We start from the raw sequence: 65,117 nt of genomic DNA, 5'->3' as shown, positions 1-65,117 counted from the left end.
TTCTATTGCTGCAGAGAGACGCTGCAATCACAGAAAGGGAAACATTTCATTGAGGCTGACTTACAGTTGAGAAGTTTAGTCCATTATCTTCATGACGGGAAGCGTAGCCATATGCAGGCAGGTATCTTAGAGCTCTACATCTGGATCCACTGCAGCAGGAAGGGACTGAGACACGCTGACACAGACTTGAGTTTCTAAGACCTCCAAGCCCACCCCTAGTGACATACTTCCTCTCCAACAAGGCCAACCTCCTAATAGTGCTACTTCCTATGACCAAGCATTCAAACACATGCATCTATGGGGTCATTCCTATTCAAACCACCACAGAGTTCCTCTGTTGCTGCTATAGGTCCAGAGACCCCCAGACCTCAGTTCAGTGGTGCTAGAATTTAAGTCGTCTATAGCTGAGATTATGGCTGGCGGCTGTAACTGGTATTTCTTTACATGCTGGATGATGGATTATATGTCTAAAAAATTCCATAGCCCCCAAGGTCTCTGTAAACCCTTAGCAACCCACCCACAGGACTGCTCCTGTCTATAGCAAGTGTTGTTTTTCTCCATGCTGCAGTGGGACATCTGACAAGCAGCTCAGGGGTGGTTGTCAGCCACAGTTGACAAGAGAGCTGCACCGCACCAAGAAAGGCAATGCTGTGTCAAGGCCACAGGAGTTTACACAGCTCACATGGTAGGAACCAGAAAGCAGACCAGCCCTCAAACAGCCAGCTATGATGCTCAAGGCCCACCCTTAGGTCCTGTATCCTGTAGCTAAGTCACATGTCCAAAAGGTCTTCTCTTCTACCTCTCCACAGCAGCATCACCAGCTGGGGACCACATGTTGAGAACAGTTGCCTTCAAGCTGTACCAGCCTGACCTCACCTTCCCACAGCCCTTTCTGCCAGTTAACGCTACTCAGATTGTCAGGGCCGGTGAGATGGCTCAGTGGATCAGACGTTTGCCGGGCGAGCCTGATGGTCCGAGTTGGCTCTCTTAGAAAGCTGAAGTAGAGAGCTGACTACTTGAAGTTGCCCTCTGGCCTCACATGCTGTGGGATACATGCGACAGGTGTCTCTGTGTGGCCTTGGCTGTTCTGGAAGCTCTGTAGCCCAGGCTGGCCTCTGCCTCCCAAGCACGTGTGTCACCACCACCCAAGCACAAAATAACATTTTTCAAAATTGGTCTATGGAAGTTTCTCTAGATGCTTATTCAATCCATGAGCTTCCCATAATTTACTGTGCTCTTACACCTTACCTGCCTGTCACAGAAACTCTGTGTGTCACAGCCTTCTCTAAAGGCACAGAATGGGGCATATGTCATAAAAGAGGAAACCTCCACAGTGGCCATCTGCATGCTGAAGAGCCTGAGAACTGAGTGCATCGACAGTGTGGGCCAGTGAGATGGCTCAGTGTTAGCAAAGGAGCTTGCAGCAAGCCTGATCCCTCCCTGAGTTCAGTCCCTGAGATTGACATGGTGGGAGAGAGAACCAACACTCTGAATACCCCAGCCCCTCACACACAATTGTCCTCCATCCCCACCCCATCCACACAAATGTTTAAAATGAAAAATAAGGGCAGGCAACCTTTTCCTCAGAAAAAGCTTGCCTAAAAAGGATTTTTGGATGGGCCACCTGCCGCCAGGGTCTTCAATCATTATTTGATCCTCCCTGGAAATAGCCTCAAAGATCTATCCAGAAGCATGGCTCTTAGGTGATTCTAGGGTTCTGTCTAGTTGACAGTCAGAATCATAGCATACCCAGCAGAGAAGGCCTAAAATGCCAAGAGGAGCCATAGAGCACTTACCCAGAATCCACCCGTGAGGGCCTGCAAAGACGACAAAGTCCAGTACCAAAGAATGCTTAGGAAATAGTTTTAAAAGCAGGCCTGTAAACAACACCAGCGGAATTCCAGCTGCAGAATCCTGCCCTCACCCTGTCCTCAGCCTTTCCCACACCTAACACTAGGGAGCAGAGCACCGGTGGACCCATCGAGAGCGGGTCCAGAAGCGGAGGGAAAAGGAGACCCCGGGGGTGGGGGAGACGGTGGAAAATCAGAAGTTAAAGGTCATCCTCAGCTGCATGGCAAGTACAGCCAGCCTGGAGGCAGGAGACCCTGTCTCAAGACAAAAGTTGGGAGAGTGCCGCTCAGGCCCGGGACACCATCGCCCCCTACAGTTGCTGAATTACTACTAGACTGAGCCAAGGTGTAGAAAACGGACTCAGCTCCACCCATCCATGTGCAGGCCCCTCAAAACGCTCACACAGAGGAACACACTCCCAGCCCTTCTGGGTGTGTGACCACGGCCTAGAACTGCTCACGGGAAGCAATAAAAGTGATGGGAACAAGGAGACCTTCGTCTCTCAACCCCTGCCATGCAAGACCAGAACTCACCACCAGGTGACGCTCCAGGACCAGTTAAAAACCTTCCAGTGCCTGCGCTTGCTTACTACACAGGTGTCGGGCGGAACAAAGCGTCCAGGTCCAGAGATGGGAGGAGTGAAGTTTATACCAGTTACAACCACCACAAAAGCTAATGTTTCTATTTCAGTTGCAATGTTTCACGCTCTGTTAAAACCTCCTGCTTCAGATAAGGTATTGTAGCCCAAGTTGGGCTGAAACTTCCCATGTAGCAAAGAATGGCTTTAAACTTCTGATCCTGCTACCTCTGCCTCCAGAGTGCTGGTATTCCAGGCATGCACCACAAAGCCTGGGGTGTCAGCTGAACTGAAGTCTTCCTGCAAGGTAACAACAGACCAGCTATATACCCAGTTCTAGATGCTCTTAATGTGTGTTTTTCCAGATGAGGAAACTGGTGGATGGTTTGCCAAGAGTCACACAGCCCTGAAATGGGAACCCAGTTATCTGACTCATCTGATAGGTGACCCCTTCTTGTTGCCCCCAAACGAGACAGGGAAATGTAGTTATGGGGACCATAAAACGGTCAAATGAGGGGTCAGGAGAATGGGGATGCATCTACCCTGGACTTGAAGTGGTCTTGGCACATCCTCCCCCTATGGCAGTCATGGTCAAGGGTGATGTGTGCAGGGGAACAATGCTGATGGTTAATATTTGCTGGACAGGGGCAGCAAAGGACAGGAGAGTGCCAGGTGCCCCTCCAGCATCTTCATCTTTCTCGAGGATAGCTAAGGGCTGTGATTTCAGATAGGGAGGGGCCTCAGAAAGAGGGTGGGATGGGGCCAGAAGGCAGGAGTGTGGCCAGGAAGCTCCTCCAAAGTCCCACACCACCACTCCTGACTCCTATTTCCCAATCTCTTGTCAACCCCTTCCTTCCTCAGCCTGGACCTGGGAGCCAAGAATGTTCCCATATTCAATAGAACAAGTAGGCTTTCTCGCCCCCTCCATGTATGAGTTCTTTTCATGTGTTTTTGTGACAGTGAGTGGCAGTTGAACTGGTTCAGGTGAAAACTGGTTTGAAGAGCTTGGAGTTCGTTATCTAAGGTGGAGCCCCTGCTTCAATCCTCTGGTGAAACCCCGGATATGCAGTTTCATGGTAGAAGGCTTGCCTGGCGTGAACAAGGCCCTGGGTTCCACTTCGGAGTTAAGAGCTTAATTTTGTTTTGTTTCGTTCTGTTTCGTTTTGTGAAACATGGTTTCCTCTGTGTAGCCATGGCTATCCTGGAATGCCCTCTGTAGATCAGGCTAGCCTAGAACTCACAGAGATCCCCCGCCTCTGCCTCCCAAGTGTTGTTAGGATTAAAGGTGTGCACCACCACCACCCAGCAAGAGCTTCATCTTTTAAAAAGCAGGGAGGTCAGGATCATGGGGCAGTGCAGTTGGATGTGTAATAAATCTTAGAATAATGCTCAGAAATGGGCAGTATGAACATGCTCTTCATGCAGACCATCCTGCCATTTCTGTATTTATTCAATCTATCATTCCGACAGTGTCTTATGTACCAGGCTGGTCTCAAACTCACTAGATATAGTCTTCTTTGATATCCTAATCCTGCCTCTTCATCTTAGGAGCTGATATTTCATGCGTTTGTCTTCATCCCAGACTATGATGTCAGAGGTGTCATCTAGCATGCTCTCTCTCACAAGCCCACATGAAAGCCAAGGGTTTCAATCAGTCTAGGTGGATACAGTGGCCTCCGAGTCCCCCACGTCCTATTGGATTCAGGCTGTCTTTCTGTATGCTGTGAATATGTGTTGCTTTTATTGGTTCATGAATATAGCTGCTTTGGCCTATGGCAGGGCAGAATATAGTGGGAAATCTAAGCAGACATACAGGTGAAGAAGGGCAGGGTCAAGGAGATGCCAGCAGCTGCCAGAGCATCAAGATGTACTAGAGAACAGGTAATGTCATGAAGCCACATATCAATACACAATGATTAGAAATGGATTAATTTAAAGAGCTAGCTAGTAATAAGCCTGAGCCATCGACCAAACAATTATAATATTAAGCCTCTGAATTATTTTATAAGTGGCCATTGGGACCAGCAGGAAGGAGAGAAACAGGTCCAGAGGGACCAGGTGAGACAGAAAAGCATCCGGCTATGCCTATGAGCTCATCACTGTAACCCACTCATCAGACGGATCGTCTACAGCAAAGCAAGGAGAAAATAATATACTGCATAGTGTATGTCCTCCATAGAATGATTTCCTCTCTCTCCCTTTGTCTCCCCCATCAATTCTTTTTTTTGTAAGATCACATTTGTGTGTGTGTGTGTGTGCGTGTGCCCGTGCTCACATGAGACGTGTCGGGTGCCTTGGGAGGCCAGGATGATCCCCTGGAACTGGAGTTACAGGTGATTGTAAGCCTCTGGATGTGGATGCTGGTAACTGAACTTATGTCCTCTGCATCACTGGACCATCTCTCTAGTCCTCACCTCAGCCTCCCAGGTGCCAGGGTCACAGGTTTGCGGTCAGGGATCAAGTTTTGTTTGCTGCCTTATCCACGCAGTTGTCTGTGTGTTTATCTATGCAGGGTCTCACCTGTTACTCAGGCTGGCCTTGAACTCTCAGAACCAAGGGATCCTCCTGCCTCAGTCCTTGGAGTAGCTGACACTACAGGTCAGTACCACCATGCTGGCTAAAATGTGATTTTTAAAAACAAAAGAAAGCAAGGGACTGGTTGCTCAGGTTCTGGGTCACATTCATGCCTGTGTCTTCTTTTCTTCAGCTCCGTCAGGAAGAGGGGCTAGGATGAGGGCAGGAGTTCTCACCTTCATTCCCCACATGACGAAGCTTGTGGTTTGAACTCCGTGTTATCCTACCCCAGGGTTCACAGCATGCTCATCCCAGCTGCAAAGAAGTTTTAAATGGTACCTGCAAGACCAAGTCCCTAAATTCATACCTCAAACTCATTTATCAGGAATCATTCCGACTTGTTCATGACTCCTGGCCACAAGTGGTCACAGGGCAATGCCTGTGAATACTCTCCCTCCCCTCGGCCTCAGAGACGGTCTCTGCCCCTTGGTGTGTTCAGGTGTGTGGCCATGTTCTAGAACTGTCTAGGATGGCTGCAGAAGTGGGCCTTCACTTTAATCCCAAACCAGCCACAGCCTCCTGCCTGAGCTAGCCACAGTTCTCATTATGACCACCAGGTGGCGCGTCAGTCCCGCTGGTCCAAACTACGCAGGCTACTAGATGTCTTGTGGAAGCTGGGTGACCTGGGCATGCTTAACATCTAACAGTTCAGAAGCTGTGCCTCTGGCTGAATTTGGGAACCGACGGAGCAGAAATCCCTTAGGGTTCAGCTGATAGTGTTTGCTTAGCATGCTTGAAGCCCTGAGTTTGATCCCCAACTCTGGAGTGGTTGTACATCTCACAGTGGGAGATGAAGACAGGATGAACGGAAATTGAAGGTCATCCTCCGCAACACAGGGTACTTTAAGCAAGCCAGAGCTACGTGAGATTCTGTCTTTAAAACAACAAAATCCTTGGGTTGACGATTTGAAGATACAACACCACTTATCCTGTTGGTCTAGAGCAATGCGAGGGTTCCTCTTCTCTCACATCTGGTTATCTCTGGATGCTCCTGATTGGTAAGGGAGGGAAGAGAACATTATGTCCACTCAAGGGAGGGACAGGCTAAAGGTCAAGCTGACCCAGGTTTGTCCAATTTCAGGGCTATTCAGAAAGACCGTGAAAATATCTCCCAGGAAGAGGGTTCTCCATAGTGTCAATCCATCCTGCAACAGTCTTCTGGGTTTGGTGGTTTTCTATGTGTCTACAGGGGTGTCTAGCAGCATGGATGTCAATGCTAACATTTGTAAGTATGGTGGAGCATTGTGTCAGGAGACAGAGGGTTTCTGGGCATGTGTGGAGACCTGGTGGGTCTGTGATCCACAGTGTGAATGAACATTGTGTATGTGTGTCCATGGAGGGCTACCAATGCGTTTGTATGGGGGCCTAATCATTTGTGCTTGTGTCAGTGTGAGTTAGATGTGTGTGTGTGTGCGCGCATGCACACCCATGCCAGTAAAGTAAAATGCAGTGGCATCAAGGGCAAAGGGTGTCTGTGGAATCTGTAGTCCTGTGTCTGATCCATCCTCCCTCTGCTGTGACAACACACACCCTTTTCCCGACCTGGAACTCCAATATTGCCCCTAAAGCCCACTGAGCTCCAGGCCCTGTGATAGAGGCTGAGCACAGTCACTAGGTGATACCGTCCTTTGATGCTTTCCTTTTTACCTTCAAGTGGCTGTGGACAACAGCAAGGACCACCCCTGATCTCTCCCCCTAACCTGGTCAGTCCAGACACCTCCAGCCCCCACCAAGCCCACTCCTCCAGGTGAGAGTCCATATTTTACCTTTTTGTCAACTCATCAGTGGGAGTTTCTTCTGGACTGGCTGTGAGCTGTAAGGAAACAAGCTTTGCCCGTGACCAACACCAAAAGGGGGCTATAGCAAGGCCACACTGAGAACTGTGCAGTATATTATGTAACTATTCCCTTTCAGAACACAGCAGGGAAGGAAAAGAAAGGCGAGTGTACAAAGGCTTATTATGGAGTCCCTGCCTAGAATCCCCCAGTAAGGGGCTGGGGTGTGGCTCAGTGGTAGAGCCCCTGCCTAGAATCCCCCAGTGAGGGGCTGGGGACACAATTCCGTGCTGCCTTAACATCTGAGCCACACCTATCACTGGGGAATTCTAGGCAGGCTGGCTCTATGATGACCCCTGGTAAGCCCACCTTTTTTTTTTCCTTCCCTTTTGTATTGTGTTGTCTCCACAGATATCTCTCCACAGGGGGAAAAAAGAAGAAAGTAAGGGCTCTTAAATCACAAGAGCACTGGATGCCAGATGGTGGTGGCACATTCCTTTGATCCCAGTGTTTGGGAGGCAGAGGCAGCGAATCTCAGTGAGTTTGAGGCCAGCCTGGTCTACAGAGTGAGTTCCAGGACAGCCTGGACTGTTACACAGAGAAACCCTGTCTCAAAAAAAAAAAAGCAAAAAGAGTGAAACAAAACAAAAACCACCACAAGAAGGCTGGGCTGCTCTTTCCCACTGCTCTCTTCTCCCTTTTCTCCGGCTGACTTTTCCCGAGGCTGTGTGTGCACATTTATTCTTTTTCACTGCTAGTGACTACAGGCTGCCAACCATCACGGAGAGATACCCTTACCTTCCTTCCACCCCTGCAGGCCCTGTGTCTGGTCATAAGAGGCAGTTGTGCACAGCTTCCTCCTTTGAGCATGCTTCTATTCTAACAGTTCAACCATCCCCAGATGTTTGTAAGCTCAGTAAAAGCAGACTGAAGGGGGTAGTGAGGTGGGGACAGGCAGAGACGATGGCTGCCAAAGCCTGATGAATCCACACGGTAGGAGGGAGCTGATCCCAACAAGTTGTCTTCTGACTCCCACGGGCATATCATAGAAACAGAGTGACCGCGACCACAGCAAGAGGAAGCTGGGAAGGGTGGCACACACTTGCAATCCTGGCATTCAGGAGACAGAAGCAGAAGGACCATAGAGTTGAGGTTATATAAGGCGACCCTGTCTCAGAAAACAGACAACAAAAAGATCTCTTCACATTCAAAGGCCACGCGATCATCTTGGCCTACACCACATTACAACAACAGGGTCCCAGACTAAGTGCTTTGAGTGCTTTCCTGGTGGCCTTTTTGTTTATTTTGTTTTGTTTTTCAAGACAGGGTTTCTCTGTGTAGCCCCAGTTGTCCTGGAACTCACTCTGTAGACCAGGCTGGCCTCGAACTCAGAGATCCGCCTGCCTCTGCCTCCCGAGTGCTGGGATTAGAAGTATGAGAACACCACCATCTGGCTTTAATTTTCAATTATCATTTTGTGTCTAGGCCTTTGGGCTGCACGTATGTGTATTATATATTTGCCTGGTGACTGTATGTGGCATGTGTGTATATCATATGTGTGTCCGGTGACTGAAGAACAGAAGACATCAGATCCCCTGGAACTGGAGTTACAGATGGCTGTGAATCACCATGTGGGTCCTGGGAGTCAAACCCAGGTTCTCTGCAAGTGCAGCCAGGGCTCTTACCCGCTGAGCCGCCTCTCCTGTGCCCTACCCCTTGTGGCTTTTCGGTGCCTTGTCACCAAGATCAGTGCGGTATATGAAGACCACAGGCCCTTTAACCTCCAGCCCTCCAGCACTTAGCAGCCTAAACATGGCTGGCGAAGTGCCAGCTTAAACACAGGGTCATCGTCGTTAAGGAGCCAAATCATCCCAACACCATCCACGACGACTCGGAAACAAGAAACCCCCTTGTTGAGAACCTCTGTTTCTCACCCTGTGGGTCACGACCCTTTTAGGAGTCCAACAACCCTTTCAGGGGTCATGCATCAGATAGCCTCCATACCAGATACTTACATTACAATTCGTAACAGTAGCAACATTACAGTTATGAAGTGGTAACAAAAATAATTTTATGGGTGGGGGTTCACCCTAAAATAAAGACCTGTACTAAAGGGTCACAGCAGTAGGAAGGTCGAGAACCACTGTTGTAAACATTTTTATTTGCATATCAGCTTGAGCCCTCTCTTTAAGTGCAAAAGGGGCCGTCCATCAAAGTTAGTTGTAGACAGAAGACATAGGACAGAATAACCCCTCCTCTGCCCATTCCCCTTTGCCAGGCTGGGCACACTTAAGATACATAGCGAGAAGTTACAGCACCGTCCAGGCAAGCAGGCTCCATGGGCTTCTTTCCTTACATTCTTTGAGATGCTATATTCCGTATATTTTTTTTAAAAAAAAATGTATTAAAAAAGTCAAGTGTGTCTACAGCTATGTCCTCTTAAAAACGAATAACCTCATCAGATAAAAAGATCATAAAGAGGGCCACAGGAAGGCAGGTTTGGTGGTGGCGTGTGCCTTTGGTTCTAGCAGAGGCAGGTGGATCTCTGAGTTCGAGGTCAGCCTAAGACACATAGTGAGTTCCAGGTCAGCCACCCTGTCTCAAACAAAACAAAAACAAAAAGAGGGTCACCGGAGCCAGGTGTAGTCGAACACACCTGCAATCCTAGGGTGCAGGACACTCGGGCAGGGACGGCTGTGGGGTTGAGACCAGTTATGAACAGAGTGCCAGACCAGCAGGCTGCATAGCAAGACTGTCTCGAAAAGAGGAGGAGGAGGAGGAGGAGGAGGAGGAGGAGGAGGAGGAGGAGGAGGAGGAGGAGGAGAGAGAAGGTAGAGAAGAGGGGAGGAAAGTAGTGCTGGTAAAGGCATGGGAGGTGCTGCCTGCCTCAAACATGGAGGTAGAAGGAGCCTACAAGGGAGGGAGGCACCGTAGCAGCCAGCACAGGGCAGGCAGGGTGCGGGGGCCCTGGACTCCTCTCACAGCTGTTCCTCTTGCTGTCTGTGTTCCACTTCTGTTCTAGCCTCAGCCCTCAGCACCCTGAGGCTCCTAGCCTCACCTACCCTGGGAACTCTCTTGGGCAGGGTTGGCAGCCGGGGAGTGTGCAAGAAGGCCCTCCTGCGCTTGCGAAACCATGAGAACCGTCCTGGGGTCTGGAACCTCACTGTCTTTACCTGTTTCTGGGCCCTAGATCCTGGGGCTGTCCCTAGGGTAACAGAGCTAGCTGAGGCTTGCGCTATAGCCTGAGGTCCAGCCTCCTCCCTCTGGTCATGGAGGACTCCTGCCCTCTGGTCACCTGGGGCCTCCACCCTCTCACTTTCTGCAGCTCTAGTCTCTTGGTTAACTGGGCCCTCTGCCCTCTGCCTACCTATGACTTCTGTCCTCAGATTAGCTGCAGCCTCTGCCCTCGGATTAGCTGCAGCCTCTGCCCTCGGATTAGCTGCAGTCTCTGCCCTCGGATTAACTTCAGCCTCTGCCCTCGGATTATCTGCAGCCTCTACCTTCGGGTTAGCTGCAGCCTCTGCCCTCAGATTACCTGCAGCCTCTACCTTCGGGTTAGCTGCAGCCTCTGCCCTTGGATTAACTTCAGCCTCTGCCCTCGGATTAGCTGCAGTCTCTACCTTCAGGTTAGCTGCAGCCTCTGCCCTCAGATTAGCTGCAACCTCTACCTTCGGGTTAGCTGCAGCCTCTGCCCTCTCTTCAGCAGGTGCAGGCCCTGTCCTTGGATTAGCAGCAGCCTCTGGTCTTGGGTTAGGTGCAGCCTCTGCCCTCGGATTAGGTGCAGCCTCTGCCCTCGGATTAGGTGCAGCCTCTGCCCTCGGATTAGGTGCAGCCTCTGCCCTCGGATTAGGTGCAGCCTCTGCCCTCGGATTAGGTGCAGCCTCTGCTCTCGGGTTAGGTGCAGTCTCTACTCCACGTTCAGCTGGTTCAGCTGGAACATCTACCCTCTGATTCTCTGCAGCCTCTGGGGGCTCCTGCTCCTTCCTGCACCGCCTCAAGGAGACCCACTTGATCTTGGGTTTCCAGCGTCTGGTACCCGGTGTCTTGTCGCTCCCGTCTCCTGTGTTTCTTCTGAAGCTATCGTTCCGACTGGTATGGCTATGCCTCAATTCTCCAGCCCTCTCAGCTACGATGGAGGCCTGCTGGGCCTCGACCACATCCGAGCCTGATCTGGGTGCCCAGCCCTTCACCCTCTGTTTCAGCTTTCCCCAGGACACCTGGCTGACATACTCCCGCCATCTGTCGGCCTTGGATGGCCGGGGTCCCAGGTTGTCCTCAAACATGGGCACTGGCATATTGCCTCGGCGACGTAGAGGAGGCGCGCTGGGCTTCTTCTCCCCCCGGCGGAGGAAGGCTTCTACCAACTCCTGATCATCCTCGCTCTCCACATCGCTGCCCAGGAATTTGCTGCCCAAGTAACTGACGGGTATTTTGCGCACCTTTCTGGTCCTCTGGGAGCCCCTATTGCCTTTGACTTTGGAGGTCTCGAAGTCACTCAACTCGCTGTCACTGGCGTTACTGCTGTCATAGGTGCCTACGACTAGTCGAAGTGGAGGAGTGACCATCTGTGGGACTCTCCTCACTCGGGGTTCTTTGGCTTTTTTGGGGGGCTGGGGTGGGTGTGGAGTACTCTTTTCGATGATTCGAGCCACGTCTTCCAGGGTGCGGCCCTCCTCCTGCAGAAACTGAATCAGGCGCTCCCGAAATTCAGCTTCCTTGGTGGCGGGCTTGGAGATGACTCTCCACACGCCCCCAGCCAGCCGGATCTCCCGGGGGATGAGCAGATAGTCAACATCCTCCCCAATCTGCAGCATTCCCACCGTGGAGTCCTCCTCTTTACGGAACACCTTTCCGATCTTCTTAAAGGTGCCCACGGGCCTTAAGGCCTCCACTAACACGTCCAGATCGACATCTTTGCAGACATCAGGGACGCTCCAGAGGATCAGGCAATCGGGAGAGGGGAGGAAGCCCCAGGGGAACCAGCCCCCAACGTGGCTTTTCTCGAGAGTCTTTAAGATCTCCAGAGTGAATTCTGGGGTGGGGGGCACGAAGCCCAAACAAAAAACTTAGCTTCTAGTCTTAGGGAGGGGGTAGGGGAGAGTCCTAGCAACTCTGCTCATGCAGAGTGTCACCTCCCGGCAATTTTCTCCGCAGGCGACAAGTCCAAGTTGGGTTTTCCCTCACCCCTTCGGAGTGGTAGTGAGCGATTTTCCAGGATGCTTACGTGAACTGAGGCGCGGTCAGTCCCGAGGCTAAAAGCTGGGTTCAAACGGGAGACGCCAGTGTCCCGGCTCCAAGCTGGGGACGCACGGGCTCCGATCGCTTCTCCCTAGGCCCCGACACTCCGAGTGTAGCTGAAAGTTTGTGGGAGGACTCTATAGACAAAGGCGTCTCAACGTGGCTGCTCAATATGGCGAGGCGCTTAAACGCCTCCGCCCAGCCCCGAGGAGGGTCTCCCGCCCCCAGGCAGGCTGCCACCCCGCTCCAGGCTGACCTTGTTTTGCAGTCTGCGGTGCGCTGTGGAGCAGAGAGTCGTAGGAAGTTTCTGGGCGCCCTCCCCTCCTGGGTGAGGCCCACCTTCTCCATCTCATCTTACATTCTCAGACTGAAAAGATTGGCAGCTGAGCTGTCCACTCCCTTCAGGGCAGCCTCCCTCTCCTCCCCCACAGAGGTGTGGCCGCCCCTCCACCCCTGAGGGCCTCGTTGAGGCCAGGGAGGGCGTCCCTCCTCAGCTGCAGAAACTAACGTCTTCAGCTTTCCCTGAAAGTCACTGGATCTCCAACCTTCTATTCTAGAGGCAAGACTAAGAGGTACCTACGCTTGCGCCGCTTATAGCCGAGATCTTTTGAAGGCCATTGCTGTTACCTGGATGGGACCAGGAAGATTGCTCAATGGTTAAGGGCATGCGCAGCTCTTGCAGAGGACCTGGGTTGAGTTCCAGGACCCACGTGATGGCTCTCAACCCTCTGTAACTCCAGGCCCAGGGAATCCAACACCCTCTTCTGATCTCCTTGGGTACTGCACACACATGGTGCATACACACACACACACACACACACACACTTAGTAACTTAAAAGTGAAAATCCCAGATATTTGATTTTATAAAAATTGCCACTGGTCATTTCTGCTGGAGGTGTTTTAAACCACCCAGTCTAGGGTGCAACCATTATATAACTAAATTTATACTGTTTAAAAGAAATGTCTACTGTTGCTCAGTGGTAGAGCTCCTGCCTAGAATACCCCCCCCCCGTGAGGGGCTGGGGTGTGGCTCAGTGGTAGAGCCTCTCACTAGAATCCCTCAGCTAGGGACTGGGGACCTGGCCCAGGGGTAGAGTGCTGGCCTATAGGTAGCACGGCCCTGAGTCGAGTTCAATCCCTAATAATAGCAATTGAATTTAATAAAATCGAAAGCTGATATCTGAACCAAAGTATGCCAGAGCATTATGGGACTGTGGTGCTGTAGTTTACAGATGAAGGAACCTGGAGAAGTGAGTCATTCTTCCTTCTGTCTGAGAGTTACTGACCTGAGGAAACTTATCAGGGGAGATTCTCACTCTTCCTTCCCTCTGGCTGCCTCAAGGCAGGACATAAATCCTCTGCCACTGGAGACAGCTGAGATCCACCGTGAGAGAGCTCAGAGGAGTCAACCAACCTTTGTGTTCGTATTCGCATTCCTTTGTCTCACTTTGAGTCTCTGCCTGTCCTGTCTGATTGTTTTGGGGTCTGGGGTGTAAACCGTGATAGAGCTGTTGCCTGCTGTGAGCAAGACCCTGGACTCTATCTGTAAGCGAACACGAAGACCTGAGGGTTCTTTGTTTCCAAGATTTACAAAGTATCTCACCCTGCTCATTGCCTCTGGTTTCCCTTTCCCACGAGGATCCCCAGACTCTTTAACTTTATGAAAAAAAAATGTTCTTTTCTTGCTTCTTTCTCGTTAGTTTGATTTTATAGCAATCACAGTCATAAGCCAGACCTTTTTTCTTCAGGATTAAGAACGGATGGTTTGACTACCTGAAGAGCAACTTGAGATTTTTTTTTTGGGGGGGGGGGGTTGCTTGTTTTTGTAACCCTGGCTATCCAGGAACTTCTAATGTAGATAGACTAGGCTAACCTAGAACTCTCAGAGATCCTCCTATCTCTGCCTCCCAAGTGCTGGGATTAAAAAAATGGACCACCATGCCTAACTTGAAGGGTAGGACCCATCACTGTTTTGTGATTTGATTTAGTTTTTAATTTTTTGTTTGTGTGTGTGTATTTTGTTCCATTTATTTTTTTCAATTTCTAAACAAAATTTATTTTCCATGTATGGGTGTTCTCCCTGCATGTGTGTGTATGTGTGTGTGTGTGTGTGTGTGTGTGTGTGTGCGTGTGTGTGCGTTTACATACTTGCCCACCTGGCACCCAAAGGGGGTGGAAGGGAACAGTATGTCCCTTAGTCACGGAACGGCAGATGCAGTAAGTCATCGTTTGGTGCTGGGAACTGAAGGCAGGTCCTGTGGGAGAGCAACCAGTGCTCTGAACAGTCAGCCATCTTCCCTCCCCCATCTCATTTTTGAGACAGAGTGAACTCAGTATGTAGCCAAGAATGACCTTGATTTTTCTGATCCTCCCGCCTCTTCCTCTCAAGTAATGGAACACTCCCACCCCAGTTTTTGCAACACTTAGGATGGTACACAGGGGCTTCCCGCATACCAGCTAGGTAAGCAAGCAATCCACAACAGAGCTACATAAACAGCCATGGTTTTGAAGGTTTTTGAGACAGGGTTTCCTGTAGCTGAGGCTGGCCTTAAACGTCCTTCAGTCTCCCCCTCCCAAGAACAGGAGTCACAGCCCAGCACACCCATCTCCCCACCACCTGTTTTTATTCTAAACAAACTGTTCCACCTTTCACCTCTGCTTTGGAAAACAGCCTGGGGTCCTGGGAAGTCAGCCAGGTGAATGAAAGCTTGGTGTTCCGTGTTCTCTAGCCACTGGTGTCAGATACCATCGCTTTTAAATCGTGAGGCGTATACATAATAATAATAATAAAAAAAACCTCATCAAAGGAGTGTTTGGAATTTAAAAAATAATGCCTTTCTCGGGAGGCAGAGGCAGGCGGATCTCTGTGAGTTCGAGGCCAGCCTGGTCTACAAAGGGAGTTCCAGGACAGGCTCCAAAGCTACGGAGAAACCCTGTCTCGAAAAAAAAAAAAAAAAAAAATAATAATAATAATAATAATGCCTTTGTGTGTGCATGTGTGTGTGTCTGTGTGTGTGTGTGTGTGAGAGAGAGAGAGAGAGAGAGAGAGAGAGAGAGAGAGAGAGAGAGAGGCCAGAGAACCACTTGTGAGAATTTGCTCACTCCTTCTACCATATGCGAGCTTGGTCTAAAGCACCTTTATCTACTTAGCCATTTTATTAGCCTATTTTTTTTTTTTTTTTTTTTTTGCAACCAGATAATTTCCCCAAGCATAGTCTTGTGTGGCTTCCCCACCTCACCACATACTCAGGACACACTGTGGTTTCATTAGCATCCATTTATTTATTTATTTTATTAGTTCAGATGCATACAGTGGAGTATCAACCACAAAGAACAAAGAAGGATAAACCCACTTCTTAAATGGGGTTTGGGTTGCTGTAATTTACTTGGGGATTTCTGCCTGACATCTGCAGCATGGACGCAGTAAGTACTAAATTGTTGCAGTCACACAACAGCCTGCAGTGCAGTGTCGGGAAATGTCACCTGGTCCCAGCAATCTCCCTGAGGAAACTGTCTCTGGTCTGTCTGGATTTGTGGGCAGCATTTAATAACAATCCATGTTGCCTGTCACAGATACAGTGTCCATATGAGAAATACCGGGAAAAGCATGCACATCTCAGGCTGCAAAATAAGAAAAAATGTCACATTGTCCTTTATTATACAGCCATTGTACCTTGATGTTAAACAGCATGCATCAGACAGACATGGTGGAGGCAGTGCGGCATCTACGTAAGATCAGGCTAATGTAATTATTAGCACAGACACACAGTGCTCTGAGAGTGGCAGCATCAGGGCCAGGACTAAAATGGTAAACATGGAACCAGGAACCTCTTTTTTGTCTGTTTTTTCTTTGTTTTGTTTTGTCTTTTGTCTTCAAGATAAGGTTTTTCTCTGTAGCCCTGGCTGTCCTGGAACTCACTCTGTAGACCAGGTTGGCCTCGAACTCACAGGGATCCACCTGCCTCTGCCTCCCGGGTGCTGGGATTAAAGGCATGCATCACCACCGCCTGGCAAGAACCTCTTCTTTATCTAAAATTATATTGTGTGTGTGTGTGTGTGTGTATGTGTTGTGGTGAGTGCACATGCCCATGGCTCTCATGTGGAGACCTCCCGCTACATGGGACCTGGGGATCAAACTCACGTCCCTTTTCTGACTTCCTCTCAACAGCATATAGAGCCACAAGCTTCTTGACTACAGATGTGTAAGAAGTTCAAAAGTGTTTGTGGAGACAGCAGGAAAAGCTCTATCCTGCTAATTACTGTACTAAAGAAAAGAAAGTTGAGGTTGATACCAGAAAGAGTCAGCTAGGGAAGTAAATAGAAACCAATGTTTCTGAGACTTTAGGTTATGTCAATCAACTGAATTGGAAAACTCCCTTTAGTGTCTTGACACTACTGAGGACATATGGACAGAAACAGGCTTTTCCGATGGCATGGCGTCCCAGATGGAAAGGTAGACAGCCTTTGGTTCTGACATTAAGTAGTAACTTCCAAGAAATCAAAAGGGAGACGGAAAAGTCACAGGTAGACCTGCGCATACCTGAGCGTGGTGACGCACACCTTTAATCCCCACACTCCAGAGGTATTTGCAGTGGATCACAGACACTGAGGGAAAGATGAGTGAAGGATTCCTACCTAGAATGCCAACACTCTGGAGGCAGAGGGAGTTTGATGCTAATAGAGAACCACAGTATTCCAAAACAAACAAGATACGGCAATTCCGTGTTCTAAGATAAGAGAAAAATCAATGCATAGGCATAGGTGCAAGTCTGTAACTCCTACCCTGGGGGAACTGGGGCAAGAAGATCGTGAGTTAAATAAAGGCCAGCCTGGAATACATAGTAAGTTTCAGCCCAGCATAGGCTGCATAGCAAGACTGTCTGAAAACATTACATTTTTGTGTGTACATACCTACATTTTTTAAAGAGGAGTTAGCTTATTTACTTGATGTGCACTGGTGTTTTTGCCTGTGTGTGTGTAAGAGGGTGTCAGATCTTGGAGTCAGACAGTTGTGAGCTGCCATGTGGATGCTGGGAACTGAACCCAGCACTCTGGAAGAACAGTCAGTGTTCTTAACCCCTGAGCCATCTCTCCAGCCCCCATAAATTAGTTTTGATATGAAATTCAGCTAGAGCCCTCACAGATCCTTTGTAGGTGTTCTCTCCACCCGTGCCCGACTGGATTGCACTATTTGTTTTTTCTGAGGGGGTCCCTGAAGGTGTCATAGAGGGAAGCGAACCCCTCGAAGAGAGAGGAATGAAAACCTGGTGCAGACTGACTTCATCAACATGGATCAGATTTGGGGAAGTCTAATAACAGATGGTTTATTCCCAATGTATTTAACTCCAGTACAATTTGGGGGAAAAGCTCCCTGCTGTAAATCAATCCCCGCTGCACAAGGAAGTGTGATTACTTCGCAACAACTCAGGATCTGAGCCGTTTCTTCCGAGAAGGGCTCTGGAGATACACTACTTGTTCTAGCTTAAGGGGCTAAGGATCTGGCCTGGTCTCAGTCACACAGACAACACAGAGGTCATTTGGGCTATTAGCCACCTCTGGTCTCGGTTGTGGGAGCTTGGGGGAGCCTCTGGCCGTTACGGTCATTTAGGTCACTGACTTCCTCTGGTCCTAGTTATAGGAGCTGGATATGGCCTGGCCCAACAGAGAACACAGCGCACCAGGCTGTTAATCACTTCCAGTTCCCAGCTTTCTGGATGGAAGAGCAGGTTTTCATCTTTCCCATTGGAAAGACAATCCTGTGTGTTCAACATTCCTGGTTTCTCTGGAGATCTGTAGGCTCAGGGACCTTTGTGTTATGCTCCCAATATTTTTCCTCTTCGCCACCCTCACATAATACTCAGTTTATAGACTTGAGAACCAATTATTATTTATTGAGACAGAATACCATGTAGCCCAGACTGGCCTCAAACTTACTATACAGTCAAGGCTGACCTCGAACTCTTGATCTTCCTGCGCCCACCTCCCAAGTGGTGCTGAGAGTCCATGAGCCATTAAGCCTGGCTTAGTCTCTCTCTCTCTCTCTCTCTCTCTCTCTCAACGGGAAGTCTGTCCTACCCCCTCCCCACTTTATTTTTTTTTTTAAAGAGTGTTTTTCTTCCTCCAAGGCATGACTCCTGGGATTTAATTTGGGGATGTTTATATACATGCCTACCTCAGGTGCCAATCGGGGTTGAAGGGTCTCACCCCTGACCCTCCCTTCAGGAAGGGAGAGTTGACATTTATTAAACAGTCACAGTTATTTAGGGACATATGCAGAACAACAGAGTCCTTAGGTAGCCCATGTCTCAGCCTTGGCTTCTGAACTGTCTTCAGCATCAAGTCTCTGGTGATGGCAGAATGGTGACCCTTGTTCCCAGCTAGGGTCTTCAGGACAGGTTCTTCCGGGGTCAGCTCCCGTTTTGGCAAGACTAGCAAAAACAGTCTCAAAAGCTTGTCCTCACGGAGCTTCTCTTCAGGCAATGGCTAGCAAGCACCTGTCCCCTCTGTGGTCTCCGTGGCAACAGTCACACCCGTTGTGGATTTGGCTCCCTCTGAGGGGCTGGTCCTGCTGGCCTCCCAGTTGCTAAAAGTCTTTTACAAGTCTCTGGGACCCTTCTCAATCAGAAGCTGCTCTCCTTTACTCAGGCAATACCAACATACACACACACACACACACACTTCCGTGTTCCTTGCACAGTCTCAAATGTTACCTACAATTCTTCAAATACAGAATTAGAGCCATGAGGGCAAGACTAAAAATCATTAACTGTGTGTCCTGTACCTGGCACATTTCAGATGCTGTAGAAATTTTTGTTGGCTGAATAAAGTGTCCCACAATCAACCATCTACAATCCCTTAACTTTATCTAAACTAAATGAAAAGTTCTCTCCTTTAGACGTATCCAAGTACCCCCATTACTACTCCTGAGTGTCACAGACACGTTTGTTGGGATTTTCCACCCTTCTTTATTCCAAGATCTAAGTGCCATTCCAGGATACCATAGGTATGAAATAGACACATGCGGAGTAAACAAAACAGGAAGAGATGACCCACATCAACGGGATGTTAGCCACACACACTCAGCTGCAGTCCACAAGTGAGCTCAGATAAAACTACCAGGCTCACGCTGAAGCCTTAGCTCGTTAACAGAGAGTTTGCCTGGAATCGCCTAGTGAGGGGCTGGGTACATGGTTTCCTGATAGGGTACGTGAGTAGCATGCTCAAATGCAACCCTCAGCATTGACCAAAGTAAGTAAGTTGTCTTCAAAGAGTCAAATACCATGCGAAACACTCAGGTGATGCTCATTCTGGCTCGAAAGTCACCACTCACTGGTCCAGCACCTCCTATCCACACTCACTCTCAAGCGCCAAAATGCTATGTGCCCTCCCACGGTCATCCCGTTCCCACTGGGATGACTCCCACCCCCTTGCCACACACATCCCCCATCCACAGTCATCCAACATCACCTCACGGCTTCTTATCAGAAGCCTGCTGTCGGCGCCGACTTTTCTTGTTTTTCTTCTTGCCCTTCTTGCCCTCTTCAGCCTTGCTCTCCTTCTCTGGGTCCTTGAGAGGGGGCATCTCATCCGCCTTGGTGGTGGCCCCCTTGTCTGCGGTCTCCCCCTGTAGAGACAGACTGCACTCCCTGGAAGGTAGCTCTCCGGGAACTACTGTGGTGGGACACAGCTCGCGACTGAGGATGCGGGCCACATCCTCTACCGTCCTGCCCTCTCTCCGCAGGAACAAATTGAGCTTGGTCAGGAATTCGATGTCCTGCCACTTGGGCATGTAGACCACTCTCCACATACCGCCCTTGCCCTTGATCTGCTTGGGCACCACGTCGTAATTGAGGTCCTCTGCCAACCTGATGATAGCTGCCTTGGACCTATCTTCTTCCAGATAGGCCTTCCCAGCCACTTCGAACTTGCCCAGCGGTTTGAGCGGAGTTCGTATGATGTCTTCAAATTCTTGGTGGCTACAGTCCTCCGGGATCCCCAGGATCATCAAGGACTTGTAACTGTCCACCTCCAAGGCCTTGCACCCATGTTCTAACAATGCAATGTCCTGGACTCCAAATACCATCTTGCCCAGCTCCTTGAGGCAGCTGTATGCGCGCTGCTGCGCGGTGGAGCTGCCTCGAGAACCCACAGAAGGATCCAGGGTGCCGAGAGATCGTTCTGAGGGTGATGAGAAAACCAGGCCTCACGGGTGAGGCTACTAAGAGAACCAATTGGTCCTACTCAGTCAAGGGGAACCCAGCCTTCTGCAGCCTGCCCCCTCTGAGCTCACCCCTGGAAGTTCCTAGCTACTCACATGGACCACAGAACTGGAGCTGGGTGGTCGTGGCTCCCAGGTCCTGGGCAAGGCCTCTCCAAGGAGTTTGATGATGCAGACTCCCCTGAACTGCTGGTGGCCTTGACAACCGCTGGTCTCCCTGCCGCTGCTACCACCCTAATTGAGTGTCGTAGGTAGCGATTTGGCAGGTTGGGGTAGGTCGCCTCTCACTGCTGGTCCAGAGGTCGCTCTCATGTGCACTGTGACAGAGTTAAAGACCAGGATGTGATGGTGGCGGCTGCACTTGCTCCGGCAGTGACGTCATAGCTTCCTTGTGCGCTGCGGTTTTGCAGTCTCCTTGGCAACCGCTAGAACGTCGCCTCTGCCATTGGAGAGCGGGTCCAGCTGCATTGAAATCAGAGACCTAGGCATAGAAAAGTTGTGATACGAGATACGAAGCGAAGGGTCAGTTCCTTGCTTTCTTTCTCAGGCAGGGCGTGGGCAAGGGGACACGGAAAATAACAAAGTAAGCCTGCAACTTCGTTTAGGTTCAGAAAGTCAGGAAATAGTAAAAGAATAATGACAGAACTGATAAGGGCACAGAAGTCAGCTTGGAGGGTACCCACCAGCCAATTCAGGGTTTTGAGTATCACTAAGAGGCTTCTTTCTTTCTCTTTGATTCTCTCTGTCTTTCTCTGTCTCTACCCCCACCTCTAGACGTGATCTCATGTTTCCCAGGTTGATCTTGAATTTGCTATGTAAACAAAATGTTGAACTTCTGATCCTCCTGCCTCCACTTCTTAAGATCCGGGCTAGCTACTACATGCCTGCACCACCACGCCTGATTTATTCAGCGCTGGGGATGGGACCTAGGGCCCCTAGCTTCCAGGCAAGCATTCTACCAACCGAGATACACCCCAGGGTGAGCATTAACGTGAAAAGCAACAGACTAACACTGTTACTTCCTGAATAAAATAAGAACCGCTGGATTCGCGTAAATATACACATGTAGAAAGTTATTTTCAAAAATCTTTCCTTTTTTATTACGTATTTGTGTTTGTGCGCTCTGCCTATGTGTCTGCCTGTGTACCATGTGTGTCTGGTGTCATGGAGCTCAGAATAGGACATCTGATCCCCTAGAACTGGAAATACAGTTTGAAGCCAGCCCTCCTGAAAACTTCCAACTCAATTCAGAACCTCTGGACAAACAGGAAGTGGGCCCGGAGTGGTGGCTCAGTGGTTAAAAGCACTGGCGGTTCTTGCAGAGGACCTAAGCTGGGTTCCCAGCAACCACATGGCAGTTCACAACTACCTGTAGCCAATGCTGGTGGCATACACCTTTATTCCTAGCATATAGGAGGAAGAGGAAGGCTGATCTCTGAGTTCAAAGCCAGCCTGGTTTATATAACCTGACCTACATAGCAAGTTCCAGGCCAATCAAGACTACATAGTGAGATTGGCACTAAAGAAACAAATATTAAAAAGCTAATTACTGCCGGGCTCATGCCTTTAATTCCAGCACTCGGGAGGCAGAGGCAGGTGGATCTCTGTGAGTTTGAGGCCAGCCTGGGCTACAAGAGCTAGTTCCAGGACAGGCTCCAAAACCACAGAGAAACCCTGTCTCGAAAAATAAAACAACAACAACAAAAAAGCTAACTACTTATAATTCTAGTTTCAGAGATATAATGCACTCTGTGGTTCCCTTAGGCACCCACACCCACACTTAAAAATAAATCTTAAAATATTTTAAACATAATTGTACTGTATATACATTGTTTATGCAATATGGAAGCAAGTGTGACTCCAGTCCTGAGGACACACTTCCTCTCTCGAATTCCTAAGACACTGAGCTGGGGCAGAGCTCAACAACAGGGCATTTGCTTCATACGTTCCAGGCCTGGCTTCCATCACATCACTGCAAGTCTCACAGAAAGAGCATGGGAAGGGACGGAGAGATAGCCTAACAGTTAAGAACTGCAGAGGACCTGGGTTCAGTTCCCAGCATCCACATGGCAGCTCATAGCCAGCTGTAATCACATGTAAAAGAAGAGGGCTGCAGAGAGAAATCGCCTTCGATTCCTCCCTGTAAGCTTTATTTTTATATGTATGTGTGTGTGCCACATGTGTGCAGGTCCTCTAGGAGGCCAGAAGGGGTGTCAGATCCCCTGAAGCTGGAGTTACAGGGGCTTGTGAGCTGCATGGCCTGGATACTGGGAACGGAACTTGGGTTCTTAGCAGGAGCAGGAATCGTTCTTAACCCATATGCCACTTCTCCCGCCCCACTCCACTTCATCTCTGTGTATAGATAACATTGTACACTGTAACCCAGAGATGCATTGCCCCTCAAAAGTGAAGTAAAAATGCTGACCTGTAATATTTGCTCTTGGGTTTATGAGTCTTTGGCACTGGGCTGCATGGCCCTGGTTTTATTAGACACATTCCAAATTGAGAGCGAGGCAACAGAATGGCTCATTTGTTTGACAGAGCAGTATTTACAGAGAAGTTACCTTCCACCAGGCTGTGGGTGACGTGCTGAGCATACATGAGTGTCCAGATGGGACAAACTATGCATTTAGGAGCCCAGATCGTGGTTATGGCAGGCTTGCTCTGTCTGTTTACAGTAGGGGGAGACTGGAGTGTTTGGCGGAGAGAGATGAGGCCCCGGTGTGGGGTGAGTAGAATACACTGGTTGGGCTCAGTGAGTCTGGAATACATTTTGCTGTCATTCAGGGGGCGTTGCTGGCTTCATTGCAGCTACGTTGGAGAAGTTAGAGCTTGGGACATTATTCTTTCTAGTAATCGATGTGTCCACTGTCTTTCCAGGCATGCAATCCGCTCACCTCTCCGCATCACAGACACGTCTCCTCCCTGCCAGTGCTTACACTGTTCTTTCTCAGATCTAACTATGAGCCAGTCTTCTTGAATCTTTCACATTTTGATCCAAGGTTGGGATCTCTGTCCCTCCTGGAAGCACACAGCCTTCTATATCCACACCATGATTACAGCCAAAGGTGCTGTGTTGGTTCAGGCTATGTTGCTACAACAAAATATCTACAGCTGGTTGTTTACAGAGGAAAGAGGTTTTGCTGATGTCTTTTAATACAAAGCCTCACTGTGTAGCCCAAGTTAGCCTGGAACTTCTGATATGATTGACGTAACCTAGAGAAAACAGGAATTGCAGGTACATACCTTCACACTTAGTAGGAAAGGGTTTTTTTGTGCGCATGGAGTTTGTGATATGGCTCAGTGGTAGAACACTTGCCTAGACTCCCCCAGTGAGGGGATGAAGGTGTGGTTCAGTGTTTAGAGCACCTGCCTAGAATCCCCCAGTGAGGGACCAGGATGTGGCTCAATGATAGAGCATTTACCTAGTTTGCGGAAGGCCCTGAGTTCTAGCCCCAACACTATACATATAAAAAAGAATTATATTTAATTTTTTATTATTTCATGTAATCCATTAGTTTTCACATATGAATAAGCATACATAGACAAATAGATACATGAAAACAAACATATTTCTACAATGTACATATACCCAAACATATATAGACACATAGATGCAGACATCCATATATGCAATAATGCACATATATATATATATAAACACAAAGAGACACATGCTGATATATACATAAATATTTTTTCTCTTTTAGAAGGAAAATAAAAACCACTGTGGTCACTGGCTTTGGCGATAAGTAAGAGACAAGCAAAGAGGCCACAGTAATTTCAGTTTTGTACTGTTCAAATGTCTAACACCCCTTGTTCTTATTTTAAAAATGTCTCCATGTGCTATTTTGGTAATGAGCTTATGGGTCACATCTTGTGTTTGTCTCCTTTGAAAATAAAGACCAAACCACATGGCCTAAAAATAAAGTATGTTAGAAAGCCAAGACTGTGTTATATGTCACAACCACGGCGAGTCCTTCTTTTGCCTTTTTCTCCTCTTTCTCCAAGTCTGACACCAAACGTTTCGTTCATGTGACTTCTTCTTGGATATCTGTCACCAAATAAGACACAGAGGGCCTGGCCAGGACATCCCCACCCCACAGGAGCACGTCCTCCCTGTGAGGCTGCCCAAGTCAGCAGCCACGTGGTGGGCATTTCTCCCTGTCCAAGAGTGGACGGAGGCTCTGCCAAAGATGTGTTCACCCTCGATGATGATGCAAGACCAACAAGTGTGCCTGGAAGGTCTTGTGATCAAGGCCATACAATGAATGGAAAGCCTCCCCAGAAAAACAACTCCATAAATCATGGAAAACAGTCACTGCTCTCGACGAGATTTCAAGGTCCAGGTACCTCCAGCAAACACTAGTGCATTCTGCTCTTACCTGAGACCCGGTGAGAAACATCTGCCACACTCTAACGTTTACCTTAGCCACAGTGACAGCTAGATTCCCATGACACAGGGCACATGCCTGTCATTTCATCACATAGGCTGAGGCAGGAGGATCTCTCAGTGTATCAGAGGACAGCATGTGTCCCATTCTGGGGTGGATCTCCTTTGAATGTTCTGCAAAACACAGAAAGCCCAACACTACTGGACTTAATTTACAATTTAATCATTCAAATTTTAAATTGTATTCATTTATTCAGTAACACACACACAGAAGACAGCCTGAGGAAGATTGTTCTCTTCTCTCCATCCACGATGTGGGTTCTGGGCATCAAACTTGGGTGGTCAGACTCGGAAGCAAGCATCATTATTCCCTGAGCCATCTCACCAGCCCACTAATTAGTTATTATCAATAAAATGTACAAAGTGGGGCTGGAGAGATGGTTCAGCGGTTAAAAGCACTGATTGCTCTTCCAGAAAACCAGGGTTCAATTCTCAGCACCCACAGAGGGGTTCACAACTATCTGTAACTCCAGTTCCAGGGAATCCAGCACTCTCGCACAGACATATGTGCAGGCAAAGTTTTAATATTTATCTATTATGTATACAATATTCTGTCTGAGTGTATACCTTCAGGCCAGAAGGGGGCACCAGACCCCATTACAGATGGTTGTGAGCCACCATGTGGTTGCTGGGAACTGAACTCAGGACCTTTGGAAGAGCAGGCAATGCTCTTAACCTCTGAGCCATCTCTCCAGCTCCAGGCAAAGTTTTAAAAAAAAAATGTACAAAATGATGGGTATCGCCGGGTGGTGGTGGCGCACGCCTTTAATCCCAGCACTTGGGAGGCAGAGGCAAGTGAATCTCTGTGAGTTCGAGACCAGCCTGGTCTACAAGAGCTAGTTCCAGGACAGGCTCCAAAGCAACAGAGAAACCCTGTCTCGAAAAACCAAAAAAAGAAAAAGAAAAAAACATGATGGGTATCGTGGCTCACATGCGTAATCTTCAGGAGGCTGGGACGGGAGGATTACTGCAAGTTCAAGGTCAGCCTGTGCTACCTGCTCAGACTGCCTCAAAACATAAACGAAATGATAATAGCTGGTTATGGTGGAGCATACCTTGAAGCCAGTGCTGTGAGGCAGAGGCAGGCAGATCTTTGTGAGTTTGAGGCCAGTGTGGTCTACATAATGAGTTCCAGGATAATTCTTGTTTGAAACAAGGTCTCTACATAGCCTTGGCTGTCCTGGAACTCACTATGAAGTTCAAAATTGCCAGGCTGACTTTGAACTCACAGAGGTCTGGCCTGGCTCTGCCCTCCGAGTGCCGGGACTAAAAGTGTTAGCTCCCATACCCAGAATACACTTTTATTCATTATTGTGTGTGTGTTTGCGTGCATGTGTGTGTGTGTGTGTGAAGGTTGGGGACATCTGTGTGGAGGGGTGTTGTCTTCTTCCACATTGTAGGTCCCAGGAAACTAAGATGGTCAGGCTTGACAGCAAGTTAAGGTTAAACAGCCTTAACCAGCTAAGCCACTCAGCTCTCCAGGGGCTTCTCTTGCCGTCCTGTGTTAAATCCTGGAACTGGATGCAGGAAATGGACAGTTCAGTTTTACAATTACAAACCAATACCAGGGTGGGACAGTGGCTCATTGAATAAGGACAGTGGCTGCCTCAGCTGGACAATCAGGATTCAATCCCCAAAGAGGGGCACACAAATGCATGATCTCTCTCTCTCTCTCTCTCTCTCTCTCTCTCTCTCTCTCTCTCTCTCTCCCATGCATGCATGCATGCAGACTGATAACAATAAATAAAGAAGTTAGGGGCTGGAGAGATGACTCAGAGGTTAAGCGACCGGCTGTTCTTCCACAGGTCGTGAGTTCGATTCCCAGCAACCACATGGTGAGTCACAACCATCTGTAATGAGATCTGGCGCCCACTTCTGGTGTATCAGCATACATGGAGGTAGAATGTTGTATACATAATAAATAAATCTTAAGAAAGAAAGAAAGAAAGAAAGAAAGAAAGAAAGAAAGAAAGAAAGAAAGAAAGAAAGAAAGAAGTTAGGGCTTGCCCAGTGATGGCGGTGCACACCTTTAATCCCAGCACTGGGCAGGCAGAGGCAGGCAGATCTCTGTGAGTTCAAGGCCAGTTTGGTCTACAGAGGGAAATTCCAGGACAGGCTCCAAAGCTACACAGAGAAACCCTGTCTCGAGAAACCAAAAAAGAAAAAAAAAGTTAGGGCTTTAAAAAGTCCAGCAACTGTTCACAGAGTAGACTCAGCCTGGATGGGAAAGGACGAGGGGACCTCCATCAGCGCTGCCACTGGCGTGGGACCCCGATCTAGTACTCAAGTTTAATAAATGTCACCTACATGTGTGACTGGCTCTGTAGAGGCCCTTAATTTCTATTATTTATTTATTTAAGATGTATTTATTATGTACACAGTGTTCTGCCTCCACGTATGCCTGCAGGCCAGAAGAGGGCACCAGATCTCATTACTGAAGGTTGTGAGCCACCATGTGGTTGCTGGGAACTGAACTCAGGACCTCTGGAAGAACAGCCAGTGCCCTTAACCTCTGAGCCATCTCTCAGCCCCTATTTATTTCTTTAGGTATAATTTTGGAGCCGACAGGATGGTTTTACCAGTAGAGCAGGCTGTCCTGGAACCCGCAGAGAACTTCTTTCCTCCACTGCTCCAGTGCTGGGATGAAAGGCGTGTGCCACAACACCCAGCAGGCTGGCTTTTTGTTATTGTTTTTATCATTTTAATCTATTCTTATTACTTTACTTTAGGTCTGTGGGTGTTTTGCCTGTGTGAGTGTCTGTGTACCACATACATACTCAGAGGCCAGAAGAGGGTTTCCAACTGCAGTTACAGACGGTTGTGAGCTGCCTCATGGGTGCTGGGAATCAAACCCAAGCCCTCCAGAAAAGCAGTCACTGCTCTTACCCGCTGAGCCATCTCTCCAGTCCCGGTTTCTCTTTTCTCTTCTACGGGCTCCATCCCTATGGCGAGGCTCCAGTTTGTTTAGCCAGCTCTATGTCGGTGGCCTTGGGCTGCTTTTTTGCCTTTTTTTTCTTTTTTCTTTTTCTTTTCTTTTCTTTTTTTTTTTTCTGTTGCTAATTTTGTGTTTAAAACTGGCCTAAGGTAGTAAGACCCTGTCTTAAAAACAAAAAAACAAAACAAACAAAACAAAACAAAAAAAAAAAAAAAAACAAATAAGGTCTCTGGTACTTCGGGTTTGCTTTTTTCTTTCTCTTTTTGTCTAAAACTCCTCTGTGTCACACGGCTGCAGGCTACTATGGACTGGCCTTCATCCATGCTACAGGTGCAAGATTCACAGCTTGCCTGCCCAGGGTGTTTTTCTTTTATACTCCAGTATATTGTCCTTGAGTTTGCACCTAAAATCATCCTTAATTTTGCTAACATTACTTAATAGGCTAATCAATATAACCCAATGTAATACCAGTGACCACAGCCCCCCCCCTCCAGCAACCATTAACTGCCAACATCTTCCTAGCTGGGGTGGGCATCATGAGTCCTTCCCTTGCCTCTTTCCTTTCTGGTCATTTAGCTCAGATTTTTCCCTCCTTTTCCCCCTGTTGACAGTTTTAGAAACAGCTTGCCTTGCACTGATGAAAGAAAGCTCAGTTAAGTCTACACAGTCATGAGAAAGTAACAGTAGAAAATTTTTGCTTCAGACTTAATCTGAAACATTCTGTGATTTTCTCATGGAAGATTAAAAAGCAGAAGAGAAACATCCAATGCTCTCCTGGGGCACAGAAATAGCCTATAAGTACTGACAATGGTTACACATTTGTCATTGTTGTAGAACATTCCCACAATATCTGCAGGTGCCACCCCCTCTCTTCACTCCGAAAGCCATGTGGGTGCTGGAAACCTATTTAAGGGTCTCCGGAAGAGCAGCCAGTGCTCTTAACCATTGAGCCATCTCTCCAGCCCGGGGAGATAGTTTTTAAAGATATATGGCAGCAGATGGTGGTGGTGCACCCCTTTAGTCCCAACACTCAGGAGACAGAGGCAGGTGGATCTCTCTGAGTTCGAGGCCAGCATGGTCTACAGAGCGAGTTCCAGGACAGTCAGGGTTACACAGAGAAACTCTATTCCAAAAACCAGAGGGGGGAAAAATGACATGTGCTTCAAACTGGGCCTGGTGGTACTGCTATGAGATCCCACACACCCTGGAGGCTGCACGGGGAGACTCACAGTTCAAGACAGGCTTGGGCAACTCAGTGACCTGTCCTGGATCTAGGAGCAAGGGGCTAGGGGAGGAGCTCAGCCACAGAGCATCTGCCTAGTATTCTAGAGGTCCTGCATTCAATCCCAGAACCTCAAAATACATAAAATAAATGAATAAAAATATGTGGGTATAGTTCAGTCAGCCATGGTGATCTCAGTACCCAGCAGCCTGAAGCAGGAGGATTCTGAGTACAAATCAGTCTGAGCTACATAATGATACTATTTTGTGTGTGTGCGTGCGTGCGTGTGTGTGTGTGTGTGATGACATTTTTAAAAACAAAATAAGTGAGCTGGGCAGTGGTGGTGCAGGCTTTTAATCTCCGCACTCAGGGAGGCAGATCTCTGTGAGTTCGAGGCCAGCCTGGTCTGCAGAGTGAGTTCTAGGACAGCTGGAGATACACAGAGAAACCCTGTGTATCCAAAAGAAAAGTGTGGTGATTTCTCAGAAAATTAGGAAACAACCTTTCTCAAGACCCAGTAATACCACTTTTGGGTATATATCCAAAGGATGCTCAATCGTGCCACAAGGACATGTGCTCAACTATGTTCATAGCAGCATTATTTGTCATAGCCAGAACCTGGAAACAACCTAAATGCCCTTTGACCAAAGAATGGATAAGGAAAATGTGGTACATTTACACAATGGAGTACTACACAGTAGAAAAAAATAATGACATCTTGAATTTTTCAGGAAAATGAATGGAGTTAAAAAACATCATTTTGAGTGAGGTAACCCAGACCCAGAAAGACAATTATCACATGTACTAACTCGTAAGTGGTTTTTAAACATGAAGCAAAGAAAACCAGTCCACAAACCACAATCCCAGAGAATTTAGACAGCAATGAGGACAGTAAGAGAGGCTTACATAGATCTAATCTACATGGGAAGTGGAAAAAACAAGATCTCCTGAGTAAATTGAGAGCATGGGGACCTTGGGAGAGGGTTGAAGGGGAGGGGAGAGGTAGGGAGGGGAACAGAGAAAAATGTAGAGCTCAATAAAAAATTTAAAAAAAGTGTTCCTTCAGCCAGGGCCATTTACTCATCATGTAAGTGACATTTGTTGGGGTTTGACTTTTGGAGGGCTGAGAGATAGCTGTTACGAGCACTTGTTTTAGCTCTCGACACCCAATGGTGGCTGTCAACCATTCACAACCCCAGTTTGCAGAGATCTGATGCCCTTCCAACCACACACATATGCAAGCAAAACATTAAATAAAATATACATAGAATAATATACACATAAGATAAACCTTAACATTTTAAGTGTAACATTGGAAGACATTTTTTCACATTAAACATCTTAAAATTCCAAAAAAAGAGAAAATAAAAAATTCAGTGCATGTGGTGGTTTGAATGAGAATGGCCTCCATAGACTCATATATTTGAACGTTCGGTCTCCAGTTAGTGGGCTGTTTAGGAAGGATTAGGAGGTGTTTCTAGCTAGCTCTCATATCCTACACTAACCCATCTCCATTAATCTGTACATCACCACGAGGTTGTGGCCTACCGGCAAAGTCTTACCAGGCTCCAGTGGAGGCGGCTGTCTCCTGTGGAGGCTACATGGTGTCTCCCTGACTCGGCCTTCTTTCCTTCTCTATCAGCTTGGAACTCCCGCCTTGCTCTATTCTGCTAAGCTACTGGCTGAAACAGATTCTTCTTCTCTCTCTCTCTCTCTCTCTCTCTCTCTCTCTCTCTCTCTCTCTCTCTCTCTCTCCCTCCCTCCCTCCCTCTCTCCCTCCCTCCCTCCCTCTCTTTCCCTCCTTCCCTCTCTTCCTTTCTCCCTCTCTCCTCTCTCTCTCTCTCTCTCTCTCTCTCTCTCTCTCTCCCTCCTGCCTGCAGACTGAGATGTGAACTCTCAGCTACTGCTCCAGCACCAAGCCTGCCACATTCCCCACCGTGTGTGCTAATGGAAGGCGGGGTGTGTGTAAAAAGTGAAAACACTTCTCACCTTGTCCCTAACATTTCACACAACTCGGTTTAAACATTTCTTTGTCTCCTTGGTATGGCACATCAGGGCTGGGGCATCCTCTCAACATTCAGGAGGTGGGAGAGGAGGATCTGAAGTTCAAGGTTGTTCTCAGCTGTGTATTAAGTTCAAGGACAGCCCATCTCAAAAGGTGTGGAGGGTTGGATATTGACTAGGGGAGTAGCTCAGTACTAAAATATTTGTCTAACGTGGGGAGGGGGGTCCCAGGTTCAAAACCTCAGCATTGAAAAATATAAGCTAATCATGGTGGTTTACACCTATAATCCTAACACTTGTGGGAGCCTGAGGCAGGAGAATCACAATGAGTTCGAAGAGAAGTCCAGGCTAGCCTGAGCTACAAAATGAGATCCTGTCCAGGAAAAAAAAAAAATGAGATCCTGTCACAAAATGAAACAGAATCTGACTCTGGGTCCCCACCCCACCCTCACCTTCTCCAGAAGGCCAGGACTCTCATCTCATCCCTGGCTGTCAGATAGATGTCTGGCAGCTCTGGCTGGCAGACAGTTTGGCTCTGAAATAGCCTTCATGTGCCGCATACCTGGGTCCGATCCGTGGACCGCTCCACATTAGGCCCAAGGGGATTTTCTCAGTTTCCTAGTGAGTTACCGGACCCCAACAGATGACCAACACGGGGTTTTTTGAAGACCTTGCCCAAAGACGACTTTTAAGTCAGCCGACAGATGGCACTGTTGCAGATCAACTCCTGTACAGCCGTATGTCTCTGCAACTCCGGAATTCTCCTTGTTTGCTTTTCACAGAAGCCCGACCTTATCCTCTGGACCCCACTTCCCCCGCAGTCGTCCACCTACAGCTCTCGGTCCGTGCACATTACAATCCCCAGAGGCTCGTAAAGACGCCAGTTCTGGGCATCAGGCAGTGACGTACTTCCCGTGCAGGCGTAAGGACCTGGGTGCGAACATGTAGCACCCACATAAAAATTCAAGTGTAGAAAGCCAGATGGAGGTGGCGCACACCTCTAATCCCTGCACTTGGGAGGCAGAAGCAGGTGGATCTCTGAGTTTGAAGTCAGCCTGGTCTACAGTACAAGTTCTAGGATACTAAGGTCTACATAGAAAAACTCTGTCTCAAAAACAACGGACAAAAACCAAAACCAAACAAACAAACCAAAAAAGAGGGCTGGTTGTGTGGCTCAGTGGTAGAGCCCCTGCCTAGAATCTCCCAGTGAGGGGTTGGGGTGTGGCTCAGTGGTGGAGCCCCTGCCTAGAATCCCCCAGTGAGGGCTGGGGTGTGGCTCAGTGGTGGAGCCCCTGCCTAGAATCCCCCAGTGAGGGGCTGGGGTGTGGTTCAGCAGTGGGGTGATTACCTAGTACATGTGAGGCCCTAGGTTCAACCCCTATTATCAAAACACAAATAACTAAATAAACTACTTTCGGATCATTCAGCCTCACTTATCACCTAGTCTAGAAACCATAACGTCATTGGAGACATGGATAACAGCCCACAACAACCAAGAACAAATAACTTCTCTGATAGGAAACTAACAAGGGTCACGTGAATCTCTTACTAAGCAGCAGGAAAAATCTTCCGCCAAGTTCTCTCCTCCAACAGGACAGACTGCACAGAGACTTCATTTGCACAACTTTATTTTACACTCACACATTTACAGTCATTGATCGTTGTATCAATGTGCTACGTCCACGAAGGATTATCATAGGAAAAGCGGCTGGCGGCTGACTGATTCACTGACAAATGTTTAACAACTGATCACAGTTTCTGGATCAAGAAATCTGAAGTTGGGAAAAGGGCATGAAAACTCACGAGGGCTGGCAGTCCAGGACGGAAAGCCCACTGTGTACCAGGTTAGCACAGGTTAGCAAGGTTAGCTCTGTCACAGCTGAACAGGAAAGCGAAACACACAGGCGCAGACTCATTTTGGATATTGTGTTACAGGACATGCAGGGGACCAAATCCCTTCCACTCCCTTCCGACCTTTCTCCTCAAAGTTCACACCTACAAGAAACTTAGAGAGTGGGGGAGGGAGGAGACACACACACACCCGACACCTCATTAGAAAACTATGTTGCAAGAGGAATGATCTGAGTTTGATCCCCAGAACAAACAAAAAAGTCAACGTTGTAGCACAGGCTTATAGCCCCAGTGCTGGGGGCGGGAGGGGGGCATCCCTGGGGTCCACTGCCCCACCAGCCTCCTAGCCAGTTTCAGGACAGTGAGAGACTGGGTCTCATAAAAAGGTGGGTGGTGGCTGAGGAGTGACACCCAAAGAAACCCTCTGCCTCCACATACACGCACATGCACAGATGGACACACACACACAGAAAAATACAACTATATACAAAATACAGAGTGAATGGCTAGTTACAGTTATCCTATACACACAAGGGAATATTTTGGATCACAACACAGTTGAGTTTTCATTTTTCTACACTTTAAACAAAATGTTCTTATTTACTTATTTATTTTGAGGCAGGGTCTCACTCTATAGCCCAAGCTGGCCTTGAACTCATAACAATTCTCCTGCCTCAGTCTCCACATGCTGGGATTACAGCCACGTGTCACCACAGCTGCTTCTTCTGAATGTTAAAATGTTTTATTGTATTTATTTCCTGGGGGCGTACTTGTGGAGATCAGAGGCTAACACGGGTGTTGCTTCTCTTTTTTCACTATGTGGGTGTTGGGGATTGAACCCAGGGACTCGAACTTGGTGGCAAGCCCCTGTCCCTTTTCTCTTTGAGTCGTATCTCCAGCATCTCTTTCGTGCTTCTAAACATGAAAAAAAAAAAAAAAGAGTCCCCAGGATGTAGCTTAGAAACCACAGATGGTGAAGACACCATTCTCTCTCCTTCACACACACACAGAAGGTACAGGGCAGCATGGTCAGATTTAATGGCACTAAATTTAGAAGACAGAATTCTGTCCATTTAAAAGAAACTGTTGAAAAGAGATTTTCCCTTTCTTCCTATAATGTGAACATCTGACTTAAGCCTCAATGATAGGGGGTCTCTAAGAGGTCAACAGAATTTGAGCTAACTGCTGATTTTTCTCTACCAACCTCTCCTCTCCCCTGCAGGCTTTCTGAGAGGGGCATCACTCCATTTGGGAACTAAAGTGCTGTTTTTATTCCATTTTGTTTTTTATTGGTTCTGGAGATTAAACCCAGGGCCTTGCATATGCTAGGCAGGAGCTCTGCCAATTGGCCACGCCCCCAGCTCCTCACTGGGGGGTTCCCCTGCCCAGAAGCTCACCGGCTCAGATGGGGGGGCTGGCCAGCAAGTCCTTGGGATTGACCTGTCTCCACCACCGATGCTGGTGTTACAGGCACAGGCAGCCACGCAGGACCTTTTCACATGAGTCCTAAGGATTAGAAATTAGGTCCCTGTGTTTACACTGCAAGCCCTCTTTCCCTCTGAGTCATCTCCCCTGCCATCCGTTTTTTTTTTTTTTTTTTTTTTAAAGACTCTGAAATCTGAAGAATTCAAGGGCAAGCAGATGTTTGGGTTTTCTCCAGAACCAACTCTTGGGACCTAGCCAACTTCTGGCTAGGCTGCTGAAGGATCAAAGTTGAAGTACACGAAGCAAGCTTCGAAGAGCAAGGCCTGACTTACCGAATGCTTATAGCACAAGGGACAGAATGGCCACCTGCCCTTCTGGACTTCAGGCTCTACAAGTGGGCTGGGCCTCCAGAAGAAAAATCAGAGGGTAGAGGAAGATAAAGGCTAAATGTGGATAAACATAACCAAGAGCCCTCTTGTGGGTAAAAGGGAAAGAATGTTCTAGCATTTTCCAAAGCTACTTATCACCTCTTCCGCCTTTGAGGGTGAGCAGAGATGAAAAGAAGCTCCTCCTGAGGAAAGGACAGAGTTACCCCAGCACACACACCTCCTAAGGCCTTACATCGTTACCTGTGCGGGTCAGAGCACACACACTTAACAGGCCCCTACAGAGTCCAAAGTCATATTTCATTCAACCACAAAGAAAAAGTCTGCTTCCAACTCGAAACTTCTTTCTCGATGCTCTTCCACCTCCTCAGGTGCAGGGTTCCCCAAATCATAGCTTTCTGGAATCTGTGGATAAATCAGAATATCCCCAGAAGGGTAGCAGGGTCAGGCATAATTAGATATTTACTGCCTGGGAACCTCCTGAGTCCAGGACCATGCCCACCCCCATCCCCACCCAGTCGAGCCCTGGAAACAGCAGCCTTAGAGTCCCGCACGCTAACAAACAGCAGAATATCAAATTATAAACTTTTATGTAGCGCAGGCTGATCGTTCTCTCAACCCTCTGCTTCAGTCTCTAAAGTGCTGGGGATACACGATTACACACCCCAAAACCATTATATTGCTGTGGAAAGAAGTGGGTGAGATAGTCACGGGTTGACAGAGACCCAAACGATGCCTAGCAAGGGCTTTAGGAGGGAGGACTGGGCTCTCTCACTAATCCTCACCTGGGAGGGGGTTTAAAACACTGCCCTTATGCACTGGGGTCCTGTTAGGCCCCCTGTCCCTACACTGCACCCCTGTTTTAACTAACCACATCATGTCTATATGCACTCACCTTTGGAGACATGAGAGAAGCCTCCTGGCTTAGTCTTCTGAGCACCGGAAGCTGAAGCAGGTGCATTAGCAGGTTGGGGCCCCCGAGGAGCCCTTTGAACCAACATGGCCCTTCTAGAACCAGGCCCTTTCTTGGGAATCACGGGCGTGTTCTTGGTAACTTCAGAATCAATCAGAACATAAGAGAGAGAGCCCACGCCCATCTTCTTCTTCTTCCTCATGGGGGCAGGGATCTTATTTGTGGCCCAGGTCATGGCTTTCTTCTTTGGAGGGCTCTCAGGACCACCTTCTTGATCTGAGTCCTCCAGATTCCCAGGGCCCTCTGCTGTGGCCCGTGAACGCCGAGGAAGATCGTTGGGATCCTTCCAGACTCTTTTCTTCTTCCAAACTGTCTCCTCCTGCTTCACAAAGGGTTTTTTGTTGTTCTTGACAGACTCCGGGATCTCTGAGTTTCGGGCAGCTGCAGCTTCAGCGCCTTCTAAATTCGCCTTATTGTAATTGTTGCCTTGGGGTTTTCTCCAGCATATTGGTTCTTGCTTAGGATTTTTTTTCTGCTTCCTTCTCCTGGAGCGAATCTTACCTCCAGTCCGGCGAAACAGAGGTTTTGGAGAGTCACCACGGTCCTCTGCAGTCTTCCAGTAGTTTCGGTCCTCCATCTTGAAAGTCGAGCCCACCTCTACAGCCAGTCCGGGTTCCTTCTTTACCGGTCTCCTTGCTGTTGACGCCCAAGTCGCCATCAGCTTGGCCTCCTCGGCCCTCGCTTCTTCCTCCCGATTACGGATTTCTGCATCCATGTAGAAGATAACCTGTACCACGGCGCCCAGGAGCAGCCCCATGGCTTCTGCCCAGTTCGGTGGAGGCTGGTTTGGGTTCGGGGATGATGGATGCTGGTTGAGCCTCAAGAGACGTACCACGTCCTCCCAAGTGCGCCCTTCGCCATCCAGGAATTCGTTCAGATTTTTTAAAAACTCAGCGTCCTGGGTGGGGTCTCTGCAGACCACTTTCCAGACACCACCCTTCCCCGGGAACTCGCGGGGTACAGAGCTCAGGTTCACACCCTCGCTAACCTCAACAAGCGCAGCTTTGACGTTCTCCTGCCGCAAAAAAATTTTGTTGACCACACGGTATGTGCCCAGTGGCAAGAGGACCCCATTCAAGGTCTCCTCGATCTCTGCATGACTACAATGCTCAGGAATACCAGTAACCAATAGGGACCTGTGGATGTCCAGTCCCATGCCCCGGCACCAGTCTTCCAGCAAGCTCATCGCCATGGGCTCCGACATCTTCCTGCTCTACCTGTGCAGGGAACAAAGACTCTGAGAGGGAGAGGAGTGGAGGTGAGCTGGTTCCCAAATATGAATCTCACAAGACAGTGGGGTCAGATTCCCTGGAAGACGGACAAAATCATAGATCTCCCTTGTCTCTTACACAGCTGGCTTTGTAAGAGGCCTGACTCCTCTCCCCTCAAGATCCTCCTCCCTAACCTGGGCCCCCAGTGCTCACGTGTACCGGATATGGTGCAATCGGCCCTGGCCCCTTCCTGGAGTCTGGAGCGCTGCTGGTTCACGGGGATGTTCTGGCCGGCCAAGGACAGGAGGCTAGATTGCGGAGAGCAGGCCCCAGCCCCAAAGAGCCAGGAAGTTGTGTCTATGCCCGGCTCCAGCTCCAGTCTACACGGGTCAAACGGCCTTGATCCCCCTGAGCCCCACCGAGCTGGCCTGGCGTTGGCGTTGAAGAGCGCTCATGCGCACTTTACTTCCTCTGATCTGCATCCCCGGCGGTCTCCATGGCAACCAGCCACTGGTTGCTAGGCATCATTGCTGCCTAGCTGTGGGTTCTGTAGTTGGGCTTAATAAGAAAGATGGACGAAAGATGTGGCCACTGGGACTGTTCAGATGTCCATTGGACAAAAAGTCCATATCCTACATCCCTCCAGGGCTAATTTTTCTACCGCTATTTTTCTCTTTTAATTTATATATATAAACAAACATGCACACGCGCATATATCTCACCCTCACACCTCAGAAAGGGTCTTACTGTGCAGCCCTGGTTGTCCTTGAACTTTTTGTGTAGATGAGGCTGGCCTGGAACTCACAGAGATCCACGTGCCTCTATTTCCAAGGGTGCTAGTATTAAAGGCATGTGCCACCACGTCTGACAACTTTTATAATTTTAAAATTATTATTTGGGGGCTTGGGGGGTTTTCTTCCTTTTTTGTTTGTTTTGTTTTTGCTAGAATACAAAGTGACAGGGCTGGAAAGATAGCTCAGCAGTTAGCGCTGGCAGGTCTTGCATAGAACCCAGGTTTAATTCCCAGCAGCCAACAGTCCTGGGAATCTGATGCCATCTTCTGGCGTCTGTGGGCACTGCATACATGTGGGGCACAGATACATATGTAGGCAAAACACCCACGCAATTAAAATAAATAACTTAAACCTCTGGGTACAACCCGGCAATAGAAGGCTTTCGAGCCTCTGGAGTGAATCACAGCACTGTTGGATAAGTGCTAAGAGATAAGAAAGAAAAATACTTACCTTACGAAATTCACCAAAGTTGAGGTAACTTAGACGAAAGCTCCCGTGACTAGGGTTATGTTTGAATTTAAGCAACCACATCACAAGTAACTATAAAAAAAGGCAATTTCTTTTACCCCAGAAACTGAGATTTACCCTGTAGATTAAGAATAATCGGAAGACTCTATCATCAAAAATGAAACTGAAGGCCAGGCAGTGGTGGTGAAGGCCTTTAATCCCAGCACTCAAGAGACAGAGGTAGAAGGATCTCTGTGAGTTCAAAGCCAGCCTGGTCTACAGAGTGAGTTCCAGGATAGCTAGCACGACACAGAGAAATTCCGGTCTCAAAATACAAAAACAACACCCAAAAAAGAAAAGAAACTGAAGGGCAGGATTGTGGCTACAAGGGTAAAGTACTTGCTATGTAAATGCGAGGACCTGAGTTCAGATCCCCAGCACCCATGAAAGAAACGGGTGCGGCATCTCAGGCCTAGAATCCCAGTGCTGGAAACAGAGATAGGCAGTACTGAGGGACTCCTCTGACCAGTCTATCCAGACAGCACGGTCCAGGAATGTGAGAGACCCTGCCTCAAATTTCATGGTGATGCTCGCCTTTAGTCTCAGCAGCAGGAGGCAGAGACAGGTGGATCTCCAAGTTCAAGGCCAACCTTGTCTACATAGCAAGTTCCAGGTCAGCCAGGGCTACACAGAGAAACTCTAAATAAAGTGAACAATCCAGGAAGGTACCAACACTGACCTCTGGTCACCACAACCGCACTTGTGCAAGCAAACCCCACCTCCAACACACAAACACAAAAATTATGCATTTGAATTATAGTGTTCCAATGAAACATGGGCTTGGGGAAAGTCATATTTCTAAGACTCTGCATTTCAAATGGATTTCATTTGTGAGTATGTGTGTATGATGTGTGTGTCAGGGTGTGTGCATCAAGGCACAACAAATGTAGAAGTTGGAGGACAGCTTGCTGGAGTCAGTGCTCTCCTTCCACATGGACTGAACTCAGGTCCCAGGCTTGTGCAGGAGACACTTTTACCCATTGAGCCTCCTCACTATCCCAAAACTTGTGCCTCATCTGCCATTCTATGCAGTGGTAATTGGTAAAACTAAAAAAATGATTCCCTGGAAAACAATAAAAATGAGATGTAAAAATATCTTAAGTAAGTGAAAAATGAATCAATATTATGTGTATACATACATACAAAGAGAGAGAGAGAGAGAGAGAGAGAGAGAGAGAGAGAGAGAGAGAGAGAGAGAGAGAGAGAATTTAAATTAAATGTGTTTATGGCCCGGTTGGTGGCTCACACCTTTAATCCCAGAATTTGGGAGGCAGAGGCAGGACTCTCTGAGTTCCCGGCCAGACTGTGCTATAGATAGTGAGACTCTCACACTGGAGCGGTAGCTCAATGAACGAAAGCACTAGCTGTTCTTGGTAGGACCCTGGTTCCACTCACAGCGCTCTGTAAGTCCACCTCCAAGGAATATGACCCCTCTTCTGGTCACCTTGGTTACACATACATACATGTAGGTAAACAATTATGCACATAAAATAAAAAGTGTGATTGTAGGATCTCTGGGTTCGAGACCAGCCTGGTCTACATAGTGAGTTCTAGGGCTGCCGGAGCTACACAGAGAAACCCTGTCTTGAAAACAATTTTAAAAAGGGAGGGGGAAATGTTAATGTAAATAAATTAAATTAAAATATATTTATAAAGCCAGGCATAGTGTTATCCCAGGAGGAGAATCCCAGAAAGTTCAGGGAATGTCAGGGATGCAAATGAAGGATCAGGCTGATCGAGGTTACATAATGACTGTGTCTCAAAAATAAATTAATTAATTAAAAGTCAGCATATCGGGGCACCTGTGATCCCTTGGCAGGTGGATTAAGGGTTCAAGGTCAGCTGTGCAGTGATGACGCATGCTTTAATCCCAACACTCAGGAAGGAAGCAGAGGCAGGTGGATCTCTGAGTTTGAGGTCAGCCTGGACTACAGAGCGAGTTCTAGGACAGCCAGGGCTGCCACACAGAGAAACCCTGTCTCAAAAGAGAGAGAGACAGACAGACAGACAGACAGACAAACAGACAGACAGAGAGAGAAAGAGCGAGCTCAAGGTCATCCTTACATACATGCTTTTCAAATTTGAGGCCAGTCTCGGGTTTGAGAGACCACCACGACAAAAAAAGTAGATAAATAAGTAAGTCATGTTCATGTAGAAAAAATACATAAATAGGTAGAGAAACTTTATATATGTGTGTGTGTGTTTATACCCACAGGTATGCTTAATGACATCAGTTGTCTGCCCGATCTCATATTAAGGACCCACCCGGATTGCCAGAGGATTTAAAAATAGTTCTAAAGCATCCCTAATAGGAGTCTTACTGTGGTTTCCATGACGACACATAGCCCTTTGGTTTCCATGACAACATTTTGCAGAGTGGTTTCCAAGACAACATATCTCTGCAACTCCAACCTTTCTGTCCATTTTTGTTTTGTGTTTGGGGCTATTTTTCTATCTTCTTCCTCTCCCTTTAGCCTTGGTTTTCTTCTGTGTTTGATTGGTTTTTGTTTTTTGCTTGGAAATGAGATGTCACATTGTCCGCACTGGCCGCATACTTGCTATTTAGCCAAGGATGGCCTTGAGCTTCTAATCCCAATGGCTCTGCTGCCTCCCTAGTGCTATTGCAGCCGTGAGTCAGCATATCCGGCTCCATTTCTTTTGCTTTAAGACAGGCTCTGACTGTGTGGCTCAGGCTGGCTTCAAATTCAAGTGCCCCCCCCACACACATCAACACCCCAAGTCCTGGAACAGAAGGCCTGAGCCATTTTACCTGACTAGACTTCGGGTTTCTCCTTTACCCTGCTGTATAGTTAGTTTAGTTGAGAACCCATCAAATTTCTAGAAATACCAACTCCAGAGAAAGTTTAGGGGGTCTTAGTTTGCTTTCTATTGCTGTGATAAAAATGCCATGACCAAAAAACAACTTGAGAAGCAAAGGGTTTTCACTGAGAAAAGTTGGAGCAAGAACCTTGGTCAGAGGCTCACGGGAGGCCATAGAGGAACACTGCTTACTGGCTTGCTCGGCTGCTTTCCTGTACACCCAGAAGCATTAGCCCAGGGGTGGCACTGCCCACGGTCGGCTGAGCCCTCCCATCAGTTGTCAATTGGCTTGACTCCAGGCCAATCCGATAGGGGCATTTTTTCAGTCCAGGTTTCCTCTTCTCAGAAGAACCTAACATGTGTCAAGTCAACAAATAATAATCATAGTCACAATAAGTAAAAGTAACCAAAACAGGGGTAATGGGTTCCTCCTAGATTCCCTTTTTCCAAAAAGTTGTGCTCACCCGCCCACCTCGGGGACAGAGATGGTCCACTGACATCGTCTTGTCCTGTGTTATGTCAGGGATATCCTCTTGTGCTCAAGGATCTTCCGTTTAACTTGATTCCTCACATGCCCAGTGTCTCACCGTCTTTCCGCAGCTGTAATAAAGCACTGTGACCAACAGCAGCTTGGAAGAAGTTAGAGAGATGGCTCAGAGGTTAAGAGCACTGCCTGCTCTTCCAGAGGTCCTGAGTTCAATTCCCAGCAACCACATGGTGGCTCACAACCATCTGTAATGAGATCTGGTGCCCTCTTCTGGCCTGCAGCAGACATGCAGACAGAATACTGTTATACATAATTAATAAATAAATTAAAAAAAAAGTCTTAGTTAGGGTTCCTAATGCTGCCACAAAACGCCACGACCGTAAGGTGAGTTGGGGAGGAAAGGGTTTATTTGCTTACACCTTAGCTTCATTAGGCATCAGTGGAAGTCAGGACAGGAACTCAAGCAGGGCAGGAACTGATGCAGAGGCCGTAGAGGGTGCTGCTTACTGGTTTGCTTTCCCTGACTTTTGCCTTCTTATAGAATCCAGGACCAGCAACCCAGGGATAGCTCCACCCACCACGAGCTGAGCCCTTACTAAGTGAGAAAACACCTTACAACTGGGTCTCATAGAGGCATCTGTCTCCTCGAGTGAGGCTCCTTCCTCTCTGATGGCTCTAGTTCCTGTCGCACCGACCCACAAAACCAGCCAGTGAAGGAAGGAAAGGGATTATTTCATCTTACATTTCTAGGCAAAAGCCCATTGTTGTGGAAGTCAGCCTAGGAACTCCAGCAGGAACCTGGAGGAACATGGAAGAAGTCTACTTCTCTCCTCTCTCTCTCTCTCTCTCTCTCTCTCTCTCTCTCTCTCTCTCTCTCTCTCACTTTTTTGTTTGTTTCTTTGTTTTGTTTTTGTTTTTCAAGACAGGATTTCTCTATGGATCTCTGCTGTCCTGGAACTCACTCTGTAGACCAGGCTGCCCTCAAATTCACCGAGATCAGCCTTCCCCTGCTTTGGGCTGGGATTAAAGGCCTGAGTGCCACCATGACCATCAGCCAATGGCACCACCCTCAGGGGCCTGGGCCTTCTCACAGCTCCAGCTGCCGGCCTGAACTACCTGAGAATAAGCACTCAGTCATCACAATGGCCCCCAGGCCAGTGAGTTCCATCCCTGGACAGCCACACAAATACCATGGCACATGGGTGCCCAAGCTCACAAACACAATAATAATAAACAACAATTTCTAATTTTTAAAAAACGGCAGGGGCTGGAAAGATGACTCGGCTCTCAAGAACAGTGACTGCTCTTCCAGAACACCCAGGTTCTATTTCCAGCATCCACATGGTGGCTTACAACCATCTGCAATTCCAATTCTAGGGGGCCCAACGCCCTCTTTTGACTTCCTCAAGGCACCGCATACATGTGGTGGGCATACATACATACATAGACAAAACACCCACACATAAAATAAAGTGTTTTTCATTTCCTTTTTGTGGGGCTAGAGAGATGGCTCAGCAGTTAAGAGCATGTACTACTCTTGCAGAGGGCCTGAGTTTAGTTCCCAGCACCCATATCAGTCATCCCTGGCTGCCTGTAAGAAGTCCAGCTCTAAGGGATTCAACGTACTCTGCCTCCGTGAGCTCAAACACATACAAACACACATAAGTAAAAAATTAAAAAGCTAATCTTTTAAATTGTTATTTGAGTTGCTGAGTTGAATTTCATACCAGATCAGTTAAATTAATTTTACTGTCATTGGAACAGAACTTCCAAAATGACCCTAACATACTTACTCTGTTTTTAAATATTTTTAAACATTTTTTTATGGTTTATTTAATGTGCATTGGTGTGAAGGTGTCAGATCCCCTGCAACTGGATCTTCAGACAGTTGTGAGCTGCCATGTGGGTGCTGGGAATTGAACCCAGGTCCTTTGGAAGAGCAGTCAATGCTCTTAACCACTGAGCCATCTCTTCAGCCCCTGTTTTTAAATTTTTATCATTAGTGTGTATGTGTGCATACACGGAAGAACACATATGAGGTATGTATGTGTGGAGCAAGTGTGCACATGTCACAGTGCTTGTGTGAAAGTCATAGATAACCTTGGCTTTTATTACAATTATTCAGGTGTTTACATATTTTGTGTATGTGTCTATATATGGGGGAAAAGAAAATAAACCAGTGGTTCAGCAGCTTCATCTTGGCAACTTTATCCTGGCCCTTTCTGAGTTTCTTCTCACCAGGTTTCGGTAAATAACTGACAAAATCCGAAGATTATGTGGAGGGGGTGAGGCTCTTTTTTTTTTTTTTTTTTTTTTCGAGACAGGGTTTCTCCGTAGCTTTTGGTTCCTGTCCCGGAACTAGCTCTTGTAGACCAGGCTGGCCTCGAACTCACAGAGATCCGCCTGCTTCTGCCTCCCGAGTGCTGGGATTAAAGGCGTGCGCCACCACCACCCGGCTTGGGGGTGAGGCTCTTGTTACAGCGTCAGCTGCCGGCCTGAACTGCCTGGGAATAAGCACTCTGGCAGTTGGCTTGCTCTGGAGCAGCATTCCAGAGAGAAGCTGTAGCCACAAAACCAGGAACCCGGGCAGGGCCTTTTGTTTTGTTGTTTTTAGTCCGGATCACTAATGCTGTGATGAAGCACCATGATTAAAGCAGGTTGGGGAGAAAGGGGTTTATTCGGCTTACACTTCCACATCATTATTCACGACCAAAGGAAGTCAGGGCAGGAGCTCATACAAGGCAGGGACGTGGAGGCAAGAGCTGGTGCAGGGGCTGTGAAGGAATGCCGCTTACTGACTTGCTTCTCATGGCCTACTCATAAAAACCAGGGACCACCAGCCCAAGGACGGTACAACCCAGGATAGGCTTGACCCTCCTCCATTAATCATTACTTAAGAAAATGCCTTACAGGGGCTGGAGAGATGGCTCAGAGGTTAAGAGCACTTCATGCTCTTCCAGAGAACCTGAGTTCAATTCCCAGCAACCACGTGGTGACTCACAACCATCTATGATGAGATCTGGTGCCCTCTTCTGGTGTGCAAGCAGAACACTGTATACATAATAAAAAATAAATAAATCTAGAAAGAAAGAAAGAAAGAAAGAAAGAAGAAAGAAAGAAAGAAAGAAAGAAAGAAAGAAAGAAAGAAAGAAAGTGTCTTACAGGCTTGCCTACAGCACACCATGCAGGCATTCTCTTTCTTTTTTAAGATTTATTGTATACAGTGTTTTGCCTGCGTATATGCCTGCAGGCCAAAAGGGGGCACCAGATCTCATTACAGATGTTTGTGAGCCACCATGTGGTTGCTGGGAATTGAACTCAGGACTTCTGGAAGAGCAGCAACCAGTGCTTTTAACCGTTGAGCCCTCTCTACAGCCCTAGAGGCATTTGCTTAATTGAGGTTCCCTCCTCTGATGACTCCAACTTGTGTCAAGTTAACATGAAACTATCGAAGACAACAGCAGCAGTATTGCCTTCATACATATTTCAAAAATAGTCCAGCCCACTATGTTGAGAGAATCACAGTTGGGCAAGAAGCCCACACATTTATAGAAAATTAAGGAAATAAACTCACCACTGTAATATCACCACTCAGGAGACTGAGGCAGGAGGATTGCCACAAGTGCAAGGCCAGACTGGGCTATATAGTGAGGCTGTACAGCCTGTGCTACAAAAACAGAAATGCTGTCACAAGGGGCACAGCCTGGGACAGGAGGGATGTGGAATGAGAAAAGCACACAGGGTCTTCTGGGGCCAGAAAGATGGTTCAGAGGGGAAAGGCACTTGCCACTAAGCCTTATGATTCAAGTTCCATCCCCAGGACGGTGGGAGGAGAAAATGGACTCTCAAAAGTCATCCTCTGAGCCAATCAGTGGTGGTGCATGCCTTTAATCCCAGTACTTGCGAGGCAGAGGCTGGCATATATCTGTGAGTTGGAGGCCAGCCTGGTCTATAGAGTGAATTCCAGCACAGGCTCCAAAACAGCTACAGAGAAAGCCTATATGGAAAAAGAAAAGAAAGAGACTGTAATAATGAATGCTGGGGGTGCGACTGTCCCCAGTGTCCGTTCACTCTTCCTCATGACGCGTTACTGATTCCTAAACCAGCTGGGGCAAATTTCAGTACATTATCTAATCCACAACTTTTTTATTTGGTTTTTTGAGACAGTTTTCACCGTGTAACGGTCCTGGCTGTCCTGGAACTACCTCTATAGACCAAGCTGGCCTCAAAGTCAGAGCTCCACCTGCCTCCTGAGTGCCTCCCGAGTTATGCATTACCACTTCCAGGCACCTAGTCCATGACTTTTCAAGTTTGCACTAGGATTTCTATTGCTGTGACGGAAAACCACAACCAAAGTACAAGTTGGGGAGGAAAGGGCTTATTTGACTTACACTTTGGCATTACTGTTCATCAAATAGTGCAGGAACCTGTAGGCAGGAGCTGATGCAGCGGCCATGGAGGGAAGTTGCTTACTGGCTTGCTTCCCATGGCTTGCTCAGGCCACCTTCTTCTTCTTTTTTTTTTCTCTCCAAAACAAGGTTTCTCTGCGTAGCCCTGGCTGTCCTGGGACTCACTCTGTACACCAGGCCGAACTTGCACTCACAGAGATCCACCTGCCTCTGCCTCCCAAGTGCTGGAATTAAATATGTGTGCGGCCACTGTCCAGCCAGACTATCTTCTTATAGAACCCAGGGCCAGCAAGCCAGGGATGATGTCGCCCACCATGTGTGGGCCTCCTGCATTGATCACCAATTGAGAAAATACCTTACAGCTGGATGTCATGAAGGCATTTCCTCAAATGAGGCTCCCTCTAAAGACTCTAACTTGTGTCAACTTGACACACAAAACCAGTCAGTACAAAGTTATTGTGTCTATGTGTGTCTATGTGTGTGTATCTGTGTATGTGCAGGTGTTTGTACATGTGTGTGCATGTGGAAGCCAGCAGTTGACATAGGTGTGTCTTCCTTGAGGCCAGATGGTGTCTGAACTCCCTAGAAAGGGAGTTACAGAAAGTTGAGAGCCACCTGGTGGGAGCTGAGAATCGAACCTGGGACCTCTGGAAAAGCAATGTTCTTTCACTGTACCCAGAGCCCACTGATTCGGCAAGGCTGACTGCCCAGCAAGTCCCAGGATCCAGAATCCTCCTTCCCAGCACTGGGATTACAGGAACACCGTGCCAGGCCTTCATATGATGCTGGACACTAACTCAGTTCCTCGTACTTACATGGCAAGATCTTTAACATTTGCTGTTTCCCCCCACCCCCACCCTTAAAATTGCCTTCAAGTGACCACAAGTTTGAGGTTACCTTCATGGTTACAGCAGCCAAGTAAATGCTAAAATCATTTCCTAGAATGTTTCACAGATGAAAACTTGAGCCCCAACAGTGTAAAACACATTGCTAAGAGACTCACCAACCAAATGCACAAAACACAGTCAGGTAGGCTTCTCTCATTTGTGAGGGGCTGGGGTGTGGCTCAGTGGTAGAGCCCCTGCCTAGAATCCCCCAGTGAGGGGCTGGGGGCGTGGCTCAGTGGCAGAGCCCTGTCTAGAATCCCCCAATGCAGGAACGGTACGTATGGTTCAGTGGTAGAGCACTTGCTCAGCAGGTATAAAGCTCTGCATTCTGTTCACTGCACCACAAAAAATAATTTTTAAATATAAGCCAGTGTTAGGGAGGTGACTTAATAGGTAATGTGTTTATTTCACAAACATTCAGACCTGAGTTCGAATCCCCAGCACCCATGTAAAGCCATGTGCAGGGGAACAGATCTGTAACCCCAGCCCAGGAATAGGGGGTATAGAGAGAAGCAGGTCCTGGGGGCTCACTGAATAGCCATCCAGCTGAAACTAGGAGATGCACATCAGTGAGAGACCTGATCTCAAAAGTGCAAGTGGAGAGCCATGAGGGACTACAACTGATGCGGACTTCCGGCCTCCTCGCCAGTGGTTGGGTTTGGATTTCCTTCTCTCTCTCTCTCTCTCTCTCTCTCTCTCTCTCTCTCTCTCTCTCTCTCTCTAAGATTGGGCTTCTTTGTGTAACTGTCCTGACTGTCTCGGAACTAGCTCTGTAGACCAGGCTGACCTCGAACTCACTGAGATCCGCCTGCCTCTGCCTCCTGAGCTCTGGGATTATAGGCATGCACCGCCACCTCCCAACCTATACCCTACTTTTTATGGCAGGGTCTCCCACTAACCAGGAGCTTGTCAATTTGGCTAGACTGTCTGGCCAGGACCAGGAACACTTCTGTCTCTGTGTCCCCCGTGCTGGGAGTACAAGCATATGCTGGCCACATCCAATTTTTTACCAGAATACTGGGAATCCAAACTTGAATCCTCAAGTTTGTATAGCCTGCATTTTACCAACTGAGCCGTCTCCCTAGCCCTGTAGATTGGCTAGCCTTGAACTCATGAGTCTCTTGCCTCCACCTCTCCAGCATCAGCCTACTAGAATATGCTGCCACAACGGGCTTGAGGCTTTCTTTTAAAGGCTGTACAGCCTTTAGAAGTCAAGGTCTGACTGCCAGCAGTAGGTCACCAGAGACGGGCTTTGGAGGTCCTATCCCCCTGTGTTCTAGCAGTGGTATCTCTGCTTCTGGGTTTGTCACCATGGCAACAGGCTCTGTTATTATTCCATGCGGCTATGCCTTGCCCAGCACGATGGACCAAGTTCTCTCTGAAGCTATAAGTCTGAAGCATTTCTCCCATAAATTGTCTCCGAATACTAAGGGTGTTTGGTACTTTGGTCATCTTAGGAGGTGTAGGTGGTGCCTTCAGGCCAGTCCCAAATACGTGATTGATACCTCTGGACTTTTAGTTCTGAAAGAAATGGGTGTCCAGGGAGGAAGCCCCAAAAGTCAGGCTCTAATTCATCCTCTATCTGTACCAACCTCAATGCCTCTTGATGTCACCAGAAAGAAAAATGGCACAGAACCCACGAATAGGAGAGAGCTGTCATCCCAAAAGAGAAAAGACTTCCTGCGTTCTCCAGCCGCCCCCCCCTTCTTGTTTTATGTATTGGAGGGGCTTCCTCATCAAAGCAAACACTCCACTCCTGAAGGAGGACCCAGGTCAGAGCTGAGCCACCTGCTCATAGGACGCTCCTTTAGGGCGCAAGACAGCCCATTATTTATATAGCTCCTACAGGCACGGAGTGCATGGCCGTGCGTGGTGGTGCACATCTTTAACCCCAGCACTTCGAGATAGAAACGGGATCTCTGTGAGCTGGAGGCCAGACTGGACTACACAGGGCTACATAGAGAGAGCCTGCCTTAAAACGAAAAGGTTCTGTGTGTAGTTCTACTGGGTAACTTGGAGTCAAGCATCAGATCTCAAGGTACAGGCACCAGAGTAGCCATTCTCAGAATGGCCATGTCCTCCAGTCACCTGGGTAGCTTTTGACAACAGATTTAGGAAGCCCATCCGCAAAATGGCTCAGTAGATCCATGGTGGGCCCAGAAATATGAATTTTCTCGCAGATTCCCAGGAGCTCCTGAAGCAGCCAGGCTCAGACCTTGACTCTGGGTTTCCATGCCAATTGCACGGGGAAATGGTGGTGAGCATGTGGTTTGAACCCGCGGGCCCTGAGCGCCCTCTCGTGGTACAATGGGGCATCTGCAGCTCTTGTGAGTTGCCGCCTCTGTGTAACTGAATGCTAGGAGCAGCATCCTGGGGGAAATGGGAGGAGTCTTCACTAAGGATCTGGGCTTCTTGTAGACACCAGACTTTGGATACCGGAAGGGGTGACGTTATAGGGCCCCCCAGAACCCTCACTTTCCCTTTGTTGCACCTATTCACGACGTTAGGAATCTCCAGCGTTGATGTCCTTATCTGAGAGAGCTGTGAGACAGGACAGATGAGGTGCCAGGCAAAGACATACATCCAGAAAATCTGCATGGATCACTCCACCCCGAGCTTCCTCTTCCTAAATTCGGCTCTCTAGAATTCTATTAGCCAGCAGCCCGGCTAGAGCCAGGTGGCCTTTTGTTTTGAAGTTTTCTACTAGGGTTTTTGTTTCCTTGTTTGTTCTTTCACTGTATTTTGGGGTGGTGGTGGTGGAGTGGGGTGGGATGAGAGTGTGTGTGTGTGTGTGTGTGTGTGTGTGTGTGTGTGTGTGTTTGGACATGCTCCTGCCATGGCTCACGTTTGTAGGTCAGAGTTCAGTTGGAATAGAACTCAGGTTCTATCCTTGCTCGCAAGCACCTCCATGCCTTAGGCCCATCGAGAGTTGGGTCTTGTCTTGCAGCCCCAGCTCACCTGGAACTTCTGCTCCCCCTGCTTTCGCTTCCTGAGTACTCAGATTACAGATGTGCGCTGCTACATGAGGCTAAATGGTCTTTTGGTGACACTGCTTCCCCCGATGCCCAGCTTTGATCCTTGCACAGAAGGGACCAGTTAATGACACGCTGATGTCGCTTGCCTGCCTTGTAGCTTTTGCTTTGCACTGGCTGGGGCCTCTCAGCTGATGCTTCTCCCCTCAGGCATGTACCTGCCACAGGCCTCTGTTGCCTCTGCTGTCCACAGGCTTCTGCCTTGGGGGCCTTTTCCAGTCAGCAGCTCCGGATTTCTAACACATAGATCTTATCTTTATCTAGGGAGTACGTCACCTGTCGTTTCTCCCAGGAACGCACCTGCACCTAGGAACGCAGCCTGGAGGAATCCGCATTGCGCAGCGTGCGCTAAGGTTGCTTTTCCCGCCGCCAGGGCGCAGCCGAGCCCCACCCACCTACGTCACTTGGGGCTCCCTGTAGGTTGCATCCGCTTCAGCTCACGACTTTGAGTCTGACACCCTCCCTCCCGACCCCCGGGCAACCTCAGGGCCTCCACTTCACAGCTCCTTCTGCTTTTCTTTACTGGCCCCTCGGCTCCCTCCAGAGACCTTATGGTTCTGGAACGTTCCTCACCAAGTGCATCTGGGGTCTGGTTTAGCCAAAGCAAACGAGTTATTCGTTGTAACTAGTCAACAACCCTCTGCCAATCGGAACTACACTGTTAGCCGCACAGTGATAGGCGCTGGGGAGGCTGTGGGATACACCCCACTCCCTCTGCTGCGAGCTGACTCTAAGAGGTTCTGCTCCCTCCACCTGCTCACCCACTTTCCCCTAGCCAGGTAGGACCCCAAAGACCTAGCCTCATTGGCTACTGATCTTGGATGGTGCACTAGGGCTGGAAAAGTTGGGGAGGAAGACTGCTCGATCCTGAAGGCAGCAGCAGAAAGCAGCAACACGGACAAACCAAACCCCCTGAACTGTCTTCAGCAAAACTGCCTCTGGGTTTGGGGTCTCCAGACTCCAGTGACCTGGGTTCCAGGCTGTCAGCTTTTCAGAAGAGGTACCTCCAAACGCAGGAAGAGAGCTGCTATTTCATCATGAGCGATGTACCCATCCTCGTGTTGCACCCCTAAAAGCGCCCATTTATGTAGTCGGTAAGTGTGTCAAGGTGCAGTTAGAGTTCTCACTATGGAGAGCGTCACTTTCTAAATAGGGTCATCAGGGAGCCCTCCTTGGTAATGTGATATCTGAAGTGATATGTCCTGGGGAAGGGCATTCCAGGCAGCTGGAAAAGCGTGTGCAAAGACCCTGAGGTAGGAGCAAGCCTTATATCTTAGGACCTAGAGGATTAAAGTCACTAAAAGACTCAGAAGGGATTGTGGGAAATGAGGCAGGGATCGGAGGAGATACCATGTGTGGACCACAATGATAAAAACTTTCAGTGACCATAGAGATGCCCTGTACCTATAATGAGCAATGTGGCACCACTGGCCACGTGAAGCACTTGAGCCCACATGGATGGGACTGCCAAAATAATGCAGATGTTTCGCTTTATTTCGTGTAGATTCTACGTAAAGTAAGTGGCTCCTTGGTGGCCAGTGGTGACACTGTTGGACAAAGAAGGTCCAGATCTCTGTAAAATATTTGGCTTGGAGCTGTGGAGACATACCAAGCTCGGCTAGCCTGTGAAGAGAGAGGTGGCACTGCCAGGTGACAGACAAGGCTGCCAAGGCAGTCCCCGTGGGCCACCATGCCCATTCCTGGCAGTGAAATGCAGACCAAGCTAAAACCCCAAGCTGTGCTGTAGGACTTTGCTCTGGGGTCCCCAGTAGAGACTGGGACAAGGCTTGGAAACGGGGGACTGAGGACAAATGTGAGCTATATCAGGGCCCATGGGGAAGAAGGGCTCAATAAAAGTGGCAAGGTTCCAGGTGAATTGGAGTGTGGAGGGGCAGGGAGAAGGAGCCAGGGATGAGGGTCAGCCATGATGGCAAGGCATGCCACTCAGCCCGGTCCACATGCACACCATTGTTCAGACCACAGAAACAACAGCCAAAAGGTGCTTCATTTTGTTTCACTGGAGGATCCCGGCTCACATGGCGCACAAGGACAGGTACCTATAACTATGCAGGAAGAGGTGACATGTGGGGCCCTCCCCAGCCACAGGTTACTCAGGAATTCCACCAGACCCCAAGTCCATCAGCCCACATGAAGAGAGGCTTCCTCTCCAGTCACAGGCCACTCTGGCCTGCTTCTCCATCCGTCCCTTCATTGTCACTGGTCCTCGGAAGCGAGGGGATAGCTGCTTCTGAGTACAAAGAGGTACCCACAGCCCTTGCAGTTTCTGTATGTCCCTGTCACAGGGTTGGATTGTCCAGTTTGGGCTGTGAGGGCAGGTCAGAACTTCTCTTACATCCTCGAGGGTCCAGGCACCACGAACTGGTCACTTCCTAGGGATAGAAACTTGGACACACACATACACACACGTGCGCACGAACAAGAGGGTGAAAGTGCTGTGCAAGGGAAGGCATTATCTACACAGCGTAACACAGAACTGCGCAGCCAGGCTTTGGCACATAGCACTACAGGAAAACACAGCTGAAGTGGTTGCTCTCAGGGACAGCAGTGGGCTGCAGCCTGGCCAGGGTCAGCCAGGATTATGGGGGTGGAGACCAGGATGGGGGAGAGCAACTGCTTCCTGCAATGGGGCCCTTGGCCCTTTAAGGAGACCTGGGGTATTTACTGAACGTGGTAATTGGGGGAATGGACAAGGGACTCCATTGTCATATTAAGTCAAGAGTTACAAGGGCAAACAGCTGAGGAGTGGCCAGGGACAGCTGGTGCGATTGAGTTGGGGCGCCACAGAGGGAGGGGAAGGGCTTGCCCAGAGAAGCCAGAAATCTGGATTTCCTGTGAGTTTTTCAAAATCAGAACACATTGGCAGAGTGTTACCAGTTCAACCTTTAGACAAGGGCTGGTGGGGGAGCCACCTGCAGAGCCTAGGATGGGTGGGCTAATACCACCACCTCTCCTCCTCCTCTCCCTCCCCTCTCTTCCTTTCCTCATCCCCCACCAGCCTTCCTCCCCCTCTTCTTCTATTTCTGTTCCTCCTCCTCCCAGCCCCTCAGACTTGCACTTCTGGAGTACCCTCCCTTCAACACACACACGCGCACACACACACACACACACATATGCACACACACATAAACACACATACACACATACATTACACACACATACACAATACACATACACACATACATTACACACACATACACACATACATTACACACACATACACACATACACACACATACATTACAAACACAAACACACACACACACACACACACACACACACACACGGCCCTTAGCCCTTCCAAACTCAGCGAATGCCTATAATGCCCAACTCTCTCTTGTTTCACCCCCAGGCCCCGTCAGGCCAGAGGTGGTTCACAGTCATCCCAGCTGTTTGGCCAGAAGCAGGTTCCTGGAAGAATGGGCAGGTAGGGGTGCCAGGCACCCACCCACACTCACACTGGGGCTCCAGATGCACAGCAGAGCCCCTCCAGAGTCTTCCAGGACTGCATCTTCTCTGCACCCACTGGCCACTGCATCCAAGTGTCTTGTCTCTTTTTTTCTTTGTCGTATCAAGGCTTCGGCCATCACGATCGCTCACGCCATCTGTTCATGGAACTAAGAGGGAAGGCTGGGCACCGGTCATAGCCAGCCAGGGACGCAGCAGAACACAAAGCAAATGCACGCGGTTAAGCGAGAGGGGGAAGCAGGGAGGAGAGAGAATAGTAGGAGGGGAAAGGGGTCCACACACAAGAGACAGGGCTCGTAGTGGCATCTGTGGCACTAACGGCATTTGGGCGCCCGCCTTGGGCCCCGACGAGCTTTCTTCCCGCGGGTAGACTTGGGAACAGCAGCTGGCTGTCCCTTGGCTTCGCCAGCCCTGGCACGGGCCCCGGCGCCTGCAGACCCCTTCTTCTTCTTGTTCCCCGCGTGGTCTTCGGGTGCAGCCCCGCTCCCGGCTTTCTTCTCTGGAGTGACGCCCCGACCACGACCTCGGCCACTCCTGCGGGTTTTGCGTGCCCTGGATGCGGTGGAGACCGCGGTGGCGCCAGCAGGAGCCAGGCTTTTGGAGCCCGTGCGCGCTCTTTTGGCGCGAGGCTTCTTGGACACGCTGTCACCAGGTTCTGACTCTTCAGAACTGTCAGTGTCGTCGGAATCTCCCTCTGATTCTGTGTCTGAATCCTCGTCGGATTCCTCGTTGGATTCTAGATTCTCCTGGGAGGCCAGGAAAGCCAGGACATCGGATAAGCCACCTTGGCTGTGATCACACTTCCTGCCACCACTGCCACCTCCGCCCCACCTGCTGGCTTCTTCCTCCTTCACAGCTTCCACCATATCCTGCGCAGCCAGGAGTGCCACCAGCTCCAAGAGGCCACCCTGGTGGCCCTCAGCGGTCCAGCCTCTGAGGAGACCAAGACCAGACTTCTTTCCCTTGGGGCAGTTCTCTGCTTCGGCCAAGGTAGAAATACATTCCAGAAGATTCCCATCTTCCTCCGCCTTCCTCAGGACCATGGCGTCCACCTGGCGGCCTGCTTCCTCTACCTTCACTCTGGGCCCGGAGGTGTCCTTGGACATGACGGACAGGACTTGAGGAAGGACATCTTTTTTGTCTTTTTTATCGCCCCAGCCTAGGGTCTCGATCACAGAAGCGATTTTTAGCATTTCCTCTCTGGCAGAGGGGTCAGCGGGGTCGGTATAAGCCACGATAGCCACAAACTCAGGGTTGTCTACCCCTTCTTTTCCTCGCTCTCCATTTTCCAGAGACTCGCCGTCGGAATCATCATCATCATCATCATCGTCATCATCATCTTCCTCTTCTTCTTCTTCATCTTCATCTTCCTCCTCCCCCTCGCTATCTACATCCACAACCGGGGTATCTCTTACAGCCAGGAGCGCAACTAAATCAGGGACTCCACTCTTTTCATCTTTGATGTTTAGGCAGATGGACTCTGTCCCAGGAAGGTCTTTCTCGATCGCTTCCTTCTTAGCTTTGTCGGTGACAGTGACAAGTGCCAAAAACTCTCGGGGGCCATCTCCTTCGTCCTGGTCCCCCCGGAAGGCCCACTTCTTGGTGAGTTCTTTGGCGGCTGCTTGCAGCGTGGCATACAGAGCCCTCTGGTCCTCGTCTACGCTCAGGTCCTCTGCATAGATCTCCTCTATGACAATGCCCAGGCTGTCATCAGATGAGTCTTCGGACTCACTCCTGGCTCGGCGCCCTCCCCGGCCCCTCTTCTTGCCCTTCTGAGCCGTAAATGTGTGGGTTCTAGATCTGCGCTTGCCTCCCCGACGGCTCCGACGGCCGTTCCTGGCTGCCCCTTCGGAGGAAGCAGCCTTCTTGGCCTCTTTCCCCAACCCCTTTGCCTGGGCTTGGGCCTCCAATACCAGAGGGATAGCTATTTCTCTAAAGTCATCCATGGGCCGTTCATCGAGCAACAGGCGCCTCATCTGCCTAAGGACCCGAGCATCTTGCCCGCGGTCCTTACTCAGGATCTTCCAGATACCATTATCTCCCCGGATATGGATGGGAATGGCAGAGTGATCGATATCTGCCCCAAACTCCACCAAGGCGGCCTGAGCTTTTTCCTTGGTCACTGCTCTCACAGTCCGAAGCCTGTAGTTGCCCAGGGGTTGCAAATTCGGTCTCAGAGTGGCTTCGATGTCTGCCTGCTGCAGGCGCTCAGGGATGCCGGTAATCAGCAGGGCCCTGTGAACCTCCACTTCCAGCTCCTTGCACCAATCTTGCAGAAGGTTCATGGTCATGGCGCTGCCCAGTAGAGAGGCTAATCTTGGAGTGGGAGGGAGCCCGAGGAAGGGGTGGACTGCGGAACACAGGCTTGGTCAATCTTACTCTGGAAGGGCCACCCGCGGGTTCAGGCTCAGGTTTTGGGGCTCCGGGCTCTAGCTACCTGCCGGCTAGCGGAACGCAATGTTATTTCCCCGGGGCAATCCGAGGGTCCGCAGGGGACTTACGTGTCCGATCTCCCGGCTGGCCCGAGCTGTTCCTCCCTTCCCTTTGTCCCTGACAGCCTAGGCCACCGCTGGTGGGATGCAGGAGGGTGACGATCAATGCACCTGGTGGGCGTGGGGGGTGGGAGCGGCAGCTCGCCTGCGCTCCCGCGAAGTCTGGAGCGAAGCGCGCACCCTGGTCTAGACGTTCAGCGGGGCTGCTGCAGTAAGGCAGCCTAAGACTGCGCCTGCGCGGATCCAGTCCCCTCCCCGCCCCCTCCTGCTAGTCACCGTCTCCATAGTAACACTGCAGGCAGCAGCTGGGGTCTCTGCTGTTGTGAACGCAGCATCTGCTCTTAAAGGGCCAGGTGGGAAGGAGTGCTTCGGGATCGAAGTGAAGAGCAAGGACAAAGTCACTGGGCCATATTCACCACTGAAGGGGATCAGTCTCTCTACAGGGGATAAAGATCGCCTTTGAAAGCGTAGATGCTTCCACAAGGGGTATTTACTTTGGTTTTGTTTTTTGAGGCAAGGTCTCCTGTAGACCAAGGTAGCCTTGAACTTGTCAAGTAGCCTCGGATGACCTTGAACTTCAAATTCTCCTGCTTTTGCCCTATCAACAAGTACTGAGATTACTGGCCTGTGTGACTTCTTGCCTGCGTTATTTTTAATGCGTTTCTGGTGGGTGGAGGCCAGGGTTTTCTGCATTCTGTGCAGGCACTCTACCAACTGAATGGCTTCCCCACTCCCGCGGGACAAGTGCAGCTCTGCTTATAAAGCCCCAAACCAAATTGTTCTTTGGAGATGTCTCCTCACACAGGCTCCATCTTTTTTTTTTTTTCATGGTACAGATGTCTCAATACCAACCAGGGATGCCAAGGCTAGCTGTCCTTTATGAGCTGAGGGTCATCATTTAGGTTTCACTCATGAATGTTCTTATATTCTGTTTTGAAACAGGATCTCACTTTGTAGCCCAGGTTAACCTCAAACTCACAGAGATCTGTCTGCCTCTGCCTCCTAAATGCTGGGATTAAAATTGTATACCAACACACCTAGATCCTTTTTTATTTTGTGTTTTTGTTTTGTTTTGAGACGGGGTTATCACTATGTAGCCCAGGCTAGCCTCAAACTCCTGGCAACCTTCCCACCTCAGTCTCCCAAATGCTGGGATCATAGGTATGAACTACTGTACTCAGATCTTCCAAAGCCTTTATTTTTAAATCCTTGGTTGTATTTATAGTTTGTGTGTGGGTGATGCATGCCTGTGCCACAGCACATGTATGGAGGTCAGAGGCCAACTTGCAGGAGGTCAGCTCCCTCATCTCCCACGTGGGACCAGGAATTGAACTCTGGGAGACCCGCTGATCGATCCCCATGGTCCAGTCCTAAAAAGGCTCTTGAGCCGCCTGTCCCCTACTCTACAGTGTCTAGTAGACTAACTGTTGGATTTGTACCCTATTCCTATCGCTTCCCAGCTGCCACTTTAAGAATCTTCTAGAACTTCTCCAGGCCTGTTTGCTCCTCTGTGAAATGGTGACAGCATTATTCCTCCTCCTAAGGGTTCTCCTTGGGACCCTAACCCACAAGAGGGCAGGGGGAGGGTCTGGCTGTGTGTGTTGTTTATCGAGGCTCGCCATTACATAAGCATTTGTTAAGTAATAAAGAAATAAACAGAACAAACCCCCCTCAGGTTCCCACCCTCCTCCGGCTTTTGTTATTTGTTTTCTTCTGCAGAAAGAAGGTGGACAGCACAGTTCCCATGGCAACCGTGTGCTGCGCAAACTCGCTCACCTACTCTCTGTTTCCCCTGCTTTTCTTTCATCTTCCTGATCCTAAAATGGATGTCCTCAGACAGAAATGCCATGACAGCCTCAAAGGCAAAATACCTGCGTGATGACATTTCACAGTAGCCCTCGTCAGGAAATAAAAAGCAGAAGGGAATTTTACGAATAGATTAGATCCACCATCCACCCCTGAGAGACACACGGTTATTTGACTTGGGTTCTAAAAAAAATTTTTTTTTAATTTTTTCATTCTGTGTGTGTGTGTGTGTGTGTGTGTGCATGTGTATACAAATACCTATGTGCCTTGGCAAGCGTGTGAAGCTGAAAAGACACCTGGGGCAGTTCTGTCCTTCTACCACTTTTGTGGGACAAGGGTTAAGCTCAGGCTTGGTAGCAAGAGCCTTTACCCACTGAGCCATCTTGCCGTCCCTACACTGAGTTTTGTTCATTTGTTTTGAAACAGGCTTTCACTCTGTAGCCAAGGCTGTTCTTGAACTTTCAGCAATCCTCCTGCCTCAGCCAACTGCTGCTGGGATTGTTTGAAGTGGCCCCCAACACCTGGCTGTAGACTGTGCTATCATGTGCACGTGTCGTTACACAAAGCGACGAAAGGGCCGTTGTACATTCTCTTGTTTGTAACGAGTCATCAGCCACAGATGGCTTCCAGGAATTCGTCCTGAGGAACTCATTAGGGATGTGTGCATGTGAGCATAGGCGATGGAGTGATTTGCACCCACGGGGACAAGATTTCCTATCTGCCGAGGGTGGCTGTGGTACAGCTCACGTGAAAATGAACATACAACAGACACACTCTCCCAGCTCTGTATGATTCAGGCAGGAGAGATGGCCGAGCAGGTAAAGGACCCTGCTGACAAGCCTGAGGACCCACAGTGAAAGAAGAGAACGTTTTTGCAAGCTTTCCTGTGACCCCCACATCCACGTGGCAGTCACTCATGCACACTCACGGGCACACAATAATAGTAAATAAAATTAAAGGTTTTTAGTTTTTAAAAAAAGCCTTCAAGATGGCTCAGCAGATTAAGGCATTTGTCACCAAGCCTGATGACCTGAGTTCCACCCTCAGGACCCACAGAGTGGAAGGAGACCAGAACTCACTCTTACAAGCTGTCCTTTGAAGCCCCCTCCACATTCCAAGGTACCCATGTATCCCCAAACACATACAAAATAAAGTAAATCAATGAATGAGGAAACAAATAAATGTAATAAATTTTTAAAAAATATTTATTTATTATGTATACAACATTCTATCTGTGTGTATGCCTGCAGGCCAGAAGAGGGCACCAGACCCCATTACAGATGGTTGTGAGCCACCATGTGGTTGCTGGAAATTGAACTCAGGATCTTTGGAAGAGCAGGCAATGCTCTTAACTTCTGAGCCATCTCTCCAGCCCTGTAATGAATTTTTAATTAAAAATATACAGTGTCCAAGTTATTGCTTACATGGTGATATGCATCTGTCAAACTGTCTATATACAGCTTGAAAGTCTGTGACAGGAGGGGGACACTGAGTCTGACTACACAGCCTGGAATCCTCCTGCCGCTGCTTCCCCAGAGCTAGGATTGCAAGCATACATGGATACACTCAGCCTAAGCCTTTGCAATTTCGTGTTGTTTTATTTTGTTTAAGACACACTGTAGCTATGTAGCGCCCGCTATCCTTGAACTCGGGATCCTCCTGCCTTGCTACCCAAGTGCTGGGAATACAGGTGTGTACCACCATGCCTGGGATCTTGGATTGCTTTTCGTTTTTCTTAAGTAAGTTTGGGTGGAGAATGAGGGCCTCATAAATTTCCAGAAGGTAAGGTGCAGTACTGAAGAAGCAGAAGCCCCTTCATGTACAAAAATTCCAGAGCATCCGAGGATAGACTTGAATCCTGATCCCTCTAAGCAAAAGTGGGGACCAGCCAGGAAGGACCTGTGACTGCCCTAGCTGTAGCCCCTGTGGTTCCCATGGAAACAGCTGGAAGAATGGAGTATATAAAATGTTCTGTGAAATTCTCTTCTGATTCCTGCGTTTGAGGAAGGTGAAAATAAATAACCTACGAATGAGGCCACGGGTCTGGCGTGCTAGCACCTGGAGCCCTGGCACCCCAAGACTCTGGTGATGGAGGAATGAGGATGAGGAATTCAAGGTTAGTTTTGACTATCTAGTGCCAGTCCAGCCTGAGCTACATGATGCTGGGATTTGGGGTAGGGGGAGGTGCTGGAGAGAAGAGTTAGTCAGCACAGCATTACCACAGAGGCATAATGTACTGAGTTTGGTCCCACAGCACTGACATAAAAACTAGCAAGACTGTACACACCTGTAATCTCAGTGCTGAAAATGCAGACACAGGAGGCTCCCTGGGGCTCGCTAGACCAGCCAATCTGTCTGAAATAGTGAACTCCAGCTTTAACGAAAGGCCATGCATTAAAAAGGAAAGTCGAGGGCCAGTGAGTTGGCTGAATGGGTAGTGAGGCTTGCTACCAAGCCTGAGGACCTGGTTCAATACCTGTATTCAATACCTGTGTCCAGTATCAGAAGACCACCTCAAAAAAGGAGAGAGCAAGGTCCTGTAAGCTGTCCCCTGACCTCTACATTCATGGTGTAACACACACACACACACACACACACAGATAAATGTAATGATTTTCTTAACTTTTTTGTTTGTTTGTTTGTTTTGTTGTTGTTTTGTTTATTTGACTGGTTGATTGGTTTTTCAAGACAGGCTTTCACTGTATAACAGCTTTGACTGTCCTGGAACTTGCTCAACAGACCAGGCTGGCCTCGAACTCACAGAGAGCCACCTGTCTCCAGAGTGCTGGCATTAAATGTATGCACTGGCAGGTTTTTTGTTTGTTTGTTTTTTGTTTTTAATTGAGGTGGAGAATGATTTAAGGAAGAAACCTCATACCAGCCTTTGCCTACACACACACACACACACAAGCAGGGGTGGGGGGAACATCATGCTGAAGTAATGGCGGAGTGAGAATTCTCACACGAAAACATCAGCTGCCTTTTTCACTGCCGGTCTCTTCCCAGTGCTCAGTGGAATTTTCCAGAGACTGTGTGGTATTTGATATTGCAGCTGACAGAAGGGAGTAGGTAGGCGGGCTGTGGAGTGACACATGAATGAGATTTGCAAAAACATGCTAAGAAAAATTCCCCTCCCAGGCCCAGGAAAAGGGGGCGGAAACATTGTAGGAGCTGGAGAACTGGGAGGAGTGCCTAGAAAATGATGCTTTTGGGGTATGACGCAGCCCATGCAGTCACGAACCCACAGCCGCTGTGGCTGTGTGCTCAAGACCTGCACAAAAAAGAAAAAAGGCGTGAGAGCAGGAGGGGAACCAACTGGAAAGGAGTAGGTCCGACAGGAATGAGGAGGGGGATAAGAGGCAAGGGATGGGTAGTCTGGTCACAATGCATGGCATCCATGCATGAAACTGCCAACATTAAATTAAAAAAAAAAGAAAGAAAGAAAATGCACTTTAAGAAATAAAGTTGGAGGGCCTTCATCATTTTTTATACAGTCAAAAATATAAGAACAAATATAACTTACTTGAGACGTGTCCCTCTGAATAGCCCAGACGACTCAGACTCAGACCCTTCCGCCTCCTAGGAACTGGGGGGGCAAACATAGCTGGGTTTGGTGGTTCCCCCCTTTTCTTTCTTTCTTGAATTTATGATCCTTTCTCTCCTCTACAGACTAAGACTGAAGTGCTTTTTGGAAAAAGGTCAAACCTACTTGTTTTTTTGTTCTTGTTTATAAGGGGAGGGGTGTTGAGCCAGAGTTTCTCTGGAGCTTTGGAGTCTGTCCTGGAACTCTTTCTGTAGACCAGGCTGGCCTCAAACTCACAGCCACCAGCCTGTCTCTGCCTCCCGAGTGCTGGGATTAAAGGCGTGCACCATCACTGCCTGGCTTGTTTAGCTTTTATTACATGTTATTCATTCTGTGTGTCCGTATGTGTGAGGAGGGAACATGCGTGAGCAAGCTTGTGTGGTGGCTGGAGGCCTTGAAGGGGTCACTTCTCTTCTATCCAGTGGGTCCGTGGGATTGGTCGTGGCCAGGCCTGGCAGCGACCATCTCACTGGCATTTGTCACACTCACATAATCATATAGCCTCACACGGAACATCTATCCACAAAGAAAACGTATTTGAGAAAGGCTGTGAGGGGTGAAACTCACCTTTAATCCCAGTACTAAGGAGGCAGAAGGCTCAGGGGCTAAGAACACTGTTGCTGGGGTGGGGGAGGGAGGCGGGGAGATGGCTCAGGGGCTAAGAACACTGTTGCTCTCACAGAGGACCCGGGTTTAGTCAGCTCTCACACTGTGTCTCTAGTTTCAGGGAGTCTGATTCTGTCTTCTGACCTCTGAAGGCACCAAGCACACATGTGCTTATAAACATACATGCAAGCAAAACATTCACACACATAAAATAAAATAAATAAATCCTGAAAAAAACAAAGAAGCTCGTGATACAGCTCAACTGGCACAGTGTTTGCCTAGCGTGTCCAAGGCCCTGGGTACCACCCCAGCGTCACAGAACAAGGTGTGGTGGCGCACATCTGTACTCTACACTTCATGGTAGAGTCAGGAGGATCAGAGGTTTAAGGTTACCCTCAGCAGATTGTCTTCAAAACAATAAAATATAAAGGCAGGGGTGGGGGCTGGATGATCTGGCTTAGTGGGTAAAGGTTCTTGCTCCTAAGCCTGATGATTTGAGTTCCATCCTGGTGTGGGAAGTCCTTCTGCATATGTGTTGATTTTATTAATTAACGAATAAGGAAACTGTTTTGGGCCTATAGCAGGGCAGAACAGAGCTAGGTGGGGGAAAAGTAAACTGAATGCTGGGAGAAAGAAGGCGGAATCAAGGAGATGCCATGGAGCCACCAGAGGGGAAAGACAGAAGCCACCAGCTGGAACCTTTCTGGTAGGCCATGAGCGTCGTGGTAAAATATAAAATAATATAAATGCGTTAATTTAAGAGATAAGAGTGAGCTAGGAATATGCATAAGCTAATAGGCCAAGCAGTGTTGTGATTAGTATAATTTCTGTGTGATTATTTCAGTTCTGGACAGCCGGGAACAAACAGGCAGCCTCCACACTTCAGATTGGCACCCAATGTGACTGACTACATCCACATAAAACCTGAGAAAGTTTGGAAAGGAATTCTAGACACTAAAAGACAAAGTTTAGCAGCATTTTTTTTTTTTTTTTTTTTTGAGATGGGCTCTACTTGCTGGTCGCATGCTGTAGCTCCTTTAAGAGAGGTTTTCCTGATTCAGTGGTAGCAAAAACAAAAAACAGAAAAACAAACCCACATGGTTTTGAACCTGCAGCTTCCTGAGCCCTGCTGCTAGCATGAACTCTGACTCTTTAGGCAGCCCAGCTACAGAGCATTTAAATGGGGTTTGTGAACAGAGTGCTACAAGCTACTTAATGGCAACACACATCTGCTGTGACCCTGGCTCTCAGAGGCAGTGAATGGACCTTTGCCATGTTGGACTGGACAGAGACAAAAGGCAAAGCAGCCTTGGTCCTAGTAACGGTGTTTAACATCTTAAGAAGCACTTCTGGACAGAAAAGGATTTCAGATACAAATACACGATAGGACAGATTCAGACATTAAAAAAAAAATCCAAATAAGACATAGTGTGTTTAAAAAATGTATGTAGGCTTGGGAGAGAGAAGAAAAATAGTACAATTATAAAAGGAGGTAAATGGTTTTTTTAAAAAAATAAAACAGTCTTTAAAGAGACAGAGTAGGGCTGGAGAGATGGCCCAGAGGTTAAGAGCATTGCCTGCTCTTCCAAAGGTCCTGAGTTCAATTCCCAGCAACCACATGGTGGCTCACAACCATCTGTAATGGGGTCTGGTGCCCTCTTCTGGCCTGCAGACATACACACAGACAGAATATTGTATACATAATAAATAAATATTTAAAAAAAATAAAGAGACAGAGTACAAGCAATCATAAATTAAAGGAGTGAAGATAATAAAATAAATATTAAAAAGTAACAGAGTAAAAACAAATAAGCCCCATAAAGATGAAATATACACAAAAAAGTCTGAATTATGTATATTATTGTCTTTTCTTTGAATTTTTTGACTGTGAAGGAGCTAAGTACAAAGAGACATTTCATTGTACAGGCTGCTAAGCTAAACCAACATATATATCTTAAAGGTCTCTTGACTTAAAAATATGGATCTAGGGGCTAGAGAGATGGCTCAGTGGTTAAGAGCATTGCCTGCTCTTCCAAAGGTCATGAGTTCAATTCCCAGCAACCACATGGTGGCTCACAACCATCTGTAATGAGGTTTGGTGCCCTCTTCTGACCTGCAGACACACACAGACAGAATATTGTATACATAATAAATAAATAAATTTTTTTTTTAAAAAAATGGATCTAATGAAATGTTGCTTTGGAAAAGAGGTTCTTCTTTTGTTTCCACAGATGATGAGAACCTGTGGAATCCTTCCAGACTAATGTGGTTTGATTGATCAAGAGCCCCTGAAAGGTTGCCATGAACACCCCCCCCCCCCCCCAAAAAAAAATGCTTTGCTCAATGAAAAAAGCAGAAAGCAGTTTGGAGAGAATTACACCTAATTTTTCAAATATTGTTTATAAATGTTTGTTAACATTTAAAGGGGGATATACTGTAGAGATTTACATTGATATGGATCTTGTTCTATTGATACAAATTTTAGGTCAGTCTTGTTTTATGTATATTTCTGTTTTTGATTAAGGTATTGTGATTGTGTAGCTCATTTAAAAATGTAATGTATAGGGCTGGAGAGATGGCTCAGAGGTTAAGAGCACTGGTTGCTCTTCCAGAGGTCCTGAGTTCAATTCCCAGCAACCACATGGTGGCTCACAACCATCTGTACTGAGATCTGGCTCCCTCCTCTGGCGTGCGGGCATACATCAAGGCAGAATGTTGTATACATAATAAATAAATAAATCTTTAAAAAAAATGTAATGTATAATTAAGAAATACAAGTTAATAGATAGTCGTTTATAATAGTCAAGCTTGTAGTCATTTTAGTTAGGTTTTCTAGATATATATATAGATATATTTTCATTAGATAGGTATTCTTCAAATCTTTCAGAGACCTTCAGAATATGGCATTTAAAATGTTTTTAATAACTTAGGACTTTTCATGACAATGAGACACATCTACTTCTAACAGCACCAATTAATTCAAGAGGAAGATGGGTATCAAAGAGGCTCCTTGTGGAGTTTGCTAGCCATTTGGGCAAGAAACTGCCCTTGCCTGAATTGTTTGGCTGGACTTGCAGGAGCCACAGAAAAATGACTGTTGAACTTGCCTAAAGGTGAGACTGTCCTGCTTCATGAAAGAGTCTGCCAGACATTCCGCAGGACACAGAAGAAAGTGACTGACAGACTGCCAGTATAGGTGGAACTGTCTTTGAAATTTCCTCTTCATGGAAAAGTCTGCCAGACACTATGGACCTGTGGGCTGGAGATGGATGCCCCATGTCACAGAAGAACTGTGGGTGACTGTCCAGGCAGCGAGATGTCTCTGTCAATTCTAGAGTTTTGGAAGTTGCTTACAATGCACCTCCTGTTAACTTAGGTAATATTATATCTTTCTGGGATCTTTGATGAAGTTGAAGAATAGTTATAATTATAGTTTTCCTTAGTTACAATAAAAGATAAAGCAGATATAAATATTGTGACTCTAATTCTTCCTTGATACCTGTTTTGTTATATG

The 65,117-nt window shown here is 48.2% G+C and overlaps 4 protein-coding genes across 6 annotated transcripts; all 4 read right to left on the bottom strand.

Annotated features, from left to right (window-relative positions):
- Window positions 1–9,604: 9,604 nt before the first annotated feature.
- Ccdc8 (coiled-coil domain containing 8) lies at window positions 9,605–12,360 on the bottom strand. The gene has a single exon (XM_057762115.1). It carries the CDS (start codon window positions 11,589–11,591, stop codon window positions 9,756–9,758), a length of 1,836 nt encoding a protein of 611 aa, XP_057618098.1. The 5' UTR covers window positions 11,592–12,360; the 3' UTR covers window positions 9,605–9,755.
- A 2,960-nt stretch (window positions 12,361–15,320) lies between these two features.
- Pnma8c (PNMA family member 8C) lies at window positions 15,321–20,590 on the bottom strand. The gene has a single exon (XM_057751314.1). The coding sequence runs from the start codon at window positions 20,097–20,099 to the stop codon at window positions 19,485–19,487; it is 615 nt and encodes a 204-aa protein (XP_057607297.1). The 5' UTR covers window positions 20,100–20,590; the 3' UTR covers window positions 15,321–19,484.
- Window positions 20,591–32,468: 11,878 nt separating this feature from the next.
- On the bottom strand, window positions 32,469–37,145 carry Pnma8a (PNMA family member 8A). Of its 3 annotated transcripts, none has more exons than XM_057751432.1 (3): window positions 36,908–37,145; window positions 35,406–36,700; window positions 32,469–34,915 (listed from the first exon to the last, which is right to left on the bottom strand). In XM_057751432.1, the coding sequence occupies exons 2-3, from the start codon at window positions 36,685–36,687 to the stop codon at window positions 34,899–34,901; spliced, it is 1,299 nt and encodes a 432-aa protein (XP_057607415.1). In that variant the 5' UTR covers window positions 36,688–36,700; window positions 36,908–37,145; the 3' UTR covers window positions 32,469–34,898. The 3 variants fall into 3 exon arrangements, with proteins under 3 accessions (XP_057607415.1, XP_057607399.1, XP_057607406.1); XM_057751416.1 differs by having other exon boundaries at window positions 36,914–37,145; XM_057751423.1 differs by lacking the exon at window positions 36,908–37,145 and having other exon boundaries at window positions 35,406–36,901.
- Window positions 37,146–51,614: 14,469 nt separating this feature from the next.
- Window positions 51,615–55,832, bottom strand: Pnma8b (PNMA family member 8B). Its single transcript, XM_057762968.1, has one exon. The coding sequence runs from the start codon at window positions 55,405–55,407 to the stop codon at window positions 53,431–53,433; it is 1,977 nt and encodes a 658-aa protein (XP_057618951.1). The 5' UTR covers window positions 55,408–55,832; the 3' UTR covers window positions 51,615–53,430.
- Between the last annotated feature and the right edge of the window lie 9,285 nt (window positions 55,833–65,117).

This window comes from Chionomys nivalis, chromosome 2 (assembly GCF_950005125.1).
Source record: "Chionomys nivalis chromosome 2, mChiNiv1.1, whole genome shotgun sequence".
In the NCBI taxonomy this organism is placed as follows: Eukaryota; Metazoa; Chordata; class Mammalia; order Rodentia; family Cricetidae; genus Chionomys; species Chionomys nivalis.
Note: the sequence above shows the minus strand (reverse complement) of the source record. Positions and strands in the feature narration are given on the sequence as shown.

What these genes read in the sequence shown, in the direction of transcription:
- Ccdc8 (XM_057762115.1), bottom strand. Translation starts at nt 11,591, where the DNA reads ATGCTGCAGATTGGGGAGGATGTTGACTATCTGCTCATCCCCCGGGAG.
- Pnma8b (XM_057762968.1), bottom strand. Translation starts at nt 55,407, where the DNA reads ATGACCATGAACCTTCTGCAAGATTGGTGCAAGGAGCTGGAAGTGGAG.
- Pnma8c (XM_057751314.1), bottom strand. Translation starts at nt 20,099, where the DNA reads ATGGTATTTGGAGTCCAGGACATTGCATTGTTAGAACATGGGTGCAAG.
- Pnma8a (XM_057751432.1), bottom strand. Translation starts at nt 36,687, where the DNA reads ATGTCGGAGCCCATGGCGATGAGCTTGCTGGAAGACTGGTGCCGGGGC.